Source organism: Sceloporus occidentalis, unplaced genomic scaffold (assembly GCF_023333645.1).
Source record: "Sceloporus occidentalis isolate IW3139 unplaced genomic scaffold, rSceOcc1.0.p SCAF_339, whole genome shotgun sequence".
Taxonomy (NCBI): Eukaryota; Metazoa; Chordata; class Lepidosauria; order Squamata; family Phrynosomatidae; genus Sceloporus; species Sceloporus occidentalis.
The window spans coordinates 205,994-278,082 of NW_028317319.1; the positions used below are offsets into that span (position 1 = coordinate 205,994).

The 72,089-nt window shown below is 42.6% G+C and overlaps 1 protein-coding gene across 1 annotated transcript; it reads right to left on the reverse strand.

The window, feature by feature from the left end:
- Positions 1–28,648: 28,648 nt before the first annotated feature.
- On the reverse strand, positions 28,649–55,803 carry LOC149274284 (diphosphoinositol polyphosphate phosphohydrolase 1-like). Its single transcript, XM_089505678.1, has 5 exons — positions 55,708–55,803; positions 31,576–31,686; positions 29,490–29,534; positions 28,960–29,044; positions 28,649–28,809 (listed from the first exon to the last, which is right to left on the reverse strand). Exons 1-5 carry the CDS (start codon positions 55,801–55,803, stop codon positions 28,649–28,651), a joined length of 498 nt encoding a protein of 165 aa, XP_089361804.1.
- Between the last annotated feature and the right edge of the window lie 16,286 nt (positions 55,804–72,089).

The window sequence follows — 72,089 nt, forward strand, 5'->3', positions numbered from 1 at the left end:
ATGTCCGCCGCTGGAGGAGAAGGCTCGCAAGGGAGCGGTATCGGAGGTCTTTAACAGACCTCCGGCTCCCTTGAGTGATTTTAAGCCGGTTCAAGGGAACCGGCTTAAAATCACTCAAGGGAGCCGGAGGTCTGTTAAAGACCTCCGATACCGCTCCCTCGCGATCCATGCGGCAACTGCTGTTGTGCGCCGGGGTTTGTTGTCAGATCCCGGCGCACAACACTGAAGCCGCGCCCACCGCCGTCCGTGCCCTCTGACCCGGAAGAAGAGAGAAGAAGAGGAGCGAAGAAGACAGAAGAAGAGGAAGAAAATTAGCTTACTGCTGTAAGAAGAAAAGAGGAAAGGTAGGAAATCGTTCAGTGAGAGTGGATTGGTATGTGTGGAATCTGTGGATTGGTATGTATGGATTGGTATGTGTGGATTGGTATGTGTGGAGTCTGTGGATTGGTATGTGTGGATTGGTATGTGTGGAATCTGTGGATTGGTATGTGTGGATTCTGTGGATTGGTATGTGTGGATTGGTATGTGTGGAATCTGTGGATTGGTATGTGTGGAATCTGTGGATTGGTATGTGTGGAATCTGTGGATTGGTATGCGTGGAATCTGTGGCTTGGTATGCGTGGAATCTGTGGATTGGTATGCGTGGAATGTGTGGAATCTGTGGATTGGTATGTGTGGAATCTGTGGATTGGTATGTGTGGAATCTGTGGATTGGTATGTGTGGATTGGTATGTGTGGAATCTGTGGATTGGTATGTGTGGAATCTGTGGATTGGTATGTGTGGATTGGTATGTGTGGAATCTGTGGATTGGTATGTGTGGAATCTGTGGATTGTTATGTGTGGATTGGTATGCGTGGAATCTGTGGATTGGTATGCGTGGAATCTGTGGATTGGTATGTGTGGATTGGTATGTGTGGATTGGTATGTGTGGATTGGTATGTGTGGTATGTGTGGATTGGTATGCGTGGAATCTGTGGATTGGTAAATGTGGATTGGTAAGTGTGGAATCTGTGGATTGGTATGTGTGGAATCTGTGGATTGGTATGTGTGGAATGTGTGGATTGGTAAATGTGGATTGGTAAATGTGTGAGAGTGATGGGTGTTATGCTGTACCATTTCCAATGTCTTTTTCATTATATAATTATGCTCTAAAGTACATCATAACTCCCACCACTCTATATTGTTCCATACAGTGGCAGAGCTGGGAGACAGAGGCCTTGCACCCCCACCGCAGGACTCCTGAAAGGTAAGTGAACTTCAATGGGTGGAGAGGGTAGATAGGGAGAAGGGAATGAGACGGGGGGATAGGGGGTAGATAGGGAGAAGGGAGTGAGAAGGGGTAGATAGGTTAGAAGGGGGTGATAATGGGTAGATAGGGAGAAAGGAGGGTAGCAAGAATATTGAAATAAAGAGTCAGAATGAAAGAGTGAAAATGAATGGATTAATGTGTGGATGAATTGTTTGAATGAGTGAGAGAATTAATGAATTTGTGAGAATGCATCAATGAATATGTGTAAATAATTTGTGTGAAAGAATAAATGATTGTGTGAATGAATTGTGTGAATGAAAGTGAATTAGTGAGTGACTGTAAAAGTGTTTGTGTTAATCATAGGTGTATAGTTGATTTGTCAAAAAGGCAAAGATGGTATAAGCAGGGTGTTTATGGGACAAAAATGGCACAGGCAGGGTGTTTATGGGACAAAGATGGCACAGGTAGCGTGTTTATGGGACAAAGATGGCGTACACTCGGCTGTTTGGCGGCAAAGATGGCACGTCCTATGTGTGTGTAATTTGGGTGCTGGTCGGGTTCTATGTGGGCAATGTGGACGCTGTTTTTTTTGGAGGGTTATTAAAGAAAGCACTATTATATGTTCAGTAAATGTTATTTAAATGTATTTATTTTACTTATAAGTTATTAATTTATTTTTTCAGATTTCTTGTTGTTTACAGTTGACATACAGTTTACAAATTGGTGCAATAAATATTCTTAACATAATTTTGTAGATGTCTTTACATTTGGTGGGGGGGGGGTGCCACTTACAGGATCCGCCCCGGGTGCCAAATACTCTAGGTACGCCCCTGGCCTGCACCGACCTTGTGCTTGTGACCACTTCTATTCTCTAATCTCAGCCTGGACCAGCCTCAGCTTGTTATTGACTACTACTGCTTGCCTACTGTTATATTCCACTCCAGTTATATTCCAGTCCCACGGCTACCCGCACCTAAGGGGTCAACCCTTGAGGAAAGGTAGTTGGAGGGCGAACATTCTTCTCTCCCTATTTCATTACAGGATCACTTGATCATGGCACTAGATACCTCTGTTGGTCTGCTAAATTCTCAAATAATAAATTAAATAAAGGCAGACAACTGAATGGATTTTGAAAAGCCACAGCTTTATTTAAGATCAAATACTGTGACACGTAAAACTTTATTAAAACGTAAAACATAATTTTACTGTAAATTTTGTAACCTCCAACTTAGCGTCCCAAACACCCACAACATTTCACACCATGGAGGTTACAACCACAACCCCACACAACAACCATATGACTTAAACTGTTCCACGTCACGCCAGAACTCACATGACCATGTTGGCGCGTACACCAAACCACTCGCCATAAACCGCACACTTGGTGTAATCACAACGGCCCCCTCATTCCCTTTAGACCCTGCCCGTGGGAAAAAGTCCCTTCAAAGTACACAATAACTGTGGCTTCCATACCTAGGATGAGAAACGGTGACGAGTTCACCCACATACTGTGAATAAATCAACCAATGCATTAGACCCTACTTGAATGCACTGGCTCCTCCACAAGGACACAGCCTTTTCCAAACCACACCTAATATCCAACAACCAGATATCCGAGCCAATGTGCGTAAGGTGAACCCCATCCCTACAAAACAAGGCGGTATTGTCACCTTCCAAATCAGTGTGTGGCACAACAATGCCACCAAACCTGGAAACAAAGCGAGACATTGCTTTATTAACCTTAATTCTGGCTCTGTTGACACCCTGTAACGACCGACCACCACAGCAAAATAATCGCGGCGTGATGTGCGACCAAACAATCACAAGACTCGAAAAACAGGTCCATAAACGCAACAAGTCACATTTGATATTCCTAATCAACATCCACAACACCCTCTTCATCCTCTTTTTTCTTGTCGTCAGCCTTAGACAACCTGTCCAAATTAAACAGGTCCATTCAGCTACCTTGTCAACACCAGTAACAGTTAAGGCAACCCTCAGCAGAATGCACCCCAGTGCCCTCCTTCCCCCCTACCCCAGTACCTAAAGAAGCAGCAAGTGAAACAGATACCCCACCGCCTGATGCGTCCCCACTCTTCCAAACAGCGGTCGGCGGAACATGTGCAGCCCCAGAAGTAGTAGTAGCAGCAGTAGCTCCTTCCTCCTCCAGACACAATCTTCGCCGGCTGGTGGCAACCCGCGCCGGAACCCGGGATCTTGTACGCCTGCCCGCACCTGCCGACCACTCTGGGCTAAGCCTCGTTGGGGGATGGGAGCCCTCTGCACCGATCCTGAAGCTTGCGCTGGACTTGCTCCAGTCAGCTGCTCCAGACGTGTGTTAAAATACTACCCTGGGGTGTCCAGTCAGCTGCTCCAGACGTGTGTTAAAATACTACCCTGGGGTGTCTAGGTTTAAAAATATATGGTTCCATTGGGTAAAAAAAACTGAAGGCTTCATAGATGCCCAAAATTCCAAATTAAAAACACAGATGCACATGTCTCAAATGTGGCCTTTCACCTCCCAAACAACCCGGTAAACCTATGCATGGGTGGTATAATCGTACTCGGGAGATGTTGCTCATCACAGTGTTTGATGGTGATGTCACAACCCTTGGTTGCAACGATCTGTTTGTTTTAATTATTGTTGTGTGGTTCTTGTTTTCCCTGCTGTATTCCCAGTGTATCCTATACACCTTTTTGCCTGACCAGGTCCTGGCCGTAATCCTCTGGAACCGTTTCTTGGCCCGGGGAAACTTTAAACTGCTAACGCTCTGGGTCCCCTCAGCGGATCATGTCACTTTTTGGACAGAATACTCTAAGGAACCCGAGCTATCCATCGGTACCCCGGGATCTCCGCCGCTCCCTCATGATCCCCCCAAAAACAGCGATTTGGGGTTATACGGACATTGCGGGGCTTAGTGGCCTGAGTATGGTGCCGGTCTGTCTGGGCAGGTCGGGTATATGTTACTGTAATTTATGTCCCTTTCATTGTTGAACTGTATATAAGGCCATGTGTCTTCCCAATAAACTGTTGTTATTTCCCTGGACATTAGTCTCGTCTAATGCTTCAGGGGCTCGCTATATCACTCATTGTCCTTTTCAGGACAATTACAGCACCGTATTTGGCTATGTCTCGACGGACTACTGTGCTAATACACCAAGGACACCGAGCCAGCTCCTGATCCCTTCCTCGCAGTATCGTCTGGCGCTGGAAGTGGTTAACCCTTGCGGTTCTGGAAGGAAGCAACGAACAACTTATGGGTGTACCCAGTCGGGTACAGGACGGCCCATCACAGGTGACATAAACAAGGCGTTATAAATTTATACCTGAATTACAATGTATGTGGGAAAAAATGCAAAACAAATTACGGTACTACCACAAAGTTTGATGAAGGCTGGTAGTAGAAGTGCATAGAAAGAGTAAAATACCTGGGGTGTCTAGTATTCAAACATGTATGGTTTGATGGTGTTAAGTTGAACTGACTGGCTTCAAAGAAGTATGACATGGTGGCAAAATTAACACAAAATTCCAAGTTGAAAACAGAATTGCAAATGTCCCATATGTGGTCTTTTACCTCCCAAACAACCCAACAAACACATCATGGTTTCATGGTACTGAGGAGATGTTGCTAAATTGTTTGACAGTGGCATACACCAGGAGCTGTAAATGTATGCCTGAGTTACAATGTGTGTGAAAAAACTCAAAAGAAAATAAAAAGTTAGGTAAATACAACCTCAGATGAACAGCAACACGTGACATATTACACTGTGTCATGATTTATTTAACAAAAATAAAACCAAAATTGAGAAGCCATGTGTGAAAACTAAGTACGCCATTACTGCTTCCATATGAATGAAAATGCTAAATAACAGACAGGTGCTGCTAATCAAATGCCCTTGATTAATTCATCATCAGCAAGTGTGACCACTTCTCCAAAAGGCAAAGCTTTAACAGTTTGCTGGTCTGGCACATTCAGGTGTGTGTTTACACAATGCCAATGAGGAAAGACATCAGAAATGATCTTAGAGAAGCAATTGTTGCTGCCCATAAATCTGGGAAGGGTTATTAGGCCATTTCCAAACAATTTAAAGTCCATCATTCTAGAAAGGTTATTCAAAAGCAGAAAATATTCAAGACAGTTGCCAATCTTCCCAGTCCCAGCAAATTCACCACAAGGTCAGAAATGGAAAATACCCCAGAGTTACATCTCAGAGTCTACAGGCCTCAGTTACATGTTAAAGTTCATGACTGTACAGTTAGAAAAAACACTGAACAATTATGGTTTGTTTGAAAGCCTCTTCTCTTTAAAAAGAACATGGCAGCATGGCTTAGGTTTGCAAAGTTGCATTAGACTAAAACCACAAGACTACTGGAACAATGTTGACCATGAACTCTTCTATATACTAAAGTATTTAAGCGTCAAATGTGAAGCCATTTGTGTGACAGCAAAAGCTTGGCCTAAATTGGTTATGCAACAGTCCAAGGATCCCAAGCAAATCTACAATGGCTATAAAAGAAAAGAATCAAAGTGCAATGGTCCAGTCAAAGTCCAGACCTCAACGTGTTTGAAATGCTGTGGCGAGACCTTAAGGGAGCTGTGCTTAAACAAATGCATGCAAACCTTAATGAACTGAAGCAACATTGTAAAGAAGACTGAGCCAAAATTCCTCCACAACCATATAAGCAGTGGCGACTCTAGAAACAATATATAGGGGGGGAACACAAGATACCACAGTCAAACTGGGGGGGCATTAATAATTTCCAAAAGTAATGTGCTATGGAATTATACTTTTGTTATTGGGCTAAAATAATACTTGATCATTCAACATGGGAAGCCTGAAGCCACAATTGAGTGCGACTAATCCTTGAAATAAATATTATAACACAATAAATAACTTTTCCACTAAATGATTTCAGGGCCTTGAACGTTTTGTCCCCTGAAGTCACTACAACTTCAGGAGGGCATTTTATCTCTGGATAAATATAAATTAAATAATTCCTACTGTAAGTTAAGTGCCAGGAAACAGATGACCAAACACACACACACCAACACAGGCTCTGTCACACCGACACCAGGACAGGCTCTGCCACACCGACAACCAAACACACACACCAGGACAGGCTCTGCCACACTGACAACTGAACACACACACCAGGACAGGCTCTGCCACACAGACACCCAGACACACACACCAGGACAGGCTCTGCCACACTGACAACTGAACACACACACCAGGACAGGCTCTGTCACACCGACACCCAGACACACACACCAGGACAGGCTCTGCCACACCGACAACCAAACACACACACACACCAGGACAGGCTGTACCACACAGACACACACACAACAGGACAGGCTCTGTCACACCGACACCAAGACACACACACCAGGACAGGCTCTGCCACACTGACAACTGAAAACACACACCAGGACAGGCTCTGTCACACCGACACCCAGACACACACACCAGGACAGGCTCTGTGACACAGACACACACACCAGGACAGGCTCTGTCACACCGACACCCAGACACACACACCAGGACAGGCTCTGTCACACCAACACCCAGACACACACACCAGGACAGGCTCTGTCACACCGACACCCAGACACACACACCAGGACAGGCTCTGCCACACCAACAACCAAACACACACACCAGGACAGGCTCTGCCACACAGACACCCACACACATCAGGACAGGCTCTGCCACACCCACATCCAAACACACACACACCAGGACAGGCTCTGACACACTGACAACCGAACACACACACCAGGACAGGCTCTGCCACACCAACACCCAAACACACACCAGGACAGGCTCTGCCACACCAACACCTATACACACACACCGAGGACAGGCTCTGCTACACTGATAACCAAAAACACACAAACAGCAAGACACAATCTAGGTCACAGACGTTTACATCAGGATGGATTTTTCACACTGCATTGTCGTTTATACCCCCCTTAGTGTTTTTGCCCCCTGTGTATTGATGCCCCTGCTGCCCATATATATTAACATTAGCCCCAGTTGCCGATAGCAGGTATAGATCAACACATTAACACACAAACCAAGCTTTGCATGTATAGATCAACTGAAATTCACTTGTGATCTCAAATAAACAGAATCAGACATACAAATCCTGTATTTGCAGGTATACAATAGTATATGAAACGTAGCATTGCAGGTATAGATCAAATAAATACATGGAAACAGCATTGCAGGTATTAATCAACTGAATAAGACATATTAACCCTGTATTTACAGGTATACATAAATAATGTATGGAAACATAGCATAGCAGATATGGATCTACAGAATAACACACAACCCCAGCTTTGCAGGTATAGATCAATTGGAATTCACCAAAAAACACGTAATTAAAAGGTATATTTAAAACCCCCTAAATTACAGGCATAGATCACAGGTTGCATACCCCAAAGCCAGCCCTGGCATCCACACTGCAATAACACTCCTATCATACCCAGGCAACCAGTAAATGCTGGTACCTAGGCATGATGGGACTGTGCTCGCTGTGGTTGCTGTTAGCAATCACACTCCTATCATGCCAAGTCAGCCAGTACATGCTGGTACAGGGTGGCTGTAAGTGATGTGTAGACCCCATACTGCTGGCAGCATCAATACACAAGGGAGGCAGCTAGCTAGGTTTCAGCATGTACTGGCTGACTTGGCATGATAGGAGTGTGATTGCTAACAGCAATCAAAGTCCCATCATGCCTAGGTTCCAGCACTTACACATCCAACCAGTAAATGCTGGAATCTAGGCATGATGGGACTGTGATTGCTGTTAGCAATCACACTCCTATCATGCCAAGTCAGCCAGTACATGCTGGTACAGGGTGGCTGTAAGTGATGTGCAGACCCCATACTGCTGGCAGCATCAATACACAAGGGGGGCAGCTAGCTAGGTTTCAGCATGTACTGGCTGACTTGGCATGATAGGAGTGTGATTGCTAACAGCAATCACAGTCCCATCATGCCTAGGTTCCAGCATTTACTGGTCGGATGTGTAACTGCTGGAACCTAGGCATGATGGGACTGTGATTGCTGTTAGCAATCACACTCCTATCATGCCAAGTCAGCCAGTACATGCTCGAGGTGCGGCCCGCGTTGCACTGGCTGGTGATCTTACGCGGGCCGCACCTCGAGGTCTCGCGGGCCGCATTTGGCCCGCGGGCCGCATGTTGGACGCCCCTGCCTTATCACTTTCTAACCCCCTCTCCCTCCCTTATCACTTTCTAACCCCTCTCCCTACTCACTATCTACCCTCCAGCTTTGTAGTTCTCTCACCTTTAGGTCCAGCGACGGGAGCACGAGGCTTCTGTCTTCGTTCTCTGCTGCGGTGGCCGCTGCTTCACTGCTGAGCGCCGAAATATGACGTCATATTTCGGTGCTCAGGATGAAATGCTGGCACCGCGACGGAGGTAGAGGCCTCGTGGAGGAGAATGGGGGGCGCCGAACGGTTGCCGCCTTTTTTTCCAAATTCGGCAGGGGGGCAACAGGGGGGGCAAGGATTAACCTAGGGGGGGCAATTGCCCCCCCTTGCCCCCCTGTAGCGACGCCACTGCATATAAGAGACTGATAAAGTCATACAGGAAACGATTACTTCAAGTTATTTTTGCTAAAGGTGGTTCTGGATCTGTACAACTTGGGGCACACATACATAGGAAAAATAATAATACAAAACAATAGTGTAGTATGTATGAACTCAGTGTTCTAATTGAAAAATAAGTTACACTCACACATATATAAGGTGAGAAAAAAGCCCATCAAGGATGGTAGTGAAATTTTCTTCCTTAATACCATCATAAAATACTCTAAAATGATGGCAAAAAAACTCCAATAGTGCAATATTGCTATAATAATACAAATGGGATTTAAAATTGCATTTATAACAAAAGTTGACACAATTGATGTTATGCTAAAGTGCTCAAAGGAATATATAAGTTTTGCAAATGGTGTAGAAATTCAGTCTCTCAACACGTTTTGCCAAAACCTGTCTGGCTTCCTCAGGAGAAAAGTTACTATTCCAAAACTCATATATATAACAAACCAAAAGTGAAAATAATAGTGTTCAATTAGAACACTGAGTTCATACATACTACACTATTTTTGTATTTTTTTTTTCTCTATGTATGCGTGCCCCAAGTTGTGCAGATCGATATCCTATATCAACATTGAGAGGACTGTTTTCTGGGTTGCTGCAACTACTAGAAACGTAAAGAATTTTATTACCTTTTTTTATCTTTTGTTTTCCCACATGGGATTGGTATTTTTCATGTTTGCTAAAGGTGGTTCTACCAGCTTCTCCATTTTAGCATTATGTTTGTTGAATAAATCATGATATGGTGTAATATGCATACTTCCCAACATTTCAAAATGTGAAAGAGGGACACTTTTTAATCTCACGGAACTCACCAATACAAGCAATCGCACTTTAAAATGTCGCGCCTGCATCACCACTTAAAACACGCTTCGTTTTTGTCATGCATATTAAAAATAACCAAGACATTGAATTGAATTCCCATAAGGCTCAGCCAGACATACTACTTCCATGATGCTGGCTGAGCGTCATGGGAAGTGCAGCAACAGTAAAGCTGCAGATGCTAGCTGTGAACTAAAATTTCTATGATTCTCAGCCAGCCAGGTGTCCGCCATAATGCTGGATGAGCATCATTGTAAGAGTTGTCCACAGCAGCAGAGATTTTTTTTTAATTAGCCTCCCTCCCAGGACCCCTACACACTGCCTTTACACACACCTGCCCATAAACACACACAAACACATATACACTGCCCTTACACACAAACACATATACTGCCCTTACACACAAACACATATACATGTGCACTGCCCTTACACATATATATATATACATACACCGCCTTTAAAGAAAAATATATACATGGACACTGCCCTTACACACACACAGATACATGTACACTGCCCTTTGATTTTGGAATCAAAACATTTGCTACTGCAAACATTTATAAATTAAAAAGTTCCATTTTATTCAGTGGAACAAAACAGTGATCACATTATTCTTCACAATATTCTTGTAAGAAACTTTTATTTCTTTATTAATTCATGTAAACTATTTTTTTCATATTTAATAAAGGCTATAATTGAGAAACTTTTGTATTTTGTTTTTATTTCCTTTTATTTGCCAACCTGCCCCCCCAGTTATGCATATCTGCCCCCAGAAATGCCTTATACCCCCCCCCTTTATGACACTCCGCCTCCCTCATATGCCTTATACCCTCCTATATGCCACTCCGCCCCATGATATACCTTTTAACCCCCTATATGCCACTCTGCCCCCAGAAATGCCTTACATGACACTCTGCCCCATCATATGCCTTTTAACCTCCTATATGCCACTCTGCCTCCAGAAATGCTTTATATCCCTATATGCCACTCTGGCATATAGGGGGTTAAAAGGCATATCATGGGACAGAGTGGCATATAGGGGGGTATAAGGCATTTCTGGAGGCAGAGTGGCATATAGGGGGTTAAGAGGCATTTCTAGAGGCATAGTGGCATGTAGGGGGTTAAAAGGCATTTCTGGAGGCAGAGTGGCATATAGGGGGTTAAAAGGAATATCATGGGGAGGGCAGGGGGTGGAGGTCGGTGAAATTAAAGGGACTGGCGTCTTAAAAGGGGTGGGACGAAGAGCGTGCAGGCCAGCCCCTTTACTTTCATTAGGCACCGGCAGCCAGAAGAGGCTTTACATCCCGCTCGCAGCCGCTCAGTGGCTGTTTTGAATGTGGGTCTGCCAGCCGCTCGGCCCACCGGGAAATTTCCAGGTATCGAGGTGGGCCAGTCCGCCCCTGGTCTCACCCTTCCTCTGCCACTTCAAAGCGGGACAGAGGAAGGGATAGGCGGGACAGCGGGACAGAGACCCGAAATCGGGACTGTCCCACCTAAATCGGGACAGTTGGGGGGCATGAATATGTCATGTGTTGTTGTTCATCTGAGCTTGAATTCACCTAAGTTTTAGAACGGCTAAAGAACAGATGATTGTTGTTATGTCCTGATTTGTAAAGCCATAGAATTCAAAGAAGGTGTACTTTCTTTTTCACATGACTGTGTGGTTTAATGGGGGTAAAGTCAACTGATCGGCTTCAAAGATGGACATGGGGGCAGGATGACCAGTTTTGGAAAAAGTGGTTTTAAAATGGCAATATGCAACTTTTGCTTATTGCCCTATAATGTGCAATAAAAGCAAAGCAACATAAAAACTTTGTGTATCTCTAAACCCAGGACAAATATTACAATCTATTTAGCAATTTTTTTCAGAAGCTTTCGTAGATTAGTAAAATACCTAGGGAGAGTATTTGTTGCACCTAGTAGAAAGAGGGAAGTGCTCATGTGCTCATATTGTGTACAATACCGGAGGCTGTATCTCCAGAAAGATTTAGATACTTTGGAGAGAGTTCAGAGAAGGGTTACTAAAATGGCTCATGGATTGCAGGATAAAACTTACCAGGAAAGGTTAAAGGATCTTAACATATATAGCCTGGAAGAAAGACATAACAGGGGCTATATGAACGTTTAAATACATAAGGCGAATCAACATGATAAAGGAAGAGAGTTAATTTAAAGGAAGAAATACACCAACAACAAGAGGACATAGCCTTAAGCTAGAGGCACAAAAGTTGACATTTACATAAATATTACTTTAGTGAGAGGGTAGTAGATGCATGGAACAGCCTTCAAACAGTGGTCATCAAAGTGGTAGATGTTAGTGCAGTAAAGGCATTTAAGCAAGCATGGGATAGTGTAAGCTAGATATAAGATAAGGCCAGGGACTAAAGAAAAGTATGCAGAGGTTGTGCAGACTAGATGGGCTGAATGGTTCTTATCTGCTGCCACTTTCTTTGATTCTAATTGTATTCGGAGATACATTGGATTTGCTCCCAGGAGATACAGGAAGAAATTGAGTCAATTTCCCATTAGGGTGTTTATTTTCGTGTCACCATGTCTTTCACTGATGTATGCAGACTTGTATTACCTCAATAAAAAAATAAACTATTAACATGTCTATTTTTGGAAGCATTCTTACCGTACAGCATTTTTTCATACATGCTTAAAACTTTTGCACAGTACTGTATACATATTTTTTTAAAAAAAACTTTTTAAGGAATGCATATTAAAGCACTTAAAAATGCATTCTTCTTTGAGGCCATCTGGAACACTGAACTTCCCCTTTAAAACAAATCTTGCTAGCCCTTTCTTCAAGATATTTTGTACAAACACTTTTGTAAAGCTACTGAACTATTCAGAAAATAAACTGATGTCTTGTTAAGAAAGGGCATATCAGAGCTTAGACTTTAGAGAGAAAACATGTATTTCCATACTTGTGTTTACCCAGCCCCTGAATGTTGCTTTATTGCGGTGTAAACTGGAAATGTTGCCATTGGTTTTCCAACCGCTTGTTTAGTGTGTTTATGAAAAATATCACAATATCACAACAAAAAGAGGTGAATGGTGCTAATCACATGTTTGTGGCACATATTCCCATTTTAAATAAATTCATAAATTTTGAAATAAATATGTATATATTTTCACAATTAGGTTTTTGCTTGTTTTCCTCCTCACCATTTATACGATACCCACGTCCAACTGCAAAAGTAAAGTATTTTGAAAAAGTAACACAGTATATCATATAATTTCAAAAATTTACCAGAAATTAATTTGGAGTACTAACTTTCCATCTGGCAATGTTATTCATCCCTATATTTCTTTGTTAACTAACCCACACACACACACAACATTCCCCAGTTATAAAAAAAATAAAAATAAAAAAAAAAAGCAGAATTACAAAGATTGAATAGTAAAATACTCTTGAGTGTACATAGAAGAGCTTTGAAGTCTCCTGGCAAAACCATTGGCAGACATTTAACCAATCACCATTAGCATGAGTAGTTCCAGAAGACTGGAAGTTGGCAACTGTAATACATCTTCACAAAAAGGTAGAAGGGAAGAAGTCAAACTTATTTTTGGGACTGGGCAACTAAGATCAGGGAGGAGCTGTTTATACTTATATCTAAATTGCAGTAAGGCATTTGACACTGTGCACAGTTAAAAAAATGTATAAATAAATTGCATGTCATTGGATGTCAAAATAGGCAAATGGGTAAGATAATAGATGAATAACAGGAGGCAGAAGGTTGTATTTTTATATATTTGTATTAGTGATATTACAGGTCTTACCTGTAAGGTATGTCTTTTTGCAGTAGGGTATGAATAATGCTATGTTTCCAACTTTGTGGGAACCGTTGGGGAAAGCCCCTTTGCTATCCCAGCATGACTGTGCCCCAGTGCACAAAGCACGATCCATAAGGACATTTATTGGATGAGTTTGGGGTGGAAGACTCTAACAGGCCTGCACAGAGCCCTGACCTAAAGACCATCAAACACCTTTGGGATGAACTGGAACACAGATTGCGAGCCAGGCCTTCTCGTCCAACATCAGTGTTTCCCACAGAAACACTCCAGGATCTCGTGGAAAGCCTTCACAGAAGAGTGGAAGTTGTTATAGCTGCAAAGTGGGGACCAGCTATATTTTAATGTCTATCTATTTAGAACACAATGTCATAAAAGTCCCTGTGGTGTAATCGGCGTGTGTCTCAAAACTATATAGTTTATATATTTGTGTGGGTTCACTAGGTGAGAACATTGCTAAGTGTGACATTCTGGTTGAACAGAGACAAAACACACAAAAAAACCCTTGGTCCTTAAGAGGTTAATGAGGGGTTATTTTGATATGCTAAATTGATTACTATATTTAAACAATGTTACAACGCTGTTTATTATACTATTATTATACAAATGCGGCCCGCGTGACCTCGAGGTGCGGCCCGCGTGAGATCGGCAGCCAGGATCACAAGCCTATTCTCTGCTCCAGTCCTGCCTCCTCTGTGGGGAGAACGAGGGAGGCCGCGCCCCCTGCTGAAGGCTGTGAGCGGCATCGAGAGCTGTAGAGCAGGTAAGGGGGTGGGGGAGGTTGTTTGAATGAGTATGCCTGTGAGGGAATGAATGTGTGAATGAATGAGTGTGTGTGTGTGATAGCATGGATGTGTAAGTGCTGGAACCTAGGCATGATGGGACTGTGATTGCTGTTAGCAATCACACTCCTATCATGCGAAGTCAGCCAGTACATGCTGAAACCTGGCTAGCTGCCCCCCTTGTGTATTGATGCTGCCAGCAGTATGGGGTCTGCACTTACAGCCACTCTGTACCAGCACGTATTGGCTGACTTGGGATGATAGGAGTGTGATTGCTAACAGCAATCACAGTCCCATCATGCCTAGGTTCCAGCATTTACTGGTTGCCTGGGTATGAAAAGAGTGTGTTTGCTGTTAGCAATCACACTCCTATCATGCCAAGTCAGCCAGTACATGCTGAAACCTGGCTAGCTGCCCCCCTTGTGTATTGATGCTGCCAACAGTATGGGGTCTGCACTTACAGCCACCCTGTACCAGCATGTACTGGCTGACTTGGCATGATAGGAGTGTGATTGCTAACAGCAATCACAGTCCCATCATGCCTAGGTTCCAGCATTTACTGGTTGCCTGGGTATGAAAAGAGTGTGTTTGCTGTTAGCAATCACACTCCTATCATGCCAAGTCATATTGTTGATTTTTTTTTTGACCAATTGTGGTGTGTTACTTTTAATAAAAGTGTGGTTACACACTAAAATTGGACAAAAAATACAATGCCCAGCCAACCAGTACATGCTGGAATCTGGGTATGCCTGAGATTGCTGTTAATCATAATATATAATTTTTTTGTACAATTTTGGTGTGTAACTTACTTTTATTAAAAGTGTGTGGGGGGGGTCATTTTCAGTACTATTATATACTTTTTAAATTGAGTTATCCAGGTGCAAGTGTCCTGCCATCTGTATTGGTACTTTTAACATGTGCAATTAGTATTCTGCTTTAAAATGTATCCCAGTATTTAAAATAACTTGGATATTGGCATACCGTTAATTATAAAAATGTTAATTCATGTGTAGAAAAATTACCTAGGGTAAGCAAAGTACTAAAACTTTATGACAAAATTGTGCGTTATGGAATTTAGTCCTAGGAGAATAACTGTACTGTTTAAATACCGGTTTCATAAATTATATATTATGTAGAAATATACTTATTAGTAATAAATACAAACGCAGTATATGTAAGTATGTATATATTATATACACATAAATATCTCTACATGAATACATTGTGTTTCACATAAATAATACAATAGCATTTAAAATGGTTATAAACAAAGTATTGTAATTCAGCAGTATGGGGCAGTGATGAAAGGATCAGCGCTCTGCAGATTATCCTCAAGTCCATGTCCAGATCAGCTCTATGAAGCATAAAGAGGAGGTGTTAGGCTGTCACATCACGTATAGCTGCTCCTTTGTATTGGTGATAAGCACTTCTCCAGCCATGTACCAACTGCAAACAGATGCAATGCTGTTAGTAGAGTTGGTGCATCTGAGGTAACATGTAAGCACAGAGAAAGAAGAGAACAATACCTTTGTCTCCTGTCCAAGGAGCTCTTGTTCTGCTTCATGTATCTCTTCTGCAGGGTCATAGCTATATAAAGGTAGTAGATGATGCCTAAGTCGATCCACTCTTCAAAGAAGAAACAAAACATTTTAAATAATGTTTATCAATGACTAAACAAACATTACTTTCCTAAATGAACAAGATTAAAACGTTTTGAACAATGAATAACATGTAAAATCAGTTCTAGCGTACGGGGCACGTTTAAATCTGAGCGGCAATTCAATATTAACACAGGTTACTTATCCATACGTTGGGCACATGATTAGAGAAGGTGCTTCGATTATCAAAAAACATTGCTATTTAAAAGTACCTTTTTCTCTTCTTTATATACATGATCTGAAAAATGACACAAAAATTAAATTTATTTTAATTACAACATAAATACATACACATAAGCAACTGGAAATGTATAATGAACAGATTAGGAATAAAACCAGAAGACAAAACCACTAGAAGCCGGCTGTAGAAAATGGATTACGAAAATGAGTCAAAAGCTTCTTTTTCTAACTCAAAAATTACATATTCACGTGCTGGTAATGCACTAGGTCAAGCAAAACACACTTGAAATATGGTTTTGGCTGTAGTGTTGAATTAACAGTAAGTTATTTTACATTGTTGTTATTGCATTTACTAAGTGCCAGGAGATCTGATTAATAACCGATGTTTGCCCTCCAGATGGCAATAACAATTATAATGAAGAACAATACAAAGACCAGAAGAGAGGAAGTCTGTAGGCAATATAGTCAAATATTACAAAACAGAAGACTGAGATGAAATGACAGCCCTGTGTAAAATGCCCTCCGACGAAAATTGGTGGGAGAAAGCAGGGTGTCCGATAAGGTAGAACATTGAAAACATAGTAATGAAGGATTTTATCACATTGTATAACAGTATGTGATGGAAAATAGCTGAAATGTAATCACTCACCACAGCTACAACTATACCTAGCACAGTGATAAGGAAGAAAGGCACCAGCACAATTCCTCCTATCGAATCAGCAGCTATATCGCTTGATCCTGAACTCGTGGAATTACTCATGATTCCTGTGAAGCCAGCATGGATATGGGCAAAGGGGTGCTGTGCAACAGCCAGAATTCAAGCAGACGATATCGCCGTCTACAACAGATACAAACGAATGGTATGGTTAATGTCTGTCAACGTAATACATAGGCAGCCGTGAAAACAAGGCAAAAAAAAAAAAAGCAGAATATAGTAGCATAATAATAATGCACGCAGCAAAAAAAAAACCAATAGAAATCAAATCGAAGACTTGTGCGTTTTAAGAGAAAAGGCTTGTAATTACAAAGCCAGGCAAATCAGTGGGTCCTGTGAAATGAACATGCGCCGTGAATCAGTTATATGAAATGGAAGACACTAGCGGAACAACTAAAATTACCAGTTCAAATATGGTATGGAAAAACGAAACCGTATTAGGGATGCTCACCTGTCGCTGGCGTTTAGATTTTAAACAATATACGGAGAACTACTACGGAGTATCTCATAAAAACGCAGACAAATCAAGAGCCGGAAAAGAAAAAATAACGAAAATAAGAAAATCTTCAAAAATAATTTACAGTATACAACGGAAAAGCTCAAACGTGACAGTAACACCCACTTCTCAGTCTCTGTCTGTATACCCGGAAGTGAATATCTGGGCGAGGTAACCAATCAAGCGCTGGGAAGGTATTTTGTCATAAAGGGGTTGATTCAGTGTGGAATGGAGGCTTGTTGTTACTGTGGCAACAGCGACAGCTGTATGATCCGTCCCTTAATAGGAAAGAACGTTTGATTGTGCTTTCCTTTGTTGTTTCGTTTTGTTACAACACGTCTTCAGTGTAGACGCTTCATTACAAATTCAATTATGTATGCCACAAAAGAGTAGTAATTTACCGTGTTGAATGATTTAATCTGCAATGTGGGCGGATCCAGGGGGTCAATTGCGTGTACCCCTCGTTTCAAGGCGGGATCACATGAACCGCGGGAACAGCGCACAGCGAGCTGCGTTGAAAGCAAGCTGGACAGGGTAAGTGAGGTGTGGGTGTAAAGTAGGGGTACCTGGGTGTCTGCCTGAGTATATGTATGTTAGTGATGGGAAGTTCGGATCATTAAAGTGAATCGGATCATTTCGATTCGTTCACTGAAATGATCCGATTCATGATCCGGATCTTCGGATCACTCAGTGTGCCTGCACGGAGTTACTGTTCCAGTAACTCCGTGCAGGCACACTAACGATTGGCCCCGCCCCTTTCATTATGAATCCTCCCCCCTGCCTCCAGTGATGTCAATGAAGGCAGAGAGTCGTTCAAAGATTCGGATCTTACAGGGATCCGAATCTTACAGTGATCCGGATCACTGTAAGATCCGGATCACTGTAAGATCCGGATCTTTGAACGACTCTCTGCCTTCATTGGCATTCTAATCATTCAGAGAATGTCACCATACTGTTATAAATAATACATTAATAATCACTGCCCCCAGGATTTACATTCCCCTTTACCTGCAACTGCACCTTAAGCTAACGTTATTAAATTAATTAAATTAACCCTCACCATTAAATTAACCCTAAACACCCCATCAACCATGACTGCCCCTAAAATTAACCCTTAACACCCCATTAACCATAACTGCCCCCAAATTAACCCTAAACACCCCATTAAGCATAACTGCCCCTAAATTAACCCTAAACACCTCATTAAGCATAAATGCCCCTAAATTAACACTAAAGACCCCATTAAGCATAACTGCCCCCAAATTAACCCTAAACACCTCATTAAGCATAACTGCCCCTAAATTAACCCTAAACACCTCATTAAGCATAAATGCCCCTAAATTAACACTAAAGACTCCATTAAGCATAACTGCCCCCAAATTAACCCTAAACACCTCATTAAGCATAACTGCCCCTAAATTAACACTAAAGACCCCATTAAGCATAACTGCCCCCAAATTAACCCTAAACACCTCATTAAGCATAACTGTCCCGAAATTAACACTAAAGACCCCATTAAGCATAACTGCCCCCAAATTAACCCTAAACACCTCATTAAGCATAACTGCCCCTAAATGAACACTAAAGACCCCATTAAGCATAGCTGCCCCTAAATTATCCGTAAACACCCCATTAAGCATAACTGCCCCCAAATTAACACTAAAGACCCCATCAACCATACCAATTTATTAGGTAATTTATCTGGAGTACATGCAATTCATTTAGGGGCAGTTATGGTGAATGGAGTATTTAGGGTTAATTTCAGGGGCCGTTATGGTTAATGGGATCTTTACGGTTAATTTCAGGGGCAGTTATGGTTGATGGGGTATAAGGGTTAATTTTATGCTGATGACTGAGGGTTAATTTAATTAATTTAATAAAGTTAACTGTAGGTGCAGTTATAGGTAAAGGGGGGGGCAAACTCAGGGGAATCTAAATCCTGGGGGCAGTGTGAACATTATTAATGTATTTATTTATAAAAGTATGGTATCAGTAATATTCTCTGAATGATTCGAATCTCTGTAAGATTCGGATCCTTGTAAGATCCGGATCCCTGTAAGATTCGAATCATTCGACTCTTCGGATCATTCGACTCTTCGGATCATTCGACTCTTCGGATCATTCGACTCTTCGGATCATTCGACTCTTCGGATCATTCGACTCTTCGGATCATTCGACTCTTCGGATCATTCGACTCTTCGGATCATTCGACTCTTTGAACGAGTCTCTGACTCTATGAGTCAAAGTTCCTGTGTGAATTAATGAGCTGTAACCTGACCCCAGAGTCTGTGTCTGAGTGCTCTGCAGATGACTCACAGCTCTAGGATCAGGTTACAGCTGCATGATTCACAGACTGAACCGCTACAAATGAATCGTTCAGTCTAGTGAACCGATTCATCCGGATCACTAAAAAGAACCGGATCAAATGAACGATTCGTTCATGATCCGGACATCACTAATGTATGTCTCAGTCAACCCAGTCTCTGGGTATGTTGGTGAATATGCCTGAGGATGTTAGTGTGTATGTCTGGGGATTACATGGGCGTAGGAACCCCTAAAATTCAGGGGGACAGCATTTTCCCCCATCAGATCTCCACTTTCTCCCCATCTCATTTTTTTGCAAACACATACACTAATATATAACTTGAAACACTGGTAAAAATAATGTACATTTAATACATTAAATATAGGAAAAAACAGCTAATCTTTGTAACAACATTTTTTTTTTTTTAAATATTGAAAAATTGGACCCTAGGCAAGCATTTCCTTTGGCCCCGCTCCATGCTCCCTAGCATCCAATCACTCCCTCCGCTCCCACACCAAAAAAATATATATATGCCACACTGACCGTAGATTAGGGGAAGACTGTGAGAGTCAGTGCAGTCTTCACTCCTTCTGACTACTGCGTGACATTAAATCCAAAATAGAGAAGCAGCACTGAAATGCTTTATTTCACACAGGCCATGTTTCGACACACAGGTCTTTCACGTTGCCTGTGTGAAATAAACTCACCTTACCATTTGGATTTATTGAAGGACTTGGTGGTACCCTGGCTCGTGCACCATCTCACAACTGAGTGCTGCATTCCAACCTTTGTTTCTGTGTATACTCTGTGACATTGAGAGGGCCTCCCCCCCGTAATCATCCCCTGAGTCCCTTTGTCCCTCATTCACTAAGCCACTCTTTTACTTACTCCTTGTAGTTCAGGTATAGATCAAATAAACAACACGTGGTAACAGCACATGCATGTATAGCTTAACTGAATAAGACATACAAACCCTATATTTGCAGGTATATATAAATAATGTATGGAAACATAGCATAGCAGATATGGATCAACAGAAAAACACATAAACCCAGCTTTGCAGGTATAAATCAACTGGAATTCACATAAAATGTCAGCATTAAAGATATAAACCCCCTAAATTACAGGCATAGATCACAGGTTGCACACCCCAAAGGCCCGCCCTAGCGTCCACATTCCCCACATAGAACCTGACCAGCACTCAGATTACACAAACAAATTACAGTCCAGCGTGAGCCAACTTTGTCCCCAAACAGCCCAGCTCACAAATAATTAAAGCAATTCATCCACACATGAATTCATTATTTCACTCATTCACACAATTCATCCACACGTAGATTAATTCATTCATTCTCACTCTTTATTGCAATATGCTTTCTGTCCCCCTTCTCACACTCTCTACCCTCTCTCCCCCCCTTTCTCACTCTCTCCCCCCCTTCTCACACTCTCTCCCCTCTCTCCCCCCCTTCTCACACCATCTACCCCCTCTCCCCCTTCTCACACCATCTACCCCCTCTCCCCCCTTCTCACACCATCTACCCCCCTCTCCCCCCTTCTCACACTATGTACCCCCCTTCTCACTAGCTACACTCTCCCTACCGCCCTTCTTACTAGTTACCCTCTCCCTACTCCCCTTTGTAGGTCACCTTGTACCTTCTCACACTCCCCCCCCCCTTCTCACACTCTCTCCCCCTTCTCACACTCTCTACCCTCGCTCCTCCCTTCTCACACTATCTACCCTCGCTCCTCCCTTCTCACACTCTCTACCCTCGCTCCTCCCTTCTCACACTATCTACCCTCGCTCCTCCCTTCTCACACTATCTACCCTCGCTCCTCCCTTCTCACACTATCTACCCTCGCTCCTCCCTTCTCACACTATCTACCCTCGCTCCTCCCTTCTCACACTATCTACCCTCGCTCCTCCCTTCTCACACTATCTACCCTCGCTCCTCCCTTCTCACACTATCTACCCTCGCTCCTCCCTTCTCACACTATCTACCCTCGCTCCTCCCTTCTCACACTATCTTCCCCCTCTCCTCCCTTCTCACACTATCTTCCCCCTCTCCCCCTTCTCACACTATCTTCCCCCTCTCCCCCTTCTCACACTATCTTCCCCCTCTCCCCCTTCTCACACCATCTACCCCCTCTCCCCCCTTCTCACACTATGTACCCCCCCTTCTCACTAGCTACCCTCTCCCTACCGCCCTTCTTACTAGTTACCCTCTCCCTACTCCCCTTTGTAGGTCACTTACCGTGCAGTCGTGTGGTGGAAGCGCAAGGCCTCTGTCTCGCTGCAATACGCACAGCGTCACTGCTGCGTGAAGCGCTGGCACCGAGACAGGCGCCTCACGCTCCCACCACTGCAGTCGGGGCCGCATCGAGGGAGTAACGGAGGCTGTCTGTGCGCATCGTGCAGACCCCCACCGGCTGACAGAGAATTCAGGTCTCCTGAAAAGTTCCTGTCAGCAACGGAGGTTCACAAAACACCAGGGGAGTCGGGGGAGAGAGAGGCAGAGTGGTGTATGGGAGGGGGGAGGAGGCAGAGTGGTGTATGGGAGGGGGAGAGAGGCAGAGTGGTGTATGGGAGGTATAAGGCATAAATGGGGGGTGAGTGGCATATTGGAAGGTATAAGGCATATTGGAAGGTATAAGGCATATCAGGGGGCACAGTGGCATATAGGGGGTATAAGGCATAAGATATTAGGCATATCAGGGGGGCATAAGACATATCTGGGGGGTATAAGGTATATCAGGGGGCTCAGTTGAATATAATTGAAATATAGGAGGTATAAGGCATATCTGGGGGCAGAGTGGCAAGCTGGGGATCAGATGTGCATAACTGGGGGCAGTTTGGCAAATAAATGAAAATATAAACAAGGCTTTTTTTTCTCAGTTTTTATTAAATATGAAAAATAGTTAACATGAATTACATTATTTTAAATAAAAGAAACATTTTCATTTTTTTATCCAATTAATGGAAAAAATAATCGGCCAACTAATCGATTAAAATAATCGTTAGTTGCAGCCCTAATGTGCATTCTTTAATTTGTGTTTTTTATTTTATGTCTGTAATATTTGATTTATTGTTTATATTGTCCATATATTTATATTGTATTGTGTGTTTAATTTTTTTGTCTATTTATTAAAGCATATATTTTTTATACCTATTTTAGCGATGTCAGTTTTTCTTATATCGGGGGCATAAGGCATATCAGGGGGCACAGTGGCATGAAGGAGCTATAAATCATATCAGGTGGCACAGTGGCATATAGGGGTAAAAGGGATATCAGGGGGCATGGTGGCATATCAAGGGTAAAATGCATATAGGGGGCTATAAGGCATATCATGGGGGCACAGTGGCATATTGGGGGTATAAGGCATATCAGGGGACAGAGTGGCATATAGGAGGTATAAGGGGGCACAGTGGCATCTCTGAAATATAGGAGGGTATAAGGTATATATATAGGGGCAGAGTAGCATGTAGGGGGTATAAGGCATTTCTGGAACAGAGAGGCAAGCTGGGGGTGAGATGTGCATAACTGGACAAAAACAATTTACATGAATATTTACTAGTAAAGCTTTTTTTGGTATTTTTGGGGTTCTTGTTAAAATATAGCTTTAATTATGTCAGTAAAATAAGAAGGCAAATGGTGAAATGCCATTGTAAATTATACGTTTTTATTTTAAATAAATGAAAAATTAGCATTTTTTTTTTACCTGATTAATCAAAAAAATAATCGACCAACAAATCGATTATGAAAATAATCGTTAGTTGCAGCCCTAATTAACATTATACTATAATCAACATTATACACTGCAACAGAGGTGCTTAGCCCTAACCTTTAAAACAATCCCAGACCATTATGCCTCCTCCACCAAAGTAGGCACTGCACGTTCTGGGGTAGGTACTGGTCTCCTGGTATCCACGATCCTAGATTTGTTTGATAATGAAGCGTGATTCATCAATCCAAAGAACATGTTTCCAGTGCTGGTGTGCATTTTAGCCGACACCGTGCGTTGTGCATACAGATCTTCAGCTCATGTGCAGCTGTTCGTCTATAGAAACCCGTTTCATGAAGTTCCCGATGCACAGTGCTTGTGCTGATGTTGCTTCCAGGGGCAACTTGGCATTCTTTATTTTTTAATTATTCTACAACATTTTTGTTTCTTAAACAATTATGTTTTTTAATGTATAGTTCTCATTTGGGGGCGCTGCTGCCTGCCCAGGAGTCTGGGCAGACAGCAAAGCCACTTCGAGCCCGCCCCCGGGCCTGAGATCACTCCCACGGAGCTAAAAACGCGGTTGTAGGAAAACCAGCAATCGTGTTTTCAACTGCCACAGGCAGCTTCAGGGAAGTGGGTTGTGTGTGTTGATTGACCTCACACAACACCCCCCTGCTGCCTGATCGCTCCATGAGAGCGACAGTGCAGCGTTAACCCCTTCAGTGCCGCGATCGCGGCATTTAGGGGTAAATTCCCATTTTGTAAGGGGCTCTGCTGCTGGTGGTCTGCCTGGAAAACTTTTTTTCCTATAGGGTAGTCATATTCAGGCTTTGTTTTTTTTCCCAAATTAATATTTAGATTTTGGGGGGTCGTCTTATAATCGAGGAAATACGGTACTATTATCCCCTTAAAGACCAGGCAAATTTTTTTTGTTTGTATACTTTGTGGCCAAGGCCATTCCTGCAGTTTAGCTGTATTTTCTTCTGTCGTTTAGTGTACCCACAATATATTGGAGGTTTTTTTCACAACCAGAAAAGCTTTAATCAGATACCATCTTTGAAGTTGGTCAGTTTGATTTACCTGCATCAAACTTTTGAAAACCAGGCACCCCTTGTATAGTAATTTTGTGGTTCTTATCACATAAATTGTAATTCAGGTATACATTTACAGCTCCTGGTATATATCACTGTCAAACACCACCCCTAGATGTGTTTTGTAACAACTCCTGAGTACAGTGATATCACCCATGCATGGGTTTGTCAGGTTATTTGGGGGCTAAAAGGCCACATTTGGGACATGTGCAATTTAGGTTTTCAACTTGAAATTTTGGCACCTGGTCCTTCTGCTCCCATGTCCTAATTGGCCTCTTTAAAGCCAGCTAATCCAATTTACCCTATCAAACCATAGATTTTTGAAAATTAGATATTAGCTAGTAGGTATTTAAAATGCTGGTATTCCCTTCATGAATTCTACTACTAGCCTTTGCCAAAGTTTGTATATGCCACTGCTAAATAACACCTGTGTTTAGCCACATCTCTTGAGTACAGTGATACCAACCATGCATGGGTTTGTCGAGTCGTTTTGGAAGTAAAATGCCACATTTGGGACGTACACGTTTTTTCAACTTGGAACTTTGACATCTGGTCCTCTTGCCCCCATTGGGCCATCTTTGAAGCTGGCTAATTCAATTTACCCCATCCAACCACCACTATCATCTTTGAAAACTAGACACCCCATGGTATTTCAAATAGCGGTAAGTAATTTTTTTTCCCCAGGTATAAAAACTTAACCCTTTCCGTACCGGCATTCTCTTACTGTCTTTCCTTGAAGACCGCAGATTTGATGCAAAGCGATCACGTGCATGGAATTGAGGGGGAGTGGCTGCTACGGATCGCTGGGGACACCCAGCAGTCAGTAGCAACTGCCCCTTGCGATCCCAGCGTCCATAGCGACGCTGGATCGTGCATCATCGATGACGTACTTGGTACGTCACGGTCTGTGGGTGACACCCAACCAGGAAGTACCAGGTACGTCACCGGTACGGAAGGGATTAAAGCACCTGATATAAGTCACTGTCAAGCAACACCTCAATACAGTGAAGGAAACAAATATTTTATCCCCTGCTGATTTTGTACGTTTGCTCACTGACGAAGACATGATCAGTCGATAATTTTAACGGTAGGTTTTTTGTAATTCTATCTCTCACTGTTCAAATAGAACAGTGAGAGACAGAATTACAAAAAAATCCAGCATAACGCATTTCAAATAAGTTATAAATTGGTTTGCATTTTATTCAGTGAAATAAGTATTTGACCCCTTTGAAAAACATTACTTAGTACTTGGTGGCAAGACCCTTGTTGGCAATCAGAGGACAGACGTTTCTTGTAGTTGTCCACCAGATTTACACACATCTCAGGAGGGATTTTGTCCTACTCCTCTTTGCAGATCCTCTCCAAGTCATTAAGGTTTCGAGGCTGACGTTTGGCAACTTGAACCTTCAGCTCCCTCCACGGATTTTCTATGGAATTAAGGTCTGGAGACTGGGTAGGCCACTCCAGGACCTTAATGTGCTTCTTCTTGAGCCACTCCTTTGTTGCCTTGTCCGTGTGTTTTGGGTCATTGTCATGCTGGTATACCCATCCACGACCCATTTTCAATGCCCTGGCTGAGGGAAGGAGATTCTCACCCAACATTTGACGGTACATGGCCGCATCCATCATCCCTTTTGATGCGGTGAAGTTGCCCTGTCCCTGTAGCAGAAAAACACCCTTAAAGCATAATGTTTCCACCAACATGTTTGACGGTGGGGATGGTGTTGTTGGGGTCAAAGGCAGCATTCCTCCTCCTCCAAACATGGTGAGTTGAGTTGATGCCAAAAAGCTCGATTTTTAGTCTCATCTGACCACAATACTTTCACTTTTCATTCAGATGTTCATTGGCAAACTTCAGACAGGCCTGCACATGTGCTTTTTTGACCTTGCGGGCGCTGCAGGATTTCAGTCCTTCACGGCGTAGTGTGTTACCAATTGTTTTCGTGGTGACCATGGTCCCTGCTGCCTTGAGATCATTGACAAGAGCCTCCCATGTAGTTCTGGGCTGATACCTCATGATCATTAAAACTCCACGAGGTGAGATCTTGCATGGAGCCCCAGACCCAGGGAGATTGACAGTTATTTTGTGTTTCTTCCATTCGCGAATAATCGCACCAACTGTTGTCATCGTCTCACCAATTTGCGATTGTCTTGTAGCCCATTCCAGCCTTATGTAGGTCTACAATCTTGTCCCGGACATCCTTGGACAGCTCTTTGGTCTTGGCCATGGTGGAGAGTTTGGAATCTGATCGATTGCTTCTGTGGACAGGTGTCTTTTATACAGGTACCAAACTGGGATTAGGAGCACTCCCTTTAAGAGAGTGCCCCTAATCTCAGCTCATTACCTGTATAAAAGACACCTGGGAGCCAGACATCTTGCTGATTGATAGGGGATCAAATACTTATTTAATTGAGTAAAATGCAAATCAATTTATACTTTATTTGAAATGCATTTATTCTGTCTCACTGTTCAAATAAACCTGCCATTAAAATTATAGACCACGTCTTTGTCAGTGGGCAAACATACAAAATCCGCAGGCGATCACATTTTTTTTCCCTTCACTGTATGTGTTCAGCAACATCTCCTGACTACAGTCTGGACAGATGCTCTTGGAAACGTGTTTTTTTTTTTTTTTTTTAATGATGCCATCTTGCAAGAGTCAAAATCTCTTGCAGTGACGCTTGTGAGCACTCTCCGGAGTGGTCACAGTGTGTCCTGGGTGGGTGTTCGGTGTCCTTTTTTTTTTTTTTTTTTTTTACAGTCTATGGCAGATGTGGATGCCCCAGGGAGGGATCATGCAGGGCCCCTGATCCCGATGTTGCTGAATGCCTTGACATTGAGGCATTATAGTAATGTTTAAGCAAAGAAACGTTACTAGATCGCTTTCTAAGCTTGTTTAATGACGTGCCGTGCCTGCATTCAAATGTTTATATAGCAACTCGCCTCTCTCGTCTCTACTCCAAGCCATGCATATTAGGCAAGGGTATTGAGCACTGTAAATATAGACTAAGGGGTAAATCCACATATTTTTAAACCCATAAGGACCAGGCTGTTTTTACTTTTTTGTTAACACTTTTGCGGTGCTCGTGTTTAGATGTAATTTTCTCCTCACTCAGTGTACCCACACAAGTTATATGTGCAGGACACGAAGGGCTTTCTTCAGATACCATTTTTTGATCATATTATCTAATTTCCTATAAAAAAAAAATGAAAAATTGAAAAAAAACACATTTTCTGGTGTTTGGGGGCTAAAAGGCCACATTTGGGAAGTGCGCTCCCCCCCCATTTTGGTCAGTCTGTGCCTATGCCCTTTGAGCGCGGCCACTCCAATTTACCCCATCAAACCATTCATTTTTTTCCCCTAAATATGGAAACTACTAAATTTTGCAATAGAAAAAGGAAAAAAAAAAACACATATGGTTTGTAGCAAGTAACTTTATCACCAATACTCAATCAGTATAAAGGGAAGCTATCTTCAGGACAATGGCCATTATATCCCAAGTTGTTGTTGTATATACCTTAGCTCATAGATGCACTTTCTATTGAGGGGATTTCAACTGCATTCTATTTAGGTAGCATATTTATTTACTCAAGAATAATTTAATAGCTTGCATATTCTTAAATTGTTGATGTCAGAGTCTTGTTAGCAAGAGCCACATTTTCCTTCCCAGCTAGGTGATAAGGTCACAAAGTGTTTTTAAAATTGAGAATATATTCACAGTTAAAAAGGCCCTGCCAACAACCAATGGCTAGTGAGGTAAGGTCTGGGGAAGTCACAGCATTTTTTGTCATAATGGTTTTTCAGCTAGAGCCAAGCCATAATGTCATTTTATATAAGGGTTTAAGTACCTCTCCCTATGGGCAGCACTCAGATCAAATAACAGAAAATGTTTACAGGGCATACTAGCAGATTAAAAATGTGATTAAAAAAGGACATGGTTCTGCGAAGATATAGCTATAAGGCAATAATGACAATAGAGTCAGAGAAGTATGATGAGGGGACTGGTGAGAATACAAACATAAAAAAAAAACAAAACGTTAATGCGTGTTAAAATGTATGAAATTAATTGTGCTGTCATGTGGAACACAGCATCTCTGCACAACTACAGGGTTTTTGCGAGGCTCTATGCACTGACCACATGAATCTGCCTCTCTAGAAGAGGGAAGAGTCAACATGTGTTTAATAGGTCATCTGACATCAGGTAATGGGTTCTGGTTGGGCAAAGGTATGGTGCCATTGCTGTGGTGGCAGTTCTGTATCAGACTTTGAAAGTAGGAGGCCTGAACTGGCTTGTGACCCTGCAAAGCACGTACTGCTTCTTCTATACTGAACCAGCAACGTTTCCGACCTGTGGAAGCAAAGTAGAGTAATGCCATCATAAGATCACTTGCTACAATTACCCATTCAGTACTTCTCATCAGAACCCATTGCAAAAATGTTGTATAACTCTTATGTACACTTCACCTTTACATACATCATGCATACTTTACATACATACCTATACTAAGTGAATCCTCCCAGTCTTCCAGGACTTCTGTGACTGTCAGCACATAAACATAGGTTCTGTGCTTCCGCTCCAGATTCTATGGATGAGAGATTAAAAATGGTAATTTCAATTATACTTGCTAATGCATTCCTAGAGCATATAAGCAGTGGCTTATTGGCAGCAGATCACTCTATTGAGAGTTCAGCCTCCCTGTCTCACTGGCCTCCCCAACCAGTCTATGAGTACTATGGAGGACTGTGCGGAGTCAGCGAAGCCTTCATTTTATTATGCTTGTCGCCACATGTCTTTAAGAAGGGAGAGCACTGGGCTACAACTCCATATCCTGGTGCTCAGCAGTAAGTATGGCAGCAAAGAAGGGTCAGCAGATGGTGCTGTCCTGGGTTCAGCCTAGGGCAGCGCAGAAAATAAATACGGTACTGCAAGTTGACACAACCCCCCTGTACATTACACTAAATAAGTTTTACTTTTTATATTTGTTGCACACAACTATGTAACATACATTATATACAGAGCTTGGATACCTCAAACACCCCCAGCAGCCGACCTAAATCACCTTTAACACCAGCCTGTTTGGGAGAGTAAAAAAAAAAAAGTTCAACAAACTTGCATAGAATAACTGCACGTTGTACATGTTATAAAAATACCTTTTTAAGGATTTGATTAAGGGAAAATCTGTTTTTTATATATTACAACCGTCATAAAAAAACATCTCCAATATCTCACAATGGAATTGTGTTAGGAGATTTGAAGAAGGACTAGAAGTTGCAAAGCAGCAGCATTCAAAGAAACCTGGATTATTTTTTTTTTTACGTTAAGTACAATTACTATTCTGCAGAGGCTTGTTAATGTTGTGAGGAAGAGGATTAATTTTGCTGTAGGACAACAATCTTCAACGTACATCGAAGCTGTGCCTGGTGTATCTAATGTTCAAGAAAAACTAGACACATAATTCTTATGTGTTTTCCACTGGAATCACTGGACCTCAAATCAATTGAACATCTTTGGGGACATTTTAAAAAACAGAATTCACTGTGATATCTCAAGCATTTGCTGGTGTCATATGGATTGTAAGCTTCTTCACAAACATGTAAAATCAATGGCAGACAAAGTTAAAGCAACCATTAACTTTTTTCCTTCTAGTTGTAAAAATTAACTTCCATTTGAGAAATACAAACCGGCCCTGACCCGTTGAGACAAGACTGTTTCTTACTCGTAGTACACTTTGGGACACAGGCTATAAAATTTTTCCAGTGTTGCTGTAATTTTCTTCTTTCTCATTTTGTGCACTCACACACAGGGTTTTCTTTAGATACCATTATTTTTATCATATCTAATTTACTATAAAAAAAAAAAAAAAGACTTGCTTTTATTTGAAAAATCTTTTACTTATCTACAAAAACCAATGAAAAAACCTGCTAAATAGTTTCTACTATTTATCCTGAGTTTAGAAATACCAAATGTGTTTTTGCTTTTTTCTGCAAGTTATTGGACAATAACCAATAGCCCCTTTATGCCACTGTGCCCCCTGATATAAGGAAAACTGACATCGCTAAAATAGGTATAAAAATATATGCTTTAATAAATAGACCAAAAAATAAACACACAATACAATATAAATATATGGACAATATAAACAATAAATCAAATATTACAGCAATCCAAAAATAAGAAAACACAAATTAAAGAATGCACATAATTAATAGATCCCGAAAAAAATTTCTACCTGCCCCACCAGGGGTTAATATAGCAGCAGATGAAACACGGGGCAAATCAGCATAAAAATAAAGATAATAGTCCAGGCTTAGCTTACCCAGTGCTGCTTCCTTGTCCTGTTTTTCTTTTGTTGATATATTAACCCCTGTGGGGCAGGTTGAAAGTGGCAGTGAAGGGAAGTAGCGGAGGTTGCACACATCGCGCACTAAAATCCAAATCCCCTGCAGCGTTGTAGGGGACCTGGATCCTCTCTGGCAGCCGGTAGGGGTCTGTGCAATGCGCGCAGACAGCCACTTCTCCCCTCTACTTCCGTTGGGGCTTCCATGATGGAAGCCGCGCCAGAAGGTCACATCAGTAATAGAAGCCCCAGCGGAAGTGGAGGGGAGAAGCGGGAGGGGAGACGCGGAGGATGTCTGTGCGTTTTGCACAGACCCTCACCGGGTGGCAGAGAAGATCCAGGTCTCCTGCAGTTTTGCAGGGGGATCTGGATTCTAGTGTTATAATCCGATCTCTATTTGAGGTCGGATTATAGAAGGAGGGGAGTTTTTCAGAGCATTTGCTCAGAAAAAACTCATTTTACAAATCGATAAAAATCTATTCAACTAATCAATTATGAAAATCGTTGACGATTTTCATAATCAATTATAGATTTTATCGATTTGTTGTTGCAGCCCTACACTGCTGTTAGTAAAAAGTAAGTCAAGGAGATGGCAGGGACCTCACCCACTAAAAAATATTACTCTGGATTACATTCCCATATGACAAAACCCCTCTGAGAGGTCAGGAAACAAAATGTTGTACAAAAAAAAAAAAAACGGCAAATAATTTGTCTATTTCACTTGGCGTGCACAAGTCTTATACATACTTCTTAATAGAGTAATGTGAAAATACTACCTCCTCGTAGACCTCACGGGCAGCAGCTTCACTGGGTTCTTCTTCTGGCTCTAGTCCACCCCCGGGTACAATCCAACGGTCTGGATACCGACTACTGCTTACCAAGAGCACCTGAAGAAGCATGACACAATTGATGTTGGTGTAAGATACAACACTACACTTAAACAGAAAATGTTTGTAAATTGAATTAAGACTAAAATGACTGGTTTATGTGTGGGGACACTGCCCTACCCAACCAATCTCGACTCCACATGTCACACACCTGGATTGACCAAATTTTAATGTATGGCATTATTACACTTTAAGAAGGGATGAAACCATTGAAACTGACTTGCCTCCAGTTGTTAATCAGGATTTGGATTATTCATTCAGCTACGCTCAGATTCCATTTCCTAACACTCAGAACACTTATTAATGAAAAAAGGAAATATATTTCACTGAAGCACATTGGTTTTAAAGAAGACACATTGTTTACAACGTACAGACCAAGAATTTAGAACCTCAAAACTACCCTATTAGGCCAATTTGTGAAATGCCAGCTATTATCCCAACCTTATCAAAACATGTCAATTAGTGTGCATCACAGAATCAAGGTTAGATGACAATGTGGGGCCTATTTCATAAGCAGCTGTTCCATGCAATTATCGTATTGGCTCGATTATAGGCCGCACCCTAAAAGTTAGGTGCTTTTTTAAAGAAAAAAAAAATCTTGGTAAAAAAACCACTTAGTTGCCCACCCCAGATATGCTGTCACTCTGCCCCCCCCATGAGATATGCTGCCACTCAGTCCCCAAGATGTGCCTCCCCCGAGATATGCTGCCACTCTATCCCCCCGAGATATGCTGCCACTCTGCCCCCAAGATGTGCCACCCTAGACTTACCAGTGCAGACTCCCCGGGGTCTTGCGGGGGCCATCTACGCAGTATGCGTATTCAACTTCCGATGTCGGCGCTTTCGCCGTTGGAAGTGCCAGCAAGGAAGATTGTTAACGTACATCGTGCAGACGTTCACCAGCTGCGGTGATGCAAGCATAAACAACCTCTGCTGCTGGCACGTCTGCACAATGTGCTTTAACAATCTCCCTTGCCAAGACTCTCCCTTGTGGGAATGGCAAGGGAGATTGTTAAAGCACATCGAGCAGACTGCCGGTGGTTGTTTACGCGCATCGCCGCTGCCGGTGAACGTCTGCACGATGCGCTTAGACAACCTCCCGTGCCAGCACTTCCCCGCTGCGGGGGATCTGTATCCTAACCCTGCTGCCTGCCCGGCTCCCGGAACTGCATGTCCCGGGCGTCGGGCGATACAAATTGCGCATTCCTACGCTAGACCACGAATATAGGCCGCACCCACACTTTAAAGACTTAAAGTGTGGGGGGGGGAAGCGCGGCCTATATTCGGGCAAATACGGTATATGGTGTTCCATCGCCCAAGACAAGAGTGCAAAGGCGGCGGATTAGTTAGTAGTCCAAATCTGTCTTTGGGCTCTAGTATCGATATCCAAAAACCATGAGAGGATCACGTTACCAAATTGTTATTAACTAAGTTCTATATAAATATATATATATATGTTGTTTGCCCGGGGTGGGTTGAGATTATATATATATATATATGATAAATGTTCTAATTCGTATTTCTCACGAATCCAGTATCAAAATCGATTAGTTGGCTGATTATTTTTTTTCCGATTAATCGGATAAAAAATAAAAAGATTTTTTTTGTTTATTTAAAAACCCCTTGACTGCTAACGACGGCATGGTGCCGTCGCTAGCAGTCCCAGTCAGGTGCTAACGACAGCACCATGCCGTCACTAGCACTACCTTACCTTGATGGAGGTCTGTGGACCTCCATCACCACATACCCCGGGGATCTGCCCCTCACACTGAAGGGCATCACCGGGGCCACCCGATCCGCCCGGTGACGTCACGCTCAATTTCTTTGGTATTGTAAAAGGAAAGAATGGTGTGTGCTTTTGTGAGTGTATGGAGATGATATGAAAGGTGTGGGAATGGTCAGTAATTAGGGTTGAAGCCTTGACGTGGCATTACTGATCACGTAGGAAGTTAAACTATGGCACAAAAAACTACACCCCTTGGCGCATCAAATGAGGGGCAGCATGTATTAGATAGAAGATCCAGCTCCACAAGTAAGGGTTAAAAATTCAAAATTTAATTAGACCAGTTAAAACATGATAGACAAAAAAAGAGAAAAAAAGAGAAATGTGCTCAAGTGATTGAGAAAAAATACGCCAACGCGTTTCAAACCTTACGGTTCTTAATCATGGCTTAATCATGGCTTTTTTTAAGCCATGATTAAGAACCGTAAGGTTTGAAACGCGTTGGCGTATTTTTTCTCAATCACTTGAGCACATCTCTCTTTTTTTCTCTTTTTTTGTCTATCATGTTTTAACTGGTCTAATTAAATTTTGAATTTTTAACCCTTATTTGTGGAGCTGGATCTTCTATCTAAACTGTCATTTGGATTAACCGAGGATATGGCTCGGCCTTCTATCCCGTGCTCCCTGCAATTTGAAGCGTCTCTGCAAAACATCTAAATGGTGAGCTGGAGTTATCTTTGTTTTTTTGTTACATTTTGCAGCATGTATTAGTAGCACAAGACTGGAGTGCTCAAGACATAAATGAACTTGTCGCTTTTAATTTAATTGTTTTTTATAAGTGTGATATTCACTTATTTGTTGTGCACATCAGATTTGTGATACAAATAAGACCTAATTTGGTGCAGCTGGGGGTGTAGTTTCTAAAAATATATAGTTTTGTTGGCATATGTTAACATCCCAGGCAGCTAGAGCTGTTTAATTGACGGCAGCCATGCATTACATTTAAAGATGTCTTTTGTGATAGTCTAGTAAATTGAACTTTTAGCGATACAATATTAGAAAAACACAGTCTACTGTTCTCAATTTCTGTTTATTTTAGACCGGTTACCTACTACAAATATTTAGCAACACAGGTTTTGATATTAAAGTTTAGAAAAATAAAATTACAAACTAGTTTTTATTGAATCGGAAGTGAAGAAGAAAAAAAACACTTTCCATTTTTGGCTTTATTTTGCAAACCTAATGAGACATACACATATAAATGGTATATTTGGAATCTGCTGCGTGTGCTGAAAAAAACAATATATGGTTTGTATAGTTTATTCCCAAGAAATGTACTTCTACACGCGTTTAAACGTGAGATGCACCAAAATGCCAAAAATGTAAGTATTTAAAAAAAAAATAGGGGTTTGAGGAAAGTGGACCTATATTTAAGTGAGAGGGGGAGAATTCCCTTGGGACACCAATTTTTGTCGTTTAAAATAAAACTTTGTTAGCTTAAAAAAAAATCCTGGCTCCTTGATTCAAAACAAATTTGTCAAGCCCTGGCCTAATATATCAGTAGGGCTGCAACTAGGGCTGAAACAACTAATCGATAAAATCGATAATCGATAATGAAAATCATTGTCAACGATTTTCATTATCGATTAATCGAATCGATTTTTATCGATTATAAAAATTATAATCCGACCTCAAACAGAGATCGGATTATAACACTAGAATCCAGATCCCCCGCAACGCTGCAGGGGACCTGGATTCCCCTCACTGTCGGCCGGTCTCTCACTTCCGTCTCTCTCCCCCTCCCATACACCCCTCTGACTCCTCCCCCCTCCCATACATCACTCTGCCTCTCTACCGGGCTCCGTTACTGACTTCATAGAAGCCTCAGCGTAAGTGAAGGGCAGTAACGGAGGCTGTCTGTGCGCATCGTTTAGACTCCCACCGGCTGACAGAGGATCATCCTCTCTGTCAGCCGGTGGGGGTCTGCATCGCACAGACAGCCTCCGTTACTCACCTTCACTTACACTGACAGCAGCATATACCAGGAGCTGTAAATTCATACATAAAGTAGATGTGTGTGGGGAAAATACACACACAAAAATACTACTGCAAACTTTGAAAAAATGCTGGTGGTAAAATGTGTGCATGCAAAGAGTTAATACCAGCATTTAAAATACCCTGTGGTGTCTAGTTTTCAAAAATATATGGTTTTGTTGGGCACACTGAAATGGCCCGGCTGAAAGATGTACCAAATAGGGCATGGGCAGTGGATCCCCAAATGCCAAAGTTCAACATTGAAAAATGTGCATGCCCCAAATGTGGCCCTTTTGCCCCCAAACAGCCAGGCAAAATGTGTGGTATCACTGGGCTCAGGAGATGTTGCTGAACACATATTGGGGTGCTTTGTGATAGTGACATATACGAGAACTTTTTCATTCATACCTGAAGTAAAATGTGTGTGAAAAAACAAATGCAAAAAAAATGACTACCACAAAGTTTGACAAAGACTGGTGGTAGATATGGTGCATGGAAAGAGTTAAAATACTAGCATTTGGAATACCCTGGGGTGTCTAGTTTTCAAAAATATATGACTTGATGGGGTAAATTGCATTGGCCGGGTTCAAAGATACCCGAAATGGCACATGGGGGGAAGAATTACCAAATTTGGAAAAAATGGCTTTGAAATAGCAAAACACTACCTGTACTTATTGCTCCATAACGTGCAGAAAAAAGCAAAAAAACATAAAAACATTGGGTATTTCTAAACTCAGGACAAATAGTAGAATCTATTTAGCAGGTTTTTTTATTACCTTTTATAGATGAGTAAAAGTTTTTTTCAACTAAAAGTTAGAAACATTTTTCTAAATGTTTCACCATATTTTATACTTTTTTTAATAGTAAATAATATGATACAATCAAAACAATGTCATCTAAAGAAAGCCCTTCTTGTCCTGAAAAAAACAATATCTAATGTGTGTGGGTTCAGTAAACGGGAAAGAAGAAAATTACAGCTAAACACGAGCAGCGCAGAAATTTTAAAACGGCCATTGTCACGAAGGGTACAAAAAGTAAAATCAGCCTTTGTCACGAAGGGGTTAAAGTGGGGGTGCGGCCTATATTCGGGGTCTAGCGCCCGGGCAGGCAGCGGGGTTAGGATACAGATCCCCCGCAGCAGTGCAGGGGACCTGCATCCTACTCTCTGATACACTCAGACAGCCTCCCCTGCCAGCACTTTCCACGGGGGGGTGCCGGCACGGGAGGCTGTCTAAGCGCATCGTGCGGATGGTCACCGGCTGCGGAGGTTGTTTACCCGCATCGCCGCAGCCGGTACCGTCCGCACGATGCGTTTTACCTCTGCCCCCAAGACTTACCAGAGCAGACTCCCGGGTGTCTTCCGGGGCAGGTGGGGGACATCTACGCAATACGCGTATACAACTTCCGGCCCCGCAAGACACCCGGGAGTCTGCTCTGGTAAGTCGGGGGGGTTTCAGAGTGGCAGCATAACTCGGGGGGGGGGGGGGGGACAGTGGCAGCATATCTCGGGGGGGGGGAGGACAGTGGCAGCATATCTCGGGGGGGGAGGACAGTGGCAGCATATCTCGGGGGGGGGACAGAGTGGCAGCATGTTTTTTTGGTGCTTTTTTAAAGAAAAAAACGGTTTCTTTAAAAAAGCACCAAACTTTTAGGGTGCGGCCTATATACGGGGGCGGCCTATATCCAAGCCAATACGGTATATACATATATATATATATATTATATATAGTGGGCGGTCATTTTCGGTTTCGGTCAATTGAATGCTGAATTTTCGGTTTTGGTCTATCCCCAACTGGCAGTGTTAGGAATCACTGCCGATTATCATGGAACAACTGGAGAAAAATAAGTGTGCATACATGGCATCAAGAAGTAGACTGGAGTCAAAATAACATTTCTGTTTCCAGAAAAACAGCCCATGTCTGATGGCTTTTGAAGAGCTATATCATGTTACCAAAGACCGTTGTTCCTCAAGATACAACTGCCAAGTTTCAAGACAGGTAATGCATGTCTAGACATGAATACTGAAAAATGTAGTAGTATCCAATATTGCTTTTTCTGAATTTAACACATGTGGTGCTGTATATTGTAAAATCATTAGAGCAGATCACTGCTTATGTTTTGTTTCTAAAGTCTAAATTGTTATTTAATGCAATATTTGTTATGTCCGGTTTACTACTATATAAATCAGTTAACAGTACCAAAGTTCCCCAATAAGAGTTGACAAGCCTGATAAAATGGCAACAAAATCACTTCACAAAGTCTCATAACTAAAAAGGTAAACTTCCCTGTGGGCATCCAGCTGATGTACCCTTACTCATCAATCTATACCTGCTCTACTCACCAATTTTGGTTACAGCTTTTGTTTTGCCAATAATACTTAATATTTGCTGCAGATGAAAAGTATGCGTCTGAACAGCAAACGAGCCTGTCCTATAAAGCTCCAGAGATCATTGTTTCAACTAGGGCTGCAACAACGAATCGATAAAATCGATAACAATCGAATATGAAAATCGTCGGCAACGATTAGTTGAATAGATTTTTATCGATTTATAAAATGAGTTTTTTCAGAGCACTGAAAAACTCCCCTCCTTCTATAATCCGACCTCAAATAGAGATCGGATTATAACACTAGAATACAGATTCCCCGTAAAGCTGCAAGAGACCTGGATCCTCTCTGCCATCTGGTGAGGGTCTGTGCAAAACGGGTAGACACTCTCCGCTGCTCCCCTCCACTTTCGCTGGGGCTTCTATTACTGAACCCAGCGTCACATGACCTTCCGGCGCGGCTTCCATCATGGAAGCCCCAACGGAAGTGGAGGGGAGAAGCGGCTGTCTGCGCGCATCGCACAGACCCCTACCGGCTGCCAAAGAGGATCCAGGTCCCCTACAGCGCTGCAGGGGATTTGGATTTTAGTGTGCGATGTGCGCAACCTCCGCTACTCCCCTTCACTGCCCCACCAGGGGTTAATATATCAACAGAAGAAAAACAGGACAAGTAAGCAGCACTGGGTAAGCTAAGCCTGGACTACTAGCTTTATTTTTATGCTCATTTGCCCCGTGTTTCTTCTGTTTATATATTTACCCATGGTGGGGCAGGTAAAAAAATTTTGGGATCTATTCATTATGCGCATTCTTTAATTTGTGTTTTTTATTTTTTGATTGCTGTAATATTTGATTTATTGTTTATATTGTACATATATTTATATTGTGTATTTATTTATTTTTGTCTATATTTATTAAAGCAGGGCTTGCCAAATTTGTTGTGAATCTAGGGGCCAGCTAAAAAAGTTAGGAGCCAAGATTTTTTTTTTATTTTTTTTTTTTTAAACTAACAGTTGGTCAGTAGTGATCCGATCATCATCAGCCCACTTACTAAACTCACAGCATTTGACCTGGAAGCAGCCTGGACTTTCAGGTCTGTGCTGGGTTTTTTTTGTTTTGTTTTTTTAACTCTTTCAATGCTGATGTTCCATTGGAGCACAGCATTGACTGATATTTAGTCCCCACAAGCTTGTGTGGACAAATGTTAACCCCTGCAATGCCACGAATGTGTCATACACAATTGTGGCATTGAAGGGGTTAACGCTGCACTGTCGCTCTCATGGAGCGATCGGGCAGCAGGGGAGGGTTGGGGCTGGTCTCCACACTCATGTGGAGACCGAAGAACCCTCTCCCCCTGTCCCTGAAGCTGCCTCTGGCAGCTGGGATGCAATTGCTGGTCTATAGACCAGCCATTGCAGGGGGAGTCTCTGATGACTGCTGTAGGCTTCCATGCCTACAGAAGTCATCAAAGGGCTTGTGGGGGCTCGTTTTTGCTGTTGCTGGCCTGCCTGTGCTTCCAGGCAGACCACCAGCAGCAGAGCCCCGTACAAAACAGTAATTAACCCCAAAATTCTTTGTTGACATGACGACCTGGCGCCTGGGATTTGTCAAGCCCTGTATTAAAGCATATATTTTTATACCTATCTTAGCGATGTCAGTTTTTCTTATATCAGGGGGCACAGTGGCATATAGGTAGGGCTGCAACTAACGATTATTTTCATAATCGATTAGTTGGCCGATTATTTTTTCGATTAATCGATTAATCGGATAAAAAAATGAATGTACATTTTTCATTTATTTAAAATAATTTAATAAACAAATGATGTTAAATACAAACGCAGAATAAAAAAAAAACTGATAAAATGCATTTCTTGTCTTTATTTCCCAACCAGCCCCCCCAATTTATGCACATTTGAGCACAGGCTTGCCACGCTGCCTCCCAGACATGCCACTCCACGCTGCCTCCCACATATGCCACTCCACGCTGCCTCCCACATATGCCACTCCACACTGCCCCCCACATATACCACTCCACACTGCCTCCCACATATACCACTCCATGCTGCCTCCCACATATGCCACGCTGCCTCCCACATGCACATTTGAGCCCAGGCTTGCCACGCTGCCTCCCAGACATGCCACTCCACGCTGCCTCCCACATATGCCACGCTGCCTCCCACATGTGCCACTCCATGCTGCCTCCCACATATTCCACTCCATGCTGCCTCCCACATATTCCACTCCATGCTGCCTCCCACATATTCCACTCCACGCTGCCTCTCACATATTCCACTCCACGCTGCCTCTCACATATGCCACTGTGCCTGATACGCCTTATACCCCCTGATCCCACTCCATCCTCCCCAGACATGCCACACTGCCTCCCAGACATGCCACGCTGCCCTCCCCACATATGCCTTATATATCGTATATGCCTTATACCCCCAGATATGTCACTCCATCCTCCCCAGATATCTCATAGTCCCCTCAGAGTCACAGGCCTGTTCGCATCACACTGACACCATACTTTTATAAATAAGTACTGGGTTAATCTTCACTGCCCCCCTTTATCTCTAACTGCACCTTAAGTTAACTTCATTAAATTAACCCTCAGTCCTCATCATTAAATTAACACTAAACACCCCATTAACCATAACTACCCCTAAATTAACTCTAAATACCCAATCAAACACAACTACCCTAAATTAACCCTAAACACCCCATTAACCACAACTGCCTCAAATTAACCCCAAACACCCCATTAACCACAGCTGCTCCTATATTAACCCTAAACACCCCATTAACCATAACTGCCCCTAAATTAACCCTAAACACCCCATTAACCATAGCTGCCCCTAAATTAACCCTAAACACCCCATTAACCATAGCTGCCCCTAAACACCCCATTAACCATAGCTGCCCCTAAACACCCCATTAACCATAACTTCCCCTAAATTAACCCTAAACACCCCATTAACCATAACTGCCCCTAAATTAAACCCCACCTCCCCTAACTTTCAGCAGCCCAAATATTAATTTTATACTTACAGTTAGATGAGTGTCACGGCCATGTGGTTCTGGCCTTCTGGGAGAAGGAAGGGGGCGGGGCCAGTTGTCACAGTGATTACAGGGAGGGGCTGGTAAGTAGGAGCTGCTGCGAGTCACTGAAACGGTTTATATAATGAGGGGTATTTTTCAGAGCGTTTGCTCTGAAAAAACCCTCATTTTATAATCTATAAAAATCGATTCAACTAATCGATTATGAAATTCGTTGGCAACGATTTTCATTATCGATTATTATCGATTTTATCGATTAGTTGTTGCAGCCCTACATATAGGCATATCAGGGGGCACAGTGGCATCTCAGTGGCATTTAGGGGTAAAAGGCATATCAGGGGGCATGGTGGCATATCAAGGGTATAAGGCATATCAGGGACAGAGTGGCATATAGGAGGTATAAGGGGGCACAGTGGCATCTCTGACATATAGGAGGGTATAAGGCATATATGGGGGCATAAGCCATTCGTGGGGCAGAGAGGCAAGCTGGGGGTGAGATGTGCATAACTGGGCAAAAATGGTTTACATGAATATTTACTAGTAAAGCTTTTTTTGGTATTTTTTGGGTTCTTATTAAAATATAGCTTTAATTATTATGTCAGTAAAATAAGAAGGCAAATCGTGAAATGCCATTGTGATAAACAGATAAAAGTGTTAATGGCACATCTTAATGTAAATTATAATTTTTTATTTTAAATAAACAAAAATTTGCATATTGTTTTTTTTTTCCCGATTAATCGTTTAAATCGGCCAACTAATCTATTATGAAAATAATCGTTAGTTGCAGCCCCAGTTTCAACACACACTACCTTTAAAGCATCTAAAACTATATCTGAAATATTTTCATATAATGATTAAGATATTTCCCTAGTCATTTAACTTTTTATTACTGCTCCTTTATTTTTATTTTCTTATTCGTACCACTTGTCGAAATAAAATAAAATAAAAGTGAATACTTCCCTATAGGAACACTGCCGCAGCCCAACAAAACACTCCTCTTAGTGTTCAAAAACGTACAAAACGAAGAATAAAACTGTTTGTACCTAAAGTACATTTTTTACCTAACATATCTATATGAACCTCTCTCTCTTATCTATCTCCCTCATCACCATATGATTTCCTGAAATTATAACTTTCATTCGTCAGAAGGGTTCCGTATTCTTGCTTATATACAGCATAGGAAGTTACTGCACCATGTGGTTGTTTTCTGTTTTATATTTATAGAATTTTAAAGAATAAAAGAACAGAACCTATTTCTGAAGAGCCTCTTGTACTGACATTGTTTGTGAGTGCACCTAATACTTTTCACATATCTGAAAATATATCAATATCACACTATCATATATATTTTTTCTTTTTTCCCATATACACATGCGCCCCGATTGCTGTTTTGTTCGTACCACTTGTACTCCTTGAGTGTCATTTATTGCACTGCCAGCAAGTTGTGTCCCAGGCAGACTCACCAAACATCAATGCATAATAAAGTACTTCATGAATACTTTAATACGCATTATTTTAAAAGGGGAAAACGTACTTACCTTAGAGAGAAGCCGTGGCTTCCCATGCTCAGAAGATTCTCACCATGCCAGAATCTCCCTATGCATTTGCAAGGACACCACATCAATTTAAAAGGACCACTCAGCTATCATTTGTATTAAAATGCATATGATGGCATTTGATTTAAACACCAATTAATAATTGCTTTCTATGCATAAATACCTAAAATGTTCTGCAAAAACATTTAATCTGCACTTTACAACTACTAATATAAATTAACAAGTTATCTGTGATTATGTCTATAATAATTACCTTAGGGTGACAAGTTTAGGGATCAGCTTTATAATTAATGGAGCCAGGCAGGGATCTATTCAAAGAGATTAATATAAAATAACAAAATATATTAGACGGCAGCAGTAAAGTTTTACCTAAAAAGAAAAATCTGTTTAGAACTTATGTTGAGATTTACAACTAAGTAATACCACTAGATGTTAATATTAGTTAATACTTTTAATAATTTTCAATACTAGAAAAGACATTAATCTTGAACGCCTCTGCCATCTAGAGGTTTGACAGGAGATAATACTTTTCCACAACTTATCAACCAGAAGCAATATATTTCCATTACATACACCTAAGCTAGTGTCAAACAGGCAGTGCCAGGAACGAACGCAAAATTCCTCCACAAAACACAACAAACAAATTTTTTATTGGAGGTAAACTCATCTAAGTAAAACGTATCTGTAAGCTGTGACACAAACAAGTGTTCACGTATTATAATTTACTATTTGGATCTGGTACATCAAAGTAGGCCGTTTTAATAAAGCATCTAAAGTAAAAAATGCACAAATAGTGCACCTATTGAAGGCATCTAGTGTATTTGATAACACCACCTCCCTTGGCAGTGAATTCCATACCTTTATTGTTCTCACTGTAAAGAATCCCTTCCTTTGTCGTCTATGAAACCTGCGCTCTTCCAGTCTCAGAGGGTGACCTCTTGTTCTTTGTATATTTCTGTTGATGAACAGGTCACTCTACAGCTCTATATATTGGCCCTGCATATATTTATATAATGTTATCATATCCCCTCTGAGATGCCGTATATAATTTTAACTTTTTCAGTCTCTATTCATAACTAGTATCTCCCAATCCCCTTATTAATTTTGTAGCCATCTGCTATAACTGAGAAACCAGGGTTGTTTTGTTCGATGAGGTTGTCTACCTTATTGATAAGTCACATCAGTCATAAACCCGCATTTGTCATTAAGTGACTTTTTTTTAGAACCAATTCATTACTCAAATCACCGAGTAGAATGGCTCATGGGTAAACTGCAATGAAATCTATTCACTATAATCTAAACCACTACGTGTTTTTAGCCTCTTTAGAAATTTAGACTATTTGAACACGGTACTTGTAATTGTTTATTGCGATTAGTTGTTTAAATGAGAAGTCGTGCATGTATTCTGAGGTCTCAGGCTTTGACACTGCATAGTTTACAGTTCAAAATACAGTTTCACGTGTAATGCTTCAGTCCCAGGGGTTTTTGGTACCTCAAGTCCAATTTTGCCATTTTTGCGGTATGCAAGTTCAGCGATTATTCCCCTTTCCTGCTAATAGTTTACCCATGTAAACTATATATTGTTTTATCAAGGAGAGAGGGCTTTCTTTTGATACTATAGTTAATCCGGTGAAAATGAAGGATGAGAAATTTAGTAAAAACTAGCATAAATTAGAAAAAAACTATTTTTTATATATATATATATATATTTTCCCCTCTCCTAACAAAATTAGGTAAAGTGAGAGAAAATCCCCTCCAAGTGGATCAATTCCGGTGTCCTGATTTCAGAAATACCTCATTTATATAGAATTTCCATACTTTCCCAGCCCTTCTAGCGAACATTCTATAAGGTGTACATTATTCTTTACAAAGTCGTAGAATGTTTACATTAGGTATGATGGGATTGCAACTCTAATTTTAAACAAATAAACCAAAAATACCCACAAAAGTATATATATCTGTAAAGCAGACAACCCAAACTATCGTATTAGGGGTATTTGGGCATTCTTCATGCAGCTATTTGGCCACCAATCACTGTCACCAAAACACTTCCGTGTTGCTTAGATTTTTTTTTGCACAGGGTATGTGTTACGGCAGAGAAACCCGGCCAACATTGTTTAGCTGCATCTTCTGATTTCTCACTCTCCTCCCTGTGATCCCCTGCAATCTCCATGCAAGTCCCCATAGACTTCCATAGAGATCACAGTGTCTGATCAGTGCCTCTTCGGAGACCCTGCAAAGGATACCCTGTCCACCGATGACCCTCCGGGTGACGTCAGCAGTGATGTGACCCGGAAGGGAATGCCTGATCGCATGATCGGGCATTTAAAACAGTTTTCCAGTGTTCGCGTCAGCAGCTGTTACAGGTGATTGCAAAGCAGAAAGCCAGCAATGCTGGCTTCTGCTGACAGAGGGGAGCCCAGATCTCTGCTGCTGTCCCTGCCGCTGAAAAAAGGTCAGGACATAGCGGTTTGTTCATAAGGGTTTCTTGAGATGCGTTTTATGGATGTACCGGTACGTCCATAGGGGACTGAAGGGGTTAATGTCTATAGAAAAAATAGTACTTTTACTTACCGTAAATTCTTTTTTCCTTAGTGTAGTGTCAGTACCACGGGGTGTCGCTCTTCCTGGGACAAGGACCTAGAACCGAAGAGGTTAAGATACCTCCTAACCCCTCCTACTCCTCCCTATAAGAGCCCCGGCAGCCCTCATACCTTCAGAAAGTACCAAGAAACACAAGATAGCTTGCAAAAAAATAATTTTAATACAAAAATGCACAGGGAGGGATATATGTACTGACACTACACTAAGGAAAAAAGAATTTACGGTAAGTAAAATTACTATTTTTCCCGTCGTGTAGTGTCAGTACCACGGGGATATAGCAAGATGACCCCTCCTGGGTGGGGAAAAAACGGTCACGAGGTAACTGCCTGAAGCACCTTACGCCCGAAGTCAGCATCAGAGGAGGAGAAGATGTCTAGCCGGTAATGCTTGATAAACGTGTGAAAGGAAGACCAAGTAGCTGCTTTGCATATTTCTTCTGGAGATGCCGAAGACCTTTCAGCCCAGGATGTAGCCATAGCTCTGGTGGAGTGAGCAGTAATGCGGGATGAAAGAACCTGACCACTGAGAGAGTAGGTTAAGCGAATAGTATCGGAAAGCCATCGCGATATCGTGTGCTTGGAGGCCGCATTGCCTGTGGATCTACCAAAATAATTAACAAACAATTGATCCATGGAGCGGAAAAAAGCAGTGCGGTCTATATAAATTCGTAGAGCTCTGTGGACGTCTAAAGTGTGCCAGAGTGATTCTTCCGGAGTTGAAGGAGACGGGAAGAAAGAGGGCAAAATTAATGGCTGATTGACATTAGCTTCAGAGATAACCTTGGGCAAAAAAGAAGGATTAACATACAGGACGACTTTATCTTGGTGGAAAATAGTAAATTCTGGAGCCGCGGAAAGAGCTTGAAGTTCACTGACCCTCCTCGCTGAGGTAATGGCCACCAAAAAAGCCGTCTTGAGGGATAAAAATTTTAGAGATACCTCTTCCAAAGGTTCGAATGGTTCAGAGCAGAGTGCTTGGAGGACCAATGACAAATCCCAGGAGGGAAAATGCGAACGTCTGGGAGGCCGTTGAATGATGGCAGCCTTAAAAAAACGCCTGACGAGAACTTGGGACGCCAACTCCGACAGGAGAAAATGACTCAGGGCTGAAACCTGTCCCTTAAGCGTCGAGACTGTGAGACCCGCTGAAAAACCTTCTTGCAAAAAATCCAGAACAGAACTTGTGGGGGGAGAAGAGAAATCCAAACCTTTGGAGACACACCAGTGGAGAAATTTATTCCAGACTCGAAGATAAATAGTGGACGTAGATCTTCGTACTGAACCCAAGAGGATTTCTGACATAGAATTGGAAACGCCTCTGCTCTGGAGGATCATCCTTGCAGCAGCCAGGCCGTCAATCTGAACTGCAGAAGAACATCCTTGGACAGGTTCTTGTTTTCCAGAAGATGGGAGGAAACTGGCAGCTCCCATACTGAAATCGCCATACTGAGCAGCTCCGAAAACCAACTTCGATTCGGCCAATAAGGGAGAATAGCTAAAACCCTGGCTCTGTCTACCCGAATCTTTAGGAGGATCCGAGGAATCATGGCTACTGGAGGAAACACATAAGCCATCTTGAAAGACCAAACCACTGACATTCCGTCTAGCAGGGGGGGATTGTCCTGCCTGTAAAGGGAGGCGAAAACTGGCAATTTCCTGTTTTGTCTGGTCGCCATAAGGTCTATATCTGGTAGGCCGAATCTTTGAACTAGGAGAGAAAAAATGCTCTTGTCCAGGGACCAGTTTGCTTGGGAGCAACGAGATCTGCTGAGATCGTCTGCCAGACAGTTGTCTACTCCTTTGATATGTGTCGCTGCTAAATCCTCCAGGTTTCTTTGGGCCCAGCGCATGAGATGGTCTGAAAGGTCCTGTAGCCTTGGAATCCGGGTGCCACCCTGTCTGTTTATATATGAGACTGTGGTGGCATTGTCGGACTGGATTCTCACAGCTTTCCCCCGTAATCTTTGACCGAAGGTCTTGAGTGCCAGGAACACAGCTTTCAGTTCCCGAAAGTTTGATGATTGGGCTTGATCGATTAAGGACCAACTGCCCTGACTGCAGAGGTCGAGTAGATGAGCTCCCCAGCCTACCTTGGAGGCATCCGTGGTGAGGGTGATCCAATGACGTGGTAGAAAAGATCGCCCTTGGGTGAGGCGCTCCTTTGCTTTCCACCAATTCAGCCGGAGTAAAACCTCCCTGGATACCGTGAAGGTAACATCTAGATCCTCCGGTCTCCTGGACCACTGTTGTAGGATGTCCCATTGCAGGGGTCTCAACTGCGCTTTGGACCAGCTTACTGCCGGAATACACGCTGTAAGACTGCCCAGGATACTCATAGCCAACCTGAAGGAAAGGGTTGGATTTTGTTGCAGAAAGGAAACCTGATTCTTTATCTTCTTGATCTTGGAGCGTGGGAGATAAAGTCTCGAAGAGACGGAATCCACTATGAGCCCCAGAAACTGGATCTTCGTAGTTGGAATCAGGTTGGACTTTTTGTAATTTATGATCCAGCCGTGTTCCCTCAAGCATCGGGTCGTAAAGCTGAGATGTGCCCGGAGCTCCTGAGAAGAACTTGCTTTTAGCAGCCAATCGTCTAGATAAGGGACGACTGTGATCCCCTCTTTCCGTAAAGCCGCTGCAATAGGAGTTAAAAGCTTTGTGAAGATCCGAGGAGCTGACGACAGGCCAAAAGGGAGAGCAGTAAACTGGAAATGACGAACTCTTGTCCCGACTCTTATGGCAAACCTGAGATATTTCCTGGAGGCTATGGCGATAGGCACATGGAGATAGGCATCTTTTAGGTCTAACGTAACCATAAGGTCCCCTTGTCTCAACAGGCGGGTAACCGTGAGAATGGATTCCATTCTGAAGTGACGGTAAGGAATATACGCATTGACTTTCTTTAAATCCAGAATTGGACGGAAGGACCCATCCGGCTTTGAGACCAGGAAGAGACGGGAATAAACTCCCTGAAACTCCTGATACTTTGGAACAGGCTCTATGACACCCTTTTTTAGAAGGGTAAGGCTTTCGGCCAACAGTGCTGAGTTCTTCACCTGAGAGGGGCAACACGAAATCAGGAACAGAGGACGAGGAAAACTGGAAAACTTTATCCTGTACCCGTCCGCAATGATCCTGAGGACCCAGGAATTGTTTGTGGTTTGCCTCCATTTTGGTAGGAACCATTGCAGACGACCTCCAACACCGTCAGAACTTCCTACCCTCTGGTTTCTTAGGGTGTTCCTGAAACTTTCTCTCGTGTTGTTTACGAAAGGCTTGAGTCTTGAAAACTGGTTGAAAAGGCCTGGAAGGTCTATACTGGTATCGCTTGTTCCATCTGCTTTTCCTATCCTGAGGAAGTGCCTTTTTAGTATCAGACATGTGTCTGATCAGTTCCTCCAAGGAAGAACCGAATAGCTTGGTTCTTTCAAAGGGCAGATCGCATAGAGTAGATTTGGAGGCAGTATCTGCTGCCCAGGAACGTAGCCATAATGCCCTTCTGGCAACGGAAGACAAACCCATGTTACGGGCTGAAAGCTTAAGGCCCTCTTCTGCAGCTTCCAGCAGGAAGCTGTTAGCCAGTGTCAGGTTTTTAAATAGTTTAGACAAACCTTCATCCATAGATTCTGAAAGACTGCCCTCTAAGGACTGCAACCAGACACCCTGCGCTTTAGCCACAGATGCGCTAGACAACGCCACTTTACACTGGAATCCAGATGATTGGTAAATACGTCTGCAAGACGTTTCTGCCCTCTTATCCATAGGATCCTTAAGACCAGCCACTTCACTAATGGGAATGGTCGTACGTTTGGAAAGCTGGGCTATCTGGACGTCTACTTTAGGGATATCTTCCCATTTTTCATCGCCCTGAAGGTAAAAAAGCTGCTTAGAGTGCTTTGATATAAAGGCTCTTTTGCCTGGATTATTCCACTCTCTATACATGAGATTCTGCATGTGAGATAACATGGGCAACCCTTTGGGGTGCGCTGACAGGTCTGAATCCTGAAAAAGCCGTGAGACTTCCTTAACAAATTTACGCAGCTCCTGTGGAGGAAAATTGGTCTCATCCTCTGACTCCCCACTAGATGAAGCTGAATAGGATGAACTAGAAACCTCCCCAGAGGATAAATCAGAATGAGGGGATAATACCCTCTTACGTTTGTGGGATTTAAGTTTAACGGGTTCCACAGGTGTAGCTGCTGCTGCTGCTTTAAACGTTTCAAACGTTTGCGCCAGGTTGTCCTGGAACCAACCTAAAAAAGACTGCATGTCTTTTTGTTTTTCTTTTGCCAAACTCTCAGCAGAGCAGGCGTTGCAAAATTTCTTCTTACAACCATCCGGCAACGGAGTGGCACATTCAGTGCACGATAAATGTTTGGTTTTAACCACAGCCTTTTTTGGAGCAGGTGTAAAAGATTTCTCTTTATCCGGCTTATCTGGTGAAACCGGACCAGACATCTAATATAAAACACAAAAAATATACAGGGCAGAGGATTTGACAGGGTAAGATTAACCAAATCCTACCTTACAACTCCTCAATCCGTGGGGGGGGGCTGGTGACACGGAAATCCCAGTGTTGACAAGCTCCTCTGCTGTCAGACTGGGCAGCACAGCTATATATATGCGAAAACCAGTTAGTTTTCGCGCCCTGAACAAGAGAAACTGAATCACGCATGCTCAATAGCGTGTCAGTACTCTTGGTGGAACGCAGCGCCCTCTGGCGTGCGTTCCACCGCTGTGCGCATGCTCCAACCTGCCGGCATAGGAGCGCGGCGTCTAAACGGCTCCGTAACGTCGATGTGGACGTTACTCCTCGCTCTGCTCACCACCCGGGGAGCAATCGGAGGGAACCCCCGGACACAACCCGTGTGCCCCACCAACGAAAAAAACAAAAAAACAAGGAACAAGGTCCGTCCCTGACAAGGGACAAGGAAAAAACTGAAGGTATGAGGGTTGCCGGGGCTCTTATAGGGAGGAGTAGGAGGGGTTAGGAGGTATCTTAACCTCTTCGGTTCTAGGTCCTTGTCCCAGGAAGAGCGACACCCCGTGGTACTGACACTACACGACGGGAAAATTGTATTATACTTCAGAGACTTAAATAGTAAAGTGCTTGGCTTTTCCTTTTGGGGAAGTTTCATACATTGTAAAATTAATATTTAAGAGTCCCCTAAACACTCACCTCCAGGATAAGGTTTATAAGTAGTAAATTACTATACCAGTGTCTCCTTATTCAAGTTTCTGTTGTGTTTTGATACTGCAGATTGGGTGATGATACGTAAAAACATTAAAGATTTCCCAAAGAAGCTGGGAAACAGACATCTAAAAAGGGGGAAATCATGAGCTTTGCGCCAAGGGGAGGTCTAGGCAATTAAGTTCCAGGACAAAAGTGATTTGTGCCTCCTTACCACAATCCACCAGCCAGTCTGCCTGTAGCTGGTATACAGAGGAAACCAGTCTGAATTAAGGTGTACAAAACATTTTGGGGAATTGATGTAGGAGGGCAAATACTCCAGCCGTATTGGGCAATGAGAAATAACTATGCTTTGTATAAAAAGTAGATATTTATGTGTTGGAAATAGGAACATACAATGCTTTATTTTTTTTTTTTTTTAATATCAAAAATGGAAAATCCAGGGAGAAGATACACGTTTCTGCAATAACAGCTCCAAATGGTTTCAGATTTCATCTGACAAAATCCCAGAGCAGGGCTTGACAAATTTGTTGTGAATCTAGGCGCCAGGTAAAAAAGTTAGGAGCCAGGATTTTTTTTAAGCTAACAGTTGGTCAGGAGTGATCTGATCATCATAGCCCACTTACTAAACTCACAGCGTTTGACCTGGAAGCACCCTGGACTTTCAGGTCAGTGCTGTTTTTGTTTTGTTTTTTTAACTCTTTCGATGCTGATGTTCCATTGGAGCACAGCATTGACTGATATTTAGTCCCCACAAGCTTGTGGGGACAAATGTTAACCCCTGCAATGCCACGAATGTGTCATACACAATTGTGGCATTGAAGGGGTTAACGCTGCACTGTCGCTCTCATGGAGCGATCAGGCAGCAGGGGGGTGTTGGGGCTGGTCTCCACACTCATGTGGTGACCAAAGAACCCTCTCCCCTGTCCCTGAAGCTGCCTCTGGCAGCTGGGAAGCAATTGCTGGTCTATAGACCAGCCACTGCAGGGGGGAGTCTCTTTGATGACGACTGTAGGCTTCCATTCCTACAGGAATCATCAAAGGGCTTGTGGGGGCTCGTTTTTGCTGTTGCTGGTCTTCCAGGCAGACCACCAGCAGCAGAGCGATCAGGCAGCAGGGGGGTGTTGGGTCAGGTCCCCACACTTGTGTGGGGGCCCAATCAACACACAACCCCCTTCCCTGAAGCTGCCTGTGGCAGCTGATAACACGATTGCTGGTTTAACAGCAACCGTGTTTTCAGCCTACAGGATCACGCCATGGGAGTAATCTCAGGCTCGGGGGCGGGCTCTGTGTGGCTGTGCTGTCTGCCCAGACTCCTGGGCAGACAGCAGCAGCGCCCCCGTGTGGTGACTCAGCCTCTTACATCCACAATTTTTTCTGGATGTAAGAGGCTGACAAAACCTAGGCGCCAGGACAAAATTCTCTGTCGCCATGGCGACCTGGCGCCTGGGATTTGTCGAGCCCTGTCCCAGAGGCTGTTAGAAATATAGGTAAAACCTGGTGCAGTACGTTTCCCATTTAAAACTTCACTTCCAGAAAATGCTACAGGTAGGTAAACAGGATTCACTTGGCCGAAACCAAAAATGACCCCCCCACACACACCTTAAATAAAAAAATAATAATAATTAACACACCAAAACTGGACAAAAAAAAAATATATATCATATATATGTCTTGTACAGCAGGCAATTACTTTCAAGGGATCCATGTATAAAGTGGATATAGAGGCAAAGGTGATAATTGTTAACCTTATTTGCATGCGCCTTGTGGTTGTGGAAGCACCATGAGATTTCTGAGGGAAAAACAAGCCTTCTGGCTTGTCTGGTGCCTGTAGATGAGTGTTTAATAATACTTCTACTACCCCTTAAATTTAAGTGGAAGGGTTTCCATCACCTTTTACCCACCATAACTTACGTAATGATATATATAATTGCTAACAGCAATCACACTCCTATCAAACCCAGATTCCAGCATGTACTGGCTGACTTAGCATGATAGGCGTGCGATTGCTGTTAATTTACATATATTTATTATTATTAATAGTGTTATTGAATTTTTCTGTCCAATATTGGTGTATTACTTACTTTTAATAAAAGTGAATCAATGGCAATATTACACATATATATACACACACCGTATCGGGGGTTTAGCGCAGGAATGCGCAGTTCGTGTTGCCCCAATGCCTGGGACATGCAGTTACAGGCGCGTGTTTTTTTTTTCCTTTTCATTTCAGCAGCAGGGTTAGGATCCAGATCCCCTGCAGCGCTGCAGGGGACCTGAATCCTCCTCTTCTGCGCGATGTGCGTAGACAGTCTCCACTGTCGGCACTTCCGCCGGTGCTTCTCCGTTATAGACACCAGGTAGTCTGGGGGTGGCACTTCTAGGAAGCAGAGTGGGATATAAGGGGGGCAGAGTGGCACATCTAGGGGGCATAAAGCATATCTGAAGGGGCAGGTATGCATTTCTAGCATAAAGCATATCAGGGGTTATAAAGCATATTAGGGGCAGAGTGGCATATCAATAAGTAAGGTGCATTATGAATTAAGTTGGGGGGGGACCTTAAAATGGCTATTGGTTTTCTGTCTCTATATAAAATATGCTGACAAACTGATAGATACCAAAAGGTGTTAATACATGTATTCCTTTTCATTACCGTAGATAAAATACTGTTTTACCATTCCACTAATATGTATTTTTTCTTTAAACATTTTTTCTTTAAAATAGCACCAAACTATAATTGCTAACAGCAATCACACTCCTATCATGCCCAGGCAGCCAGTACATGCTAGAATCTGAGCATGATAGGAGTGTGATTACAGGCTCACTATGCCACCCCCCCATTTACACATCTGTGCAAATACATGTGGAAAGAGCCCTGCTCACAAGCTTACAATTCGATACATGTGGAAAGAGCCCTGCTCACAAGCTTACAATCTTTCACGTGTAAAAACACACACTCATTCATAAATTCACAGATACTAATCATTCCATTAATCAAGCATACTTGCTTGTACACCCTCCCCCATCGCCTTACAAGAACTGCAGATCTCTCTGCCTCTGTCTTTGTGAACAACTTCTCTTCCCCAGCCCCCTAGTGGGAAGAAGTAACGGAGCAGTGTCATGTGACATGCACTCACATGACTCCGCTGGGTTCATGCTTCTCCTGGCAAGTACAAGAGACGCTGTTCGCACAGAGCAACGCACAGGTTAGCATCCTGGCCCCTGCAGACGATTATTTCTGGCCGTTTTGTTTTTTTTATTATTTTTTATTTGGCATTTTGCAGATAGTGCCCTTTTCTGCCACCGACATCCCTAATTATTATTTATATAGCCCCAACATTTTACGCAGCACTTAATACAATACATATATTCAAGGGGTATGACAAGACGAGAATTGACAGACTAGGACAAAACGATACATGTGGAAAGAGCCCTGCTCACAAGCTTACAATCTTTCACGTGTAAAAATAGTTTATTTTTTTCACTTTTTCAGTTTCATAAATGCCACAACATCCAGTGATTCACATTCAGTACTATGGGGCTTATAAATTCCCAGAACAGTTAAACCTGCACATCTTCATAAAGTAGGGAATTAGCTGAATGTAGACTGGGGTAATTTTTTGAAGCACAATACTTTGTGTGCGACAAACCTTCCAATTGTGTAAGATTTACAGAATAGCTAGCCTTGGCATATAACGACAGAAAAAAAATAAAAATAAATAAATGCTCAGTTAAGTAATCTAGTACGGCAACTCTCCCAAAAAAAGGACCTTGTGAGGTCAAATTGGGAATCTTGAACAGAAATGCAACACCAAGACATAGGTGACGTGCAGAAGCATGGAGTGATATTTTGTCCCTCCATTACTGTGTCTTAACCCCTTCACAACCACCAAAGTACCAGGTACAGCATGCCAAAGTGTGCCATCCTGAAATAACGGGTATTAACCTCTAAGATCCCTTAAAGGTATTAATCTTGCAAGGTCTGCCCAAGCAAGAGAGAGAGGGTATTAAAACAATTACACACAAATTATTAATAAAAAAAAAAAAAAAAAAAAATCACTAACACTATAAAGTACTGTAACCTAACCGTACCTATCAATATTCTGTAACAGAACACCTACAATACCCCTTACACTATCTGCTTGCCCCTGAACATTTTCACTAAACTACTAGCATGCAAATAACTAACCTGAAAGGTAAATAGGTTGTCTTAAATCTTCAAAGGGTGTATATAGTTTTATGGTGTTAAACTGAAATTTGGGACCTCTACTGAGGCATGTGGACATGGGCGCAGTAAGTAGCCTGTCAAAGTTCCAAGTTTGAAAACTGAAGTGCATATGTTCCAATTTTAGCCCCACAACATATGAGAGGCATGACTTCTCCATGTATGTGGGGTATTGCTGTTTCTGAATACAAATCAAGAAATTTTCTTTGCTCTCTCTCTTGTTCTCTCATAAAAAAGTGAAGCTGCATAGTCAATGTGAAAAAATTTTTCTTTTTTTGTTACACCAACTTTGGAAGGCTCTGCTGTGGATTAAACTGCACGGGACATGTCAAAATGCCACTAATCAGATTTCCTGTGTGGTCCAGTTTTTGGAAATACATGGTTTAATGGGGTTAAATTAAAATATGGGACCTCTACTGTGTCTCAAAGGAGATATAGACCGAGCAAACTGATCGGACAAAATTCTGTGTGAAAACCAATGCGCATGTTCCAATTTTAAAACATGCAGTGCCAACAAAAATGCCCTACCCATGCATGTGGGGTATTCATCTACTTGCGGGTGTTTCAAATCGCAAGTAGTTTCAGTAATTTCACCTACCCAGGGAAAATAATGTACTGACATACTATGTTTGCATAGGATGGGTTTGTTAAAAATGAAGTAAAAAATAAAATAAAAAAAATGCAATCTTTGAGACAGATTGGCGCTAAAATGGTTAACTAAAGAGTGTTAAAATGAACCTATTAAAATACTTTGGCATGTCAACTTTAAGAAACAGCTATGGCTGTCATTCCTATTTAACTTTCAGTGAAACTGGAAAAAATGGTTTATTTTTCTAATTTTCCCCACATCTTTAGATATTTTTCATACCGAAATTAGTATTGTAAAAAAAAGCCTTACACACACACATATATATATATATATATATATATATATATATATATATATATATATTGAAGGGGGACGCTAAATGAGTTAGTGGGCAATCACAGCTGAATAAGAACTGCTCTAGTCGTAGTAGACATAGTAGAAAAAAACCCTGGTTCTGAGGGCATTAAAGTTTCTCTAAATGTTTTGACAAAAGACAAATTATTCTTTTTAAATAGACACCCTAACTATAAACAAAATTACCATAAACGGCAAACATCCCTACAAATTAAGCTACCAGAATTTAGGTGAAAAGTGAGAATGGTGTTTTAATTCGACCATTAGTTGCCGCAAACACACCAAAAACTTACATACATCATTGTCGGTAACACAACTCCATACACACATCAGCCTCCCCATGCAATATACAATGCAATATACAAACTTCATCCTCGGCTCCGCTCCGGAAGCACACACAGGCCGCCCGTTTCTTGTAACCGTCCCGGTCATATGTCCGGGTCTGATTGCTCTTCGGCTTCATCCTCCCTTTCCTCCGTCGTCACTTCCGGCAATGGTTCCTGCTTCTAATCTTAGTATTAACACAGGACTGTGCAAGTGGCGCATTCTGAGGTGGTGAATAAGACATGCGCATGATGCCCTTACACAGCCATGCTTATTACGCACATTGCGTTACGGTGTTATTTGTACGGTAACAAGTAATTTCCTTTCCGTATTTAATTTGGCAGAAAAACTACTTTTATGGGTTTCGTTTACTTCCATGTAAGTTACGTATCCTTCAAGCATGAAACCACCAGTTCTTTAGTTTGCTCTGAGAATTAATTGTAGGACACTAGAGAAGGCCAGATTCGAGCACTTTGGGCCCTGTAGCACTGACAGATGGATTTCCAGCTTTAGCAACCCCCCCCCCCCTTTTTGCCTTGTGTGCTCTTAATTTCTTCTGTTCTATTTTTTACTACCTTTCTGCTGCTGACATCTTTTCCTCGCTTTTTTTGTGTTTACTTTTTTTTGTTTTATCATGCGTGCGTCAGGGCTGTTTTGGTGGGAAAAGGGGGACCTACACAATAATAGGCAGGTGGTCATAACATTAAGGCTGATCACTATGTATACCGTATTGGCTCGAATATAGGCCGCACTTTTTTCCCCCACTTTAAGTCTTTAAAGTGGGGGTGCGGCCTATATTCGGGGTCTAGCGCATCGACGCCCAGGACATGCAGTCCCGGGTGCCGGGCAGGGTTAGGATACAGATCCCCCGCAGCAGTGCAGGGGACCTGCATCCTACTCCCCGATACGCTCAGACAGCCTCCCCTGCCAGCACTTTCCACGGGGGGGGGGGTGCCGGCATGGGAGGTTGTCTAAGCGCATCGTGCGGATGGTCACCGGCGGCGGAGGTTGTTTACCCGCATCGCCGCAGCCGGTGACCGTCCGCACGATGCGTTTTACCTCTGCCCCCAAGATTTACCAGAGGAGACTCCCGGGTGTCTTGCGGGGCCGGCGGGGGACATCTACGCAATACGCGTACACAACTTCTGGTGCCGGCACATCAGCTGAGTCTCCTCTGGTAAATCGGGGGGGGGGCAGAGTGGCAGCATATCTCGGGGGGGGGACAGTGGCAGCATATCTCGAGGGGGGAGGAGGACAGTGGCAGCATATCTCGGGGGAGGGGAGGACAGTGGCAGCATATCTGGGGGGGACAGAGTGGCAGCATATCTCGGGGGGGAGGACAGTGGCAGCATATCTCGGGGGGGAGACAGAGTGGCAGCATATCTCGGGGGGGGGAGACAGAGTGGCAGCATGTTTTTTTGGTGCTTTTTTAAAGAAAAAAACTTTCATTAAAAAAGCACCAAACTTTTAGGGTGCGGCCTATATACGGGGGCGGCCTATATCCGAGCCAATACTGTATATATATATATATATTAGGGCTGCAACAACTAATCGATAATGAAAATCGTTGCCAACGAATTTCATTATCGATTAGTTGAATCGATTTTTATCGATTATAAAATGAGGGTTTTTTCAGAGCAAACTGAAAAATACCCCTCATTATATAAACCGTTTCAGTGACTCACAGCAGCAGCTCCTACTTACCAGTCCCTCCCTGTAATCACTGTGACAACTGGCCCCGCCCCCTTCCTTCTCCCAGAAGGCCAGAACCACATGGCTGTGACACTCATCTAACTGTAAGTATAAAATTAATATTTGGGCTGCTGAAAGTTAGGGGAGGTGGGGTTTAATTTAGGGGCAGTTATGGTTAATGGGGTGTTTAGGGTTAATTTAGGGGCAGCTATGGTTAATGGGGTGTTTAGGGGCAGCTATGGTTAATGGGGTGTTTAGGGTTAATATAGGAGCAGCTGTGGTTAATGGGGTGTTTGGGGTTAATTTGAGGCAGTTGTGGTTAATGGGGTGTTTAGGGTTAATTTAGGGGCTGTTGTGGTTGATGGGGGTCTTTAGGGTTAATTTAGGGGATGCTGTGGTTCATGGGGTGTTTAGGGTTAATTTAGGGTAGTTGTCTTTGATGGGGTATTTAGAGTTAATTTAGGGGTAGTTATGGTTAATGGGGTGTTTAGTGTTAATTTAATGATGAGGACTGAGGGTTAATTTAATAAAGTTAACTTAAGGTGCAGTTAGAGGTAAAGGGGGGCAGACTAAGGGGAATCTAAATCCTGGGGGCAGTGAAGATTAACCCAGTACTTATTTATAAAAGTATGGTGTCAGTGTGCTGTGAACAGGTCTGTGACTCTGAGGGGACTATGAGATATCTGGGGGTATAAGGCATATACGATATATAAGGCATATGTGGGGAGGGCAGCGTGGCATGTCTGGGAGGCAGTGTGGCATGTCTGGGGAGGATGGAGTGGTGTATCGGGGTATAAGGCGTATCAGGCACAGTGGCATATGTGGGGGTAGAGTGGAGTGGAATATGTGGGAGGCAGCGTGGCATATGTGGGAGGCAGCGTGGAGTGGAATATGTGTGAGGCAGCGTGGAGTGGTATATGTGGGAGGCAGCGTGGAGTGGCATATGTGGGAGGCAGCGTGGAGTGGCATGTCTGGGAGGCAGCGTGGCAAGCCTGTGCTCAAATGTGCATAAATTGCTGGTTGGGAAATAAAGACAAGAAATGCATTTTATCAGTTTTTTTTTTTATTCTGCGTTTGTATTTAACATCATTTGTTTATTAAATTATTTTAAATAAATGAAAAATGTACATTCATTTTTTTATCCGATTAATCGAAAAAATAATCGGCCAACTAATCGATTATGAAAATAATCGTTAGTTGCAGCCCTAATATATATATATATATCTGTGTGTGTGTATGTATATACTGTATTTACTCGATTATAAGCAGAGGTGTTTTTCAGAAAATGCTCTGAAAAATACCCCTCGTCTTATAATCGTGGTTGTCTTATAATCAGACCTCAAATAGAGGTCTGACTATGAGACTAAGATCCAGATCCCCCGCAGTGCTGCAGGGGACTTGGATCCTCCTGTCTGGTAACCTCAGCTGCTGCCGGCACTTCCACCGCCTCGCGCTGCGTGGAACTCTTCTCTGGGAGCCGATGAACATCTGCTCGATGGACGCAGATAATCCCCGTGTCACGGAGCTGGCTAGTCCGACCGACTACCTCCGCTGTCTTGTGCTCCCTTAGCCTGGGACACCACTCTTTCCCCGGTTCCCCAGTCACTAGCCGAGACTCAGTGTAGGGTAAAACCAAACGAAGACCGATTTATTTTGGACACACAGGGCTGGATATATCCAGCAAAACACACATTAACATAAAACAAGATATTGGGACACAAACCGCCCCCTTAATCTGCCTCCCAGATACAACAGGGGCAGTAAAGGGATTAACAATACAATGGGGGGGGAGACTGATTTATACAACATTAAACAGAAACAATGGCAGTCACTCCCTGGTGGCAGATCCTGGCTGTCTGCTGGAGATAATCCCCTCAACCAGTGATGAGATGATACTGCTGGGGGTAGCCACAGAAGCCTTTACAAACCCAGGGCCCATAGTCAATAGGGAGGAGGCTGGCAGTTAGGCTTCTCCAGTGGTCCCAGTGATGGAGGCTTCCATCACACCCCGCTACTGGTGTCACTTCCGCCGGGTCTTCTATGATGGAGCACCAGCGTGACATGACCTTCTGGTGCTCTGTCATAGAAGCTCCGGCGGAACCTGCTGCCCCCACTAGACACCAGGGAGTCAGAAGCACTGGTAAGTCCAGGGGGGTGTTATATGGGGGGCATAAGGCTTTTCTGGAGGCAGTGTGCCGCATGATATGCCTTTTAACCCCCTTTATGCCACTCTGCCTCCAGAAATGCCTTATACCCCCCTATATGCCACTCTGTCCCATGACATGCCTTTTAACCCCCTATATGCCAGAGTGGCATATAGGGCTATAAGGCATTTCTGGAGGCAGAGTGGCATATAGGGGGTTAAAAAGGCATCTCATGGGGCAGAGTGGCATATAGAAGGGTATAAGGCATTTCTGGGGGTAGAGTGGCAGGTGTGCATAACTGGGAGGGGGGGAAGGTTGGCAAATAAAAGGAAATAAACAACAACAAAAAATATTTTTACCAATCATAGCTTTTAGTAGATATGAAAAAATTGTTTACATGAATTAATATTTACTAGTAAAACTTTTTTCCTATATGGTCGTATTATATTCAGGCTTTTTTTCCCCTACATTTATTTTCATATCATGGGGGGTTGTCTTATAATCAAGCAAATACGGTGTATATATATATATATACACATATACATATATCACTAGCCACTTTATTAGGTACACCTATTCAATTGGTTGCTAACACAAATAGCTAAAAAGCCAATCACATGGCAGCAACTCAATGCATTTAGGCATGTAGACGTGGTCAAGATAACATGCTGAAGTTCAAACTGAGCATCAGAATGGGGAAGGAAGGGAATTTAAATGTGGCATGGTTGTTGGTGCCAGACAAGCTGGTCTGAGTATTTCAGAAACTACTACTGCTATCTACTAGGATTTTTACGCACAGCCATCTCTAGGCTTTACAGAGAATGGTCCAAAAAAGAGAAAATATACAGTTGTGTGGACAAAAATGCCTTGTTGATGTCAGAGGATGGGTAGACAGGTTTGAGATGACAGAAAGGCAATAATAACTCAAATAACCACTCATTACAACCAAGGAATGCAGAATACAATGTCTGAACGCACAACACGTTGAACCTTGAAGCAGATGGGCTACAGCAGCAAAAGACCACACCGGGTGCCACTCCTGTCGGCTAAGAACAGGAAACGGAGGCTACAATTGGCACAGGATCACCAAAATTGGACAATGGAACACTGGAAGAACATTGCCTGGTCTGATTAGTCTCGCTTCCAGTTGCGACATTCAGATAGCAGGGTCAGACTTTGGTGTACACAACATGAAAGCATGGATCCATCTTGCCTTGTGTCAATGGCTCAGGCTGGTGGTGTAGTGGTGTGGGAGACATTTTCTTGCCACACTTTGGCCCCCTTAGTACCAATTAAGCATCGTTTAAACGCAACAGCCTACCTGAGTATTGTTGCTGACCATGTCCATCCCTTATGACCACTGTGTACCCATCTTCTGATGACTACTTCCAGCAGAATAATGCGTCATGTCACAAAGCTTACATCATCTCCAACTGGTTTCTTTAAATGACTTCGACGGGCCGCCTGTACCCCGGCTGGTTACACCCGTCGGTTCTCGGTTGCTTCCTTCCGGGATCCCAATAGTTAGCCGCTTCCTGTGCTACACGATACTAGCGGGGAAGGGCTCAGGAACTGGTCCGGTGTCCTCAGCGTCGCAGCACCGCAGCTCGCCGAGGCGTAGGCAAATGCAGTGCGGGGATTGTCCTGAAAAGGACAATGGGTGATATAACGAGTCCCTGAACACTAATGTCCAGGGAAAGAAAAACACTTTATAGGGAAAACGCACAGGCTTATATATAGTTGAACAGGGAAAAAAGCCATAAGTCACGTCCACATATCCCCGCCCTGCCCATACAATCCGGCACCGCACTTAGGCCACCAAGCCCCGCAATGTCCGCATAACCTTAATCCGTCATTCTTGGGGTGATCCTGAAGGAGCGGCAGCGATCCCGGGGTACTGATGGATACAGCAGCAGTTCAAAGTTTCCCTGGGACGGACCGCGAGATAGCCGGTGGGAGGCTCCCTCTCCGAACCACCCCTGGTCCTTACCCCACCACCCGTGGGTTATTTCCATGAAAGAGCGCTCTGATTGGATCGATGGTTTCCGGGCTACAAGGGGTTAAAGTCCGTGGGCAGGGCCCGTGAAACATAGACGGGGTAGGACATGAGGGAGAACAAAGCATGAACAATAAATGCCACATATATCTGAGAAAAAACAGCAATCGCACCCAATAACTGACCGAGACGGCACCAATTAACCCTGGGCTGTCACAATGACAATGAGTTCACTGTACTCCAATGGGCTCCACAGTCACCATATCTCAATCTAATAGAGCACCTCAAGAGATTTGCATCATGGATGTTGAGCCAACAAATCTGCAGCAACTGCATGATGCTATCATGTCCGTATGGACCAAAATCTCTGAGGAATGTTTCCAGCACCTTGTAGAAAGTATGCCATGAAGTATGAAGGTAGTTCTGAAGGCAAAAGGGGGTCCAACCCTGTACTAGCAAGGTGTGCCTAATAAAATATACACCTTGCCGTACCCTCCACTAATATTGGTGCCCTTGGTAAATATTAGAGAACAAAATCACTTTGGACTAAAAATTTTTTGTTTTTGCCGCTTTTGTTTTCAGGCAACAAATTTTGTTTCCTGGCCGTTCAGCTCAGCTGAATTTCCACCATAATAGTTAAGAATATTTTTTCAAAAAAGGTGAAAGGTCGTTAAAGACGTTTTGTTGTTAAACAAAAAAAAGTTAAAGGACGTTTAAGAGGTATAGTAGTAGGGCACTGGGCCTGGGTGGGCACGGGAACTGGCAGATGATAGGCACATCCAGCCCCGTGGAGCAGGACTGAAATTAACAAAATTAGCAAAAAATGATCGCTCAGAGACAAAGCAGCAGCACTTGACCTCACTGGTTTGAATAGTACTGGGTTGCCTAATTTGGGAAGATTGACTTTCAACCATCTCCTCAACCAGGTGTGGGGAGAACTATGTTCTCTGGGGGTTGATTATGTTGAAAACCCTCTTGCTTTGAATACTGGTGGGTGCACATGAAAGCAATTGCTAGGAGAAGCCTGGCTACACAACAGCTTTCTGGTACCAATAACATAGATGGTCAATACGAGGAGGTAGCGGCATTTCCTCAAGATACGCTTTTTACCATCTCAGAGGCACTACTCTGAGCTTGAGTGGTACCCACCAAAGTATCAAGGGCCACTTCCCAAATGGGTGATGCTCTCGTGGGTCTCGAGCAGCTGCTCTGCATGGGTGCAAGGGATTGGGAATCGGACAAATGGCTGGCACCACTGCTGCTGTGAATTTCCATTTCCAACTGCATCACTCCTTTGCTTAGCATGCCCATTATCTGTTGCATCTAAGCATGTCTCTCCAACTTTTAAGATTATGTGTAAGGAGGTCAGCATGGACTCTGGGGTGTCCGTAATGGCATGCATCCAACCTCTTCCACCCTAATGTGTCACTGCACTTACCTCCCATGCTACTAAGTCATGTTTTGCAAAGGGGTCAAATACTTATTTCACCGAGTAAAATGCAAATCAATTTATAACTTATTTGGCATGCGTTTTTCTGAATTTTTTTGTTATGCTGTCTCTCACTGTTGAAATTAAAATTATAGACTGATCATGTCTTTGTCAGTGGGCATACAAAATCAACAGGGGTTATCAAATATTTTTTTCCTTCACTGTAACTATTTAACAGCTCATTGAAAAAGTTCCTATTTAAAGAACAGTTGACCACCTACTATTCCATTCAAGCAAATAGATGGGTGCAGAGCAGTTACAATCAGGGTATAATTTGATTTATACAGGACAGTGCACTAAACACATAAATGCATTTGTATAAATTAGTGATTCTGGTGCAACTTTGAGAAGTGATCATTGATTTAAATCATAAACTTGTGCCAGTTTTTTCCTTTTATTTAAAATCTTCTAACAGAAGAATGCATATTTAAGTAACGCCTTCAGGACTGGGGGTTATCATACCCTAAAGAACAAAGATGCTTTGTTACTTTTACCATCTGTTTGTTAAACCTTGATTTTTAAATGTACCCACATAAATTAGTCATTGGTTTGTTGAGGGCAAGTCGAATTTTTATTCAAATTATATAAAATTCACAGAGGCGTATCTAGGGTATGGCACCTATGGCTCGTGCCATAGGCGCCATTTGAAAGGGGAGCGCCAGTGAGCGGCTTTCAAACACCGTCTTTTTTTTATTTTTTGATGCGGAGGAGAGAGAGGGGCGCCCCTCATTCTCCTCCACGAGGCCTCTACCTCCGTCCCGGACGTCATATTTCGGCGCTCAGCAGTGAAGCAGCGGGCACCAGCGAGCGGCTTTTAAACGCTGTCTTTTTTTTTTTTTTGATGCGGAGGAGAGGGGCGCCGAGCAGGACTGAAAAAACCAGGACTGTCCTGAAAATGTAGGGGCTGTTGGCAGGTATACGCATGGAAGAATATGGGACAAGAACTAAAAATAGCTTAGGGTTAATGTATGTAGGGGTTATGTTTAAGAGTAGTAGAAGTAGTGCACAGGTTTGGTTAAAGATGTATTATTTCTAAATAATAATCTAATTTTAAATGTAATGGGTGTTAAAAATAAGGGGGTTCTTTTTATTATATTATTAAAGTTATTTACTTTATTATATTTATTTATTTTTTCTACCTACCTAGCTACCTACATTTGCATACCTAGTTTACCCAATTTTGACAGGACAGGACTGGAAAAAAACAGGACTCTGTTGGCAGGTATGCAGATGGAAAAATGTGGGACAAGAACTAAAAATAGCTTAGGGTTAATGTACGGTTATGTTTAAGAGAAGTAGTAGTGCACTGGTTTGGTTAAAAATGTATTATTTCTAAATAATATTCTAATTTTAAATTTAATGGGTGTTATTAAAAATAAGAGGTACATTTCTTATATTTATTTTATTATATTATAAAAGTTGCTTTATTTTATTTATTTTTACTTATATTTGCTTCGTGTTAGTCTTCGTCTACTAATCTCCCTGGTCCCTTCCCCATCTAGCCTACCTTATCTCCGAAGCATTTCAGGTGTTGACGGAAGCAGAAATCCGTGGGTGCGCCGTCAGGGGCGGTGCGAACGACTCTATTGGTCGTCTGCAGGGTCCTCCCCTGGCATCAACCAATTGGCTCACTTGCACGGCCTTTTTTTTTATTTTTTATTAATTTTATTTAACAAATTAAATAAAGTCACAACAGGAATATCAACAACATGGCATTGATTGCATCGGATTTGCATGGAATTAATTCAGATCTAAATTGTTGTTCCTATTGTGAAGCTATCTACTTTCATTCATTCATCATTCATACAACATATTTCCTGATCACGTCGTTGGTTGGAGGGTTTAGTTAGCAGTCATATGTCTCAACTAAGAGAGGAGTCGACAAATGAGATGATGTTAAGTAGGACAGGGAGATCATTGGGGTGAGCATAATGGACTATATCTTGTGGTCATTCACCACATCTAATTTTATTTGTTTGTAATGACATCCATGGGGCCCATATTTTTTCATAAAGTGTTAAGTTTTTTTTACATCATAAAGAAATATTTCTCCATTTTACATTGATAGTTTATTTGTATTATGATATTGTTCCAATTTAAAATGTTTTGTTGTTTCCATTCTCTAGCTATACATATCTTAACTGCCAGTAGGATGTTAATGGTTAGATCTCTTTGGGTTTTTGATTTGTAGGGAAATTCTAGAGGAAAAAGAAATATTAGTGGAGGACAATTTCTAAACCAAACAACTCATATAATAGATTCTCCGTTTTTTGTTTGAGTATCCCAAGTTTCTCTTTTTATACATTTTATGGAACTTAGAAGGAACTAGATACCAATGATGTAGAATCTTAAAATATAATTCCTGGAGATTAATACAGTGTATTGCTTTTTTGTGGAAGACCAGGCGGTAAACCAAATCTGTTGATCTATGGTCTTTCCTAGATCGGATTCCCATTTTGCAAGTGCCTAACGTTTTTTCTTTGTCCAGCGTATTTATAATTTTTGAGAGGAGTTTGGTCTTATAGTTTGTTTCTAGTAGTCTGTCCGTTACTATGGGTGGAACAACTTGTTTTGAATTTAAATAATTATTTAGCCTCAGATATGTAAACTTTTCTTTGCTCATCAACCCATATTTAAATTGAAGATCTTCGAATCCCATTGAATGTTCTGAATCCTTAATGTCTGTTATCTTTTTTTATTCCCGCATCTAACCAAGATTTCAAATTTATATCGCTGATTTCTAGCTGTAAGATTTCCAATGGAGTGAAGGAGGAAATAGAACTATCTGCTATAAATTTTCTTCTGATTTTAGAAGCTATTTTAAGGATTCCTGTTGTGGTAACTTGTCTTGTCCCCATAAACAAAGGAAATAGGTTAAGGTGGGAATCCTTCCCTCCCACAGTTCACTAAAGGAAGTGATGAAACAGGATGTGATGTCAAATGAAGGGTATATAGTATAATGCAACACATGAACTCCTTCAGTTCTTTTCCTTTTCCTCCATGGTGGATGTGGTAAGAGTCAGCTCCCTGCATGAGCTATTATCGGATCTGGAGGCTTAACAGTGGATGAGATCAAATTGTGTTGAAGGGAATTGTTATATGTATAGAGAGAGCAATAAAGGGGGGTGTGACGGAAGCCTCCATCACTGGGACCACTGGAGAAGCCTGACTGCCAGCCTCCTCCCTATTGACTATGGGCCGTGGGTTTGTAAAGGCTTCTGTGGCTACCCCCAGCAGTATCCTCTCATCACTGGCTGAGGGGATTATCTCCAGCAGACAGCCAGGATCTGCAACCAGGGAGTGACCACCATTCTTTGATGTTTAATGTTGTATAAATCAGTCTCCCCCCACCTATTGTATTGTTAATCCCGTTACTGCCCCTGTTGTCTCTGAGAGGCAGATTAAGGGGGCGGTTTGTGTCCCAATATCTTGTTTTATGTTAATGTGTGTTTTGCTGGATATATCCAGCTCTGTGTGTTTAAAATAAATCAGTCTTCGTTTGGTTTTACCCTACACTGAGTCTCGGCTAGTGACTGGGGAACCGGGGAAAGTGTGTTGTCCCAGGCTAAGGGAGCACAAGACAGCGGAGGCAGTCGGTCAGACTAGCCAGCTCCGTGACATTGGTGGCAGCGGTGGGATTGCTTCTTAGTCCGAGGGACACTTACTTTCTACCGGGATTAACCGACAGGATGGCAGACTTCGGTCGCCTTGACGAGGACATGGATGTGGTATCAGAATTCCAGGGGCTGCTGCGGGTCATCCTCTCCTGCTACACCACTGCCCTGCCTACAGAACAATACCAGAACCTGAGGCAAGTGGTTCGACGGTCAGTATGGCAGAGGGCTGTTATATGCCGGGGGCAGTGTCTTCCAAGCTCCGAACAAAAGATTAGAGACCAGCGGGAACTACGGATGTCATTCCTGGGACAGCAACCCCAGGAGCAATGGGTATCCGAATTGGACAAGCTGGTCCAACAGGAGGTAGAGCTGGAAGATCACTATAGGGCTCTGCAGTGGTATACAGAGCAAGCATATTGGGGAACTGCGAAAGAATGTTCTCCAGAGGGCTATGACTTCGGTGGCCTGGGATTATTATGGGATAGTCTTCAGGAGGATCCGGACTTCGGCAGCACAGCGGAGTGGCGGATTGAGGACATCCGGGATTTCAGGGAATGGGACCTCCCAGATGCACTAGAATTTAAAGGTGATTTAGACTTTTTAATTACACAGGAGTGGGAACTGGAGAAGGCGTATAAAAAACAGTTCGAACGCGTTCAACAGAATGCCCCAGTGTCCAGGGATTGTGTGGATTTTGTGGATGTGATTGAGTGGTCAGCTGAGGATGTTGACCCAGGCGGGGTGGATGGGACTGCGGTCTCCACCTCTGAGTCACAGGGATGCTGGGCAGCTAATCCAGATCCAATACTGGAGCTGTGCGACTTTACACCACAACCAGAGACTGGGGATTTATTTGATTTATTGTCTGAGGATGTTAACCCAAGAGGGGTGGATAACACTGCAGTCTCCACACCTGGGTCCTCAGAATGCTGGGCAGTCTGCCCAGATCTCTTAGTCCCAGCTGAAGAGCTGGCAACAGGGCAGAGCGCTGCTGGCTTCTGCCCCACACCTGCAATCACTACAGGGATCCAGGGAGATGCGGCAGCCGGCCCTTCTCCCCAGCGGCAGCTCACATGTCCGTGAGCGGAGGAAGCGGCCCTCCCTCCCCAGCGGCAGGCCGACCCACAAGATGCCCTAACCCCAGCTGAAGTGCTGGCAACAGGGCAGAGCATCGCTGGCCTCTGCCCAGCACCTACCAAAGCTGCAGGAATTCAGGGAGATACAGCGGCCGACCTGCCCCCCCAGCAGAAGCAGGGAGGTGGAACAGCCGGTCCATCTCCCCAGCGGCAGAACCTAATTCTGGGACCGGATCAACCTGAACTCCCTCCTCAACGGCAGCAGGAGCACCAATTTTGGGAGGGCATTAATGGGCCAAATAAACTGACTGACTACGGAGTCAACCCGTTTGGGGTCTCATCCTATGTCAGTCCAATTCGAAGGGGGGAGAATTGTGACGGAAGCCTCCATCACTGGGACCACTGGAGAAGCCTGCCAGCCTCCTCCCTATTGACTATGGGCCCTGGGTTTGTAAAGGCTTCTGTGGCTACCCCCAGCAGTATCCTCTCATCACTGGCTGAGGGGATTATCTCCAGCAGACAGCCAGGATCTGCAACCAGGGAGTGACCACCATTCTTTGATGTTTAATGTTGTATAAATCAGTCTCCCCCCACCTATTGTATTGTTAATCCCGTTACTGCCCCTGTTGTCTCTGAGAGGCAGATTAAGGGGGCGGTTTGTGTCCCAATATCTTGTTTTATGTTAATGTGTGTTTTGCTGGATATATCCAGCTCTGTGTGTCTAAAATTATTCAGTCTTCGTTTGGTTTTACCCTAAACTGAGTCTCGGCTAGTGACTGGGGAACCGGGGAAAGTGTGTTGTCCCAGGCTAAGGGAGCACAAGACAGCGGAGGCAGTCGGTCGGACTAGCCAGCTCCGTGACAGGGGGTTGTTGTCCTGTGGGGTTCGGCTATGCGTGTGTATATGAGATAAATGCGTTTGCTGTGTTGTAAACTTATAATAAATACCTTTGAATGTAGACAAACCTTTGTTATATTTTTATATTTGGTTTAACACCACACCTGTCACGATGGGATTTACAATGACCACTTCTCATAGTTATACCAAAGTTTTTGTCTTTTTTTGCTTTCCAAGCATAAAGGTGGGTAAACATGCATGATTCATATATTTCTATCAAATCTGGATAATTTAATCCATCATAAATCATCTTTCTTTTCAGTATCTGTAACGAAATTCTGGATTTTTTGTTGTACCATACGAATTCTGAGAATATTTATTCTCCCCATCCATGATAGCTCAATTTTAGCCCACTCTGTAAATTGTTTCCTTAGATCATTCGCTAAATTTAAATAGTTGACATTTATGGTTCTGTCAAAATCTGTCATAAATTTTATACCAAAATAATCTATGTAAGGCTAAATTGTCTTTCAAGTACTTTAGTTGGTCCGCTTCAAGGTTGACAGTTATTATTTGTGTTTTAGATATATTAATATCTATATACTGTAACAAGGTGCGGGGTGTTGTCGTGGAAGGGGTATACATTCCCCCTCGCTTGTGCAGGGTTTTATACGACATATAGGGCAGGCTGGTTCTCCACCCCGCAGTTTACATGCACCTGGACTGACACGGGTTCCAGGCCGGGAGTTTAAGCTCACTCCAATGCACTGGTCAGCTGCAAGTAATTAGCTGCACTGACTGCAATATAACCTGACCTGTTGGACAGAGGGAGAGGAGAGAGTTTGTTTGGAAGCAGCAGAGCTTGCTATGCACAAAAGAGACCATCAAAGAGGTTGGTGGGATTATGTTTTGTTTTAGTTTAGACCCTTAGTAGTGAGGGAGTTATATGTTAGTAAGCGCTCAGACGAGCTAGGCTTTTGTTTGTAGCGAATTTGTGTTCTATGTAATCCTGTAAATATCTTCATACGCGGACTACAAATAAATCGTGGGTGATTACCTAACTGAGATGTGGCGTTAATACCCTAGAGGACCGTGCTGTTTGGTACCCTGTGTGGGTGCAGGATCACAATACCTATAGTTTGAATAGAAACCATATTCTGCAATAATTTTAAGTAGGGCAGGCATTGAAGTGTGTGGAGTTAAAAGAACATCATCCGCATATAGTGTGATTTTATGGTTCTGGAGGTTTACTTTTATTCCCTCAATCTTGTTTGACATGCGCACCAGTGCGGCAAATGGTTCTATAGTTAGTATGTACAATAGTGATGCTAATGGACATCCTTGTCGAGTTCCGTTTTTTATATCAAAATAATTAGAATCCAAATATCTTCCAGATACTTTAGCTTGGGGAGAATTATATAGAGCCATTGTATTATTAAAAAAGGAACCCACTATACCGACAGTATTCTTCTAGAAAAGACCAACTAACCCAGTCAAAGGCCTTCACGGCGTCTATAGCCAAGAATATTGTCGGAATAGATCTGTGACGGGCCTCATAAATAAGATTAAAACATTTTTGGGTGTTGTCTTCTCCATTTCTCCCTGTAATGAAGCATGCTTGATCCGGATGGTTATCATCAGGTAGCACCTTCTTTAATCTTTCAGCAAGTATTTTGGAAAAAAACTTTACGTCTAAATTAATCAATGAAATTGGCCCATAGTTTTTTTTAGTAGGGTCTTTCCCGGGCCTTTGTATAGGTGATATTGTTGCTTGCAGCATCTCTAATGGAAATTTCTTCTTCTGATTTATCACCAAAAATACTCTCAGAAGTAATGGGGAAATCGTCTGCTCCAATGTCTGAAAGAATATGGCTGAATATCCATCCGGGCCTGGGGCCTTTGCTTTTTTTAAATTGTGGATAGTACCTTTAATTTCCATTAAGTTTACAGGTTTAATTAACCGAGTTAGTGCTTCCTCAGATATTTTTGGGAGATTTAATCTAAGAAATCTCTCATTTCAGGTTTAGTTTTAGTTGATTCTGGAAGATTGTAAAGTGAGCTATAATAGCCCTTAAAGGCCTCGCTAATATCATAGGGTGATAAAAGCGCTTTGTTGTTTATTACAATTTTAGTTATTCGTGTTTTGAGATTTTTTTTTAATCTGTTAGTTAAATTGGTTCCTACTCTATTATTTCCATAATACCACTTTTGTTTAAGTATTATTAGGGCTCTGTTATTTTTTTTTCTCTTTTTTTGTAGTTGTTTTATTTGGTATAGTAGTTAATGGGTTTATCTGGTTTATTTTGTCTAGTTGTGCAAGCTTTATGTAGAGGTCTGCAAGATCTAGTCCTCTTTTATTTTTCTTTTTATCTGGGATCCTAGTTTAATCACAGCCTCGTAGAGTGGCTTTCATGGCACACCATAATGTAGCATCTGACACAGCCTTAGTATAATTTTCTTTCAGAAAATTCTGAGCATGTTTATTTAATTCTATTTTATTTTCCTTTGAACGCAACAAGGATTCATTTAGTCTCCATTTTGTTCTGGGCTTATTGTTTTACCATCTGTTAAGAATGAGTCTATTCTTGAGTACGAATGATGTACTGCGGAATAGAATGTATAGTCTTTCTCATTTGGATTTTGTACTCTCCAAGGATCACATAAGTCATTCTCATGCAGAAATCTTGAGAAAGCGACAGAGGATGATTTTATTTTAAGATCTAGTTTGGTTCCGGATTTTATACTTTTATCCAGTCTATAATCTTGGACGCAATTCATATCTCCCCCTATAATCAAATGTCCCTTTTGAAGTCTCTGTACTTTGAGCCAGACTTTCTGTAAGTATTTAACTGGTAAAGTATTTGGTAGATATAGATTTACCAGAGTATATATCACGTCATCAAGTTTCCCAATAACGATCAAATATCTGCCTTCAAGGTCTTCTTCATGATGAAGATATTCAAATTTTATTTCGTCTCCCACTAGGATAGTAACACCTCTTTTTTTTTTTGCTGTATCTAAGGAAGAAATCGATGCGCATATTTTTTATATTTCCAAAGTTTAGCTGATGCTTTGTTCCAATGGTTCTCTTGGATGAAGCAAATATAAATTTTTTCTTTTAATAATAAATCATACAGAAATGCCCGCTTGTGTGGGGAGTTAAGACCGCAAGAGTTTATTGAGGCAAATCTAATTGCCATTCCTATTTCTTGTTCTCTCTCCGCTCACTCCAAAGTCTCCCCAGATAAGAATCCCTCCTCGTGATCGCACATTTATACATTCATTCAACTCAGTTATCCTATCCGCATATAAGTTAAACTTATGCGGTTTATGTCTCATGTTTGTGTTTATGAGATGCATCCATGTGTAGGTATTGGGAGGAGAGGAAATCTTAAATAGTCTCTGTAACATAAGATTTTATAATCTATATTTATCTATAATATTTACCACATGGACCTCCATATAGAGAGAGGAGAAGGAGAAAAGAAAAAGAGAAAAAAGGTGTACTTCATTGGTTGATGGCAGAGGAGGCCCCTGTAGGCGACCAAAAGAGTTGCTCGTACGGACATTTAAA

Bases quoted from the DNA above. Each gene is read 5' to 3' on its own strand.
- LOC149274284 (XM_089505678.1), bottom strand. From the start codon at position 55,803: ATGAAGCCGAAGAGCAATCAGACCCGGACATATGACCGGGACGGTTAC. The intron at 29,535-31,575 runs GTAGTATTTTCA...TCTCCCAAACAG, and splicing joins CCCGTGAGGTCTACGAGGAG to GCTGGTGTTAAAGGTGATTT. The intron at 29,045-29,489 runs GTATCCAAGCTC...TCTCATCCATAG, and splicing joins GGCTGCTGGGGGTGTTTGAG to AATCTGGAGCGGAAGCACAG.